This window comes from Artibeus jamaicensis, unplaced genomic scaffold (genome assembly GCF_021234435.1).
Source record: "Artibeus jamaicensis isolate MK-2021 breed Jamaican fruit bat unplaced genomic scaffold, CSHL_Jam_final contig_332, whole genome shotgun sequence".
In the NCBI taxonomy this organism is placed as follows: domain Eukaryota; kingdom Metazoa; phylum Chordata; class Mammalia; order Chiroptera; family Phyllostomidae; genus Artibeus; species Artibeus jamaicensis.
The window spans coordinates 11,700,380-11,772,468 of NW_026521788.1; positions in this window are offsets into that span (position 1 = coordinate 11,700,380).

Sequence of the window (72,089 nt, forward strand, 5' to 3'; positions counted from 1 at the left end):
ATTTAGACTAATTCAGCTGTTCTTTGGATTTTCAACTTGTTCATTCAACTGAAAGGCGATTTTTGCCACAGATGGAGGAAGCTTGTTGAGACCAGTCTTCAGGTCCGGAGGCAACTCAAGCCTTTCCAACACTGGTTGGTCTGGTGCAGGAAAAGCTCAGGGGCACTTCTGACAGTTTTCATCGTCCTCTGGTAACTGAATGAAGTAATCCTGACTCAGTGGGTCAAAGGGAAAAGAAAGTGAGCATTCCCCCCAAATAACACAATGGATAAGGTCAGGTTTGCAAGGGATTTCTTGCTTTTTTGTTTTTTGTCTTTAAAAAAACACAACTCAAAAGAAAATGGAGGGTTACCCACAATTCAGAGTTAGAAGAGTCACATAGTAAAGTGGTTTTTGAAATCACACCTGCTTTGCATGCCCACAGCTGAGGCCCATGCAGCCAGCTCAGAGATGTGAGATATCACAGATGTCACATGCAAAAGTGACATTAGATATCACTGAGTTACAGAACATGCACACACAGAGCGAAGGCAGGGTACGATACCCAAAATTACCCCCACTAGGTTCACATTGTTCGCCACCAGAGGAAAGACATCTCTCAATGACAGAGATTTGTGAAAAAGGAAACATTAAAAGCCATACAGGCTTAAAGTAATGACCTAATGTCCCCATTAAAATATCAAAGTCCTTTTTTATACCCACAGACACCCACAGTGCTTTCTTCACCCCCTGCCCTAATTTGGGGTACTGTAACTCCAGAAAAGAAGCAGGCATCAGTGATTCAGGTTGCCAGCATCCTCAGCTGGGTGGCCATCCAGGCAGGATCTCTAATTAATCGAAAGCCACGTGGTACCTTCTCATGGCCTACTGGCAAGAGTTCTTTCACCCTTCTTCTAGGCAAAGTCTCTCCTGCTTCCCAGGCCACGTGGCCAAGGGGAGCACCCCAAAGCCACATGGTCCTCTTCTACCAAAGCTGCAGGGGTCCCCACTCTGGCCAAAACCACAAGGTTCTTCTCTCCACCAGAGCTTCGGGGGTCTGCACTCTGGCAAAACTGAGTGGATCTCCCCTCTCCACCTAAGCTGTGGGGAATGGGAGAGGGGGTCACCACTCTGCCAAAGCCGAGTGGCGGTTCTCTGCTAAAACCACATGGTGATTCTCTCTTACATGGCTGCGGGGGTTTGTACTCTGCCAGAAGCACGTGGCTCCCCCTCCACTGCCACAGCCACGTGGTCCTCTCCAGCAGAGCTTCGAGGGGGTCTCCACTCTGCCAAAGCCACATGACTCCCCTTTTTCCTGACAAAGCTGCCATTGTGAGTCTGGGCAGGTGTAGCTCCATGTCATGGAGCCAATCTTGTCCAAGCTGTCACCTGGGGGACCTGCCCCCAGTTACATCTTGGGTAGGAGAAGTCCCTTTCCATCCCCCTGGCTCAGAGCATGGCCACAGCTACTTAACATATCTATGAAACCAGTTAAAGGTTATAGACATGTTAAATGACCATGCCAGAGGTTAGCTACAAAGCCTTTGCTGTACAAAACAGCTCTCAATGGCCCTGCTCCATTTGTCCCTTCCCCCAACTCACACCTGTTGGAGAGTGTGGAAGGGGTGAGGACATCTTATATGTTTTTCTAATATTTCCTGGATACCTTGAGTTCTGGACCCCATTCCAAATCCCTTTTTGGGCCCCCCTCTTGGCTATACACTGTTGCAACTGGGCATGAGGGGAAGCCCAGCTGAGATGGGTACCCCTGAGGCTCTACTTCATTCCTCTCTGTCTGCTTCTCTCTGCATAATTTCCCTTTTTCTCCATTTTTTTACTCACATTATTGTATTCCCATCTCTTTTTACACCAGGCTTTAATTTGTTGGGATTCCAGCACTAGTCTTTATCCAGTGTGATCTTTCATCTCAGCCTTCCCGATTCCAAATTCCCAAGAACAAAACTGAATCCACTGGAAACAGATGCCCATGTCTGGTCAAGTAGCTGTTGTGGGTAACAGATCACAGGACCCAGGGACTACCTGGGTGTAGTAACAAGTGCTTGCTGGGAATACGCTTCAATACGAGAAACAGAAAATGCATCTCCCAAGCTATCTGCAACATCAAGGTACCTGCATCAAATTTAGGCCACCACCTGCCTACAAAAGGAGGAAATTACTGCCTTCTTTACCAACAGGAATGGGCAGTACTTCTACCTTGGAGCTCTACTTTGCCTCACAGCCCAGCAGCTTCTCTAGTACTCACTGTGGTTGAAAGGACTACAGACCAATTATAGGAGCCTGGGAATTTTCGTACCTAACCTGCCTTAGCTGTATGGTCTTGACTAAAAATACTTAACCTCTCTATAAGTCTCTGTTTTGGGAGAGAGAAAAAAAGAAATTAAACTAGATGATCTCTGAGATTTCCTCCAGAAAAATATGTTTATAAAATATTTTGTTCTCAGTTATATCGACAGATTCAGCAATACACTCATTTTGGTAACTGTCAGAAAACTGACTTTAGCTGCTCTCTTTAACAGATTGGTCTATTTCCTAGTGAACTCTCTCCCATCTCACTACTTCTCTTCCCACACTGAACATCACCAAGAGTGGCCTGAACACATCTAACCACTCTTGGCTTGTACACTTCTTGCTGCTGTTCCCTTAGCCAAGGATATGCCCTTTGAACTCTTTCCTGCTACTGAAGTACTACTTACCTTTCAAGACCCAGTTCAAATGTCACCTCCTCTCTGCAGCCTTCCCTGATAACAAGAATTATTTTTTCTTATGAGGCACAAGTGACTAATGCATCTCTTTCAGCATGAATCTCATTTGTATTTACACTGTACTTACTTGGTAACTTACTCCATATCACTTACTAAACAAAAAGTGCCTAAAGCACATGGATTATTTTTTAGACATCTTTGTGCCTAGCAAAGCATTCAGAATATACAGTAAATGAATGAATAAATAAAGTGAATCTTCATTAACTAAAGAGATCTAAAATCAGGAATCCAGCATTCATGAAAGCGGAAAACATTTTAAAAACAATGTTTTGGAAACATGGGGTAAGGAAAAAAATTTTTGTAAATAATACCATCACTTGATATGATCGATGTTGTATCTAATCATGGTCACCAACACAAGTAATCAAGTCAATAAAAAATAATTTTAATTATTTTTTCTCCACTTTTATAATATGGTTTCATATTCAAGCATTCAAATGCAGAAATCAATTTTCTTTGCTCATTGTCATGCAGCGACATGAATGTTAATGGAAATGTTAAGTGTTCTTTATTCAAAATCCTCTAAAAAGGTAAATATTTTATCTATCCTGCCTTTTATGCCTGCTCTGTAACCATGGGTACCTGACCTTGCTGTATTTCTGACTTAATTCTCAAGACATTTCGCCAACTGCTCTCATTTCATCTTGTAAAAACGTGGCAAGGTCAGCACGCGGGAATGTAAAACCATCAGCCCTGTTGACTCCAGGGCTGTGTGCAGTTAGTTCTGAAAAGACAAGTTCTATCCTTCTTTCAGGTGTTTCTCAAATACACAACTGTGTGTCCTCGGATCTTGCACTGGAGCTGAGTCTTTTCTGAGGGGTATTTAGAGAATATCACTGCCCCAGTACATGGGTTTGTACTCAATCCCTCACTCTGTTGTTCTTGTCCCTATGGCTGCCTGACTTTAAAAATGGATGAACAAAAGATTATGAGTGGCAGGAGGGAATTTTCCTGTGATTTTTAAAAATCCTCAAGTACTTCTCCAAACTTAGTTAAAACTGAATTTCTCCCAACAATACTACTTAAGGTACTGCTCTGTCCTCACAGGTAGTGCTATCGCTTTCTTTCCTCCATGCTAGGACTGATCAAAAAGTGGGGTAGTTTTGAAAATGGCTGTTATCTTCCTTGAATATACTTCTTCAAAGTACAATATATTCTCACCTAGCTGAACTGGCTATGTTACTGTAGTTGGAACAGGGGGAAAGAACAATGATATTTTAATGTTTCTTCCAGTTTAATAATTCTATGTCATAAAGAAATAAAAATAGTTTACCTCAAAATATCAGACATTCACAAGTGCGACCACAAGGTAATTTTAAAAAACTTAACATTGAAAAAGCCCTTTGAACACCAGCAACCCACAAAGCACACCACATCCAGCAAACCACAAAGGATGTGGTGAATCATACAGTGGAGTATACTAAGATCATTAATAAATATGTGACAAAAAAGAAAACTGTGACTCTCCTAAGGCAATCTGGACAGCATCTCAGTTACGTTTAACTGAGATGCACTTGCGGTTGTTTGAGACTTTATTATCCGCATTGTCCTTTATGGGCAATAAAAAAAAAAAGATAGTGGGACCATAATGAAAATGGTCAGACCAAAAATAAGAAGTGGGAACCCCACAGAATTAAGAGGAAGCACTGTTTACATAGCATCCTCTAGAATGAGAGACTAGGTCTGGGAGGCACTAACCCAGGAATTAGGGGAAAAAATAACTTAGTTATGTAAGAAAAATAAATCACAGGGCATCGACATCAACATATTCTGAAGAAAAACTCCCCTTGATTATTCCCCCCGTCTGTTAGTTTATCCTGCACTCACTAAAAACACTTTCTAATGATTAATTTGGCCATAATAGAAGGATTTACCTCAACGAGGGACTTGAATATCCCAATTAATGAAAAAGAATGTTACTTATGATAAATCAATGCACCTGCCTTAATTTATTCATTAGTCTTCTATAACTTCAGTTAAAATGAATAAATTTTTCTTAACCCAAGCAACACAAGGTGCCCTGCCAGAGATATGATTGTGAACATGCAAATTACGGATCATATGCTGAACAGTGGGAAAATAGTATGAAGATATTACCAAGCACTGATAAAACAAACTCATCAGTACTCTATTTGTCCTTTTCACTTCACGCTAAAGTAGTATAATATACATTGACAGATTTCTTCCAGACAGTTTTGATTTGGGTCTATTGTAAATATTGCTGCTATCAAGTTTGGGGGTATATTTTTTAGAGCAGAGTGGCTAAGTATGAGTGTGATCAGTTAGAGCAGATACTGCCCAAAACACGTCTCTCAAATTGTACTCATGTTTCCTCTCACTAGGAATAGGAGTTACAATTACTACATCTTTTCATGAGTGCTTTATTACCCTCTTTTAATCTACAATAAATAGTATGCCCTTTTGTGTTTTCCTAGTACATTGATCTCCTACAAATATTTTTAAATCAAAAGGTTATGAACTAAGTACATCATTGGTTGCATCAAATAATGTATTAAATTGTCATTGCTGTGTGAACTCTCATTATGCGTTACAGTGAGTGAGACAGAGACTTAAGTAAACATACCTATTCTACCAATCACTAGTAAATAACAAGTTACAATGATAATTTCCTAGCAACTAAAGCTTTAATGCAAAATGGAAAATCTGGGAATCTCATTCATTTCTTCAAAGTAGAAAAGAGAAATAATGTTTGCAACACTGTAGAATATGAAACTCATTTACTCAAAACATGTTTCAGGGGATTTTGATTAGAAAATTTAAAAGTCTCTAATGAAAATTTCTTTTTGGTTTGACAGTGACTAAAAGAACATCATCAATAAAACTTTGCTTGAAAAGAATAAAGACTTCTTTCCTCTGAAAAGGAATGTTGAAGACAATTATGCAAATCTGCAGAAAAAGGAAAAGGCAAGATTATAAGCTTCCTAAAATGGCCAAAGACTGCATTTTCTAACCAAACTCATATTATATAGCTATTATTCTATAAATCTAAAAAACAGTGGTAAAACAAACAAAATACAATTGCTCACACCAGTTTTCGGATCTTAGTCTAAGACAACTGTGACCCCTACTGTCCACACATGTTTGCACATTTAAATTCTCGAGGCAAAGCTCATCATTACTTCTCATTAAAAAGGCCACTATCCTGGAAACCAATGCAATGTCTAAAAATATGCCTCTGGTTATTAAGAAAGTGACTTCAGCAAAAGTGGAAGTAAAAATGTGTCAGCATGTAATAGTTCTGCTTTCTCCCAAAGCTTCCCTGCAAACTAGCCACAGGCATTTCACCTGGTCTTCTCTATCCCCAATTTGTATATGGGTTATAGTGTAAAAAGAATGGCACAGCCCTGGCTGCAGTGGTTTAATGGATGGCACACCAGCTTGTGAACCAAAGGTCACTGGTTGAATTCCTGGGCACATGCCTGGGTTGTGGGCCAGGTCCCTAATTGGGGGGGGGGGGGTAGGGTGAGAAGCAACCATACATTGATATTTATCTCCTTTTCTTTCTCCTTCCCTACCCCTCTGTCTAAAAATAAATAATTTTTTTTAAAAAACAGCTCAATGTATTAAATTTAAAAGAGCATATTAAGAAATGCTGTCAGTCACAGCTACAACTCCTATTTTGATTGGTTGTTTAGATTGCTTAGTTAACTTGGGAGTTAATACCAGTTTCCCCAAGTAGAGAAAAAACACTTAGTTGTAGATTAAGCATACTAGTAGGCCCTCAGAAAACCTGTGTGAGGTTTTAATGTAACATTTAAAGAGAAAGATTAACTTAACATCTCATTTGACTAAAGCAACGTTTATTTCCATATGCAGCTTAGAATAAAGGGTGTGAATAAGAGAACTATTATTATTGAGCACATTCTATGTGATAGTCACTGTACCAAGGGCTTTTCATTTACTTTCTAAAGTTAATATTTAAACCTTTATGGGCTATTGATTATTATTCCAATCTCGGAATCTAAGTAAACTGTCAAAGATAACATGGTGATTCACTGAAAGAGCCAGGACCCAAACTCAAGTCAACCTGACTCAAAGCACAGACCCTCACATTAAACCATCCTGCCTCCCATGTTCCACCACATTCAGGATTCAGAAAAGTGCACAGATCTCATCACTTGTAACAAATGCACCGCTCCTGTGGGGAATGTTCATAATGGGGGAGGCTATGTACATGGCGGGGGCAGGCAGGAGCTATACGGAAAATCTCTGTACCCCCTTCTGTGAACCCAAAACTGCTATTACAAATTATCTTCTTTAGAAAATCACAAAGAAAAAGACAATTTCTTCAAAGAACAATAGGACATATTTTTCCTAATTCTATGAATAAAACTCAATACATATGTATGTACTTCCACTATGTAACTAGGATGGTGCCTTACAGTAAAGAGTAATCAAAATGAAAATAAATATGTAAAGACATATCACAAAGGGCAAAGGACAAAAACAGGTAATTAATTCCCAAAAGGAAGACATGCCTATAAATCCTGGAAACACTTTCAACCTCATTGTTATTAGAGGATTGAGTTAAAACAATAACAAAATAACAGTTTTCATTTTTCACATTGACCAGAGTTAACATTTCAGCCCAGCAGTTATTGGCAAGGGTATAGGAAAACCAGTTTGCACACGCCTTAGTGCATATCTATGTATAGTCATATTTTTATATCTATATATTTCTCTATATCTATCTGCAAGGGAATAACAACCAACAGAAGAAAACATGCCAAATTCATAATGAAACTGCATCTCGGAGTACACAGAAGTGAATTTAAAACCAAGAGCAGTTGTTAAGAGGGAATTTTATTTCATGTGTAATATTTTTATTTTCTTGAATAAAAATTATAGAACAAACCGATGAAAAGTCAGGAAGGATTCAGGACAGTATTTGCCCAGGGATAGGCATCTTTGTGCTGAGGGGCCCGGCTCTCATAGCTCAAGACCACCTCTCTGGCACTCCAGCTTCCCCCACATCAACCTGGTTTTAGGCTCTGATGAGAGATGGAGAGGCAGAGACAGGGAATTTACTCTGAGTCCTTTTCTGCTGTTATTTTACGGCACCACAACCTCCCACCAATGTGCTAAGGGTTACTGCAGTGTCTGACTCTCAGAGCTTGATTTGTTTTTCCCTCAGCACTTTAAATGGTGCCATTCCACTGTCCAATGGCTTACAAACTTTCTGTAACAGAATCTGTAGTAATTCTTTTTTTTCTCAGCATTTTTTTTCCTCTGGCTGCTTTTAAGAATTTTTCTTGCTGCTCTCTATGAGTCTGTCTCTGTTTTGCTTGCTAGTTCAGTTTGTTTATTAGATTCCACATATGAGTGAAATCATACAGCTAAGGGGAGTGGAGGGAAGCGGGTGGAGGGATTAAGCAAAAAGGGAAAAGGACTCGTGGACATGGACAACAAGGTGATGATTGCGGGGGGAGGAAGAGGGGGACTAAATGGTAATGAGAAAAATCTATTAGTAAAAAATTAAAATTTAAAATTTTTTAAAAGAATTTTTGTTATCAGATTGTAGCAATTTCATGACAGTGTGCACTGATATGGTATTCTTTTTGTTTATCCTGCTTGGGGTCCATTGAGCTTTGTGTTGTAGACCTGGGTAATTTTCAGACATTATTTCTTAAAATAATTTTCTTCCCCTCCCCCAGTCATTCTGGAACTTTAATTACACGTTAGATTAATTGATAATTTCTCACAACTCATCAAGGCTGTGTCTCTTTTCCTATCATATTATTTTCTAATTTTCATTTTAAATTATTTCTATTGTTATGCATTAAAACAAAGAAGAAAGACTGACTTTCTTCTGCAGAGTTGAATCTTCTATTAGTTTCATCCAAAGAAATTTCACTTCTGATACTACATTTTTCCATTGAAAGTTCCCTTTGGTTCTCATTTATATTTTCCATTTCTCTCCTCATTATGTTCATGTTTTGGTTTACATCTTTGAGTACATAGAGCACAATTATCATAGGTGTATTTGCTAAATCTTGCTAAGTTCTTATTGAAAATAAGAAAATAAAAACACTGACAGTCTGAAAACATTATCTCCTGCCTTTATATTTCTGAAAGTCAGTTTAAATTTGGAAAACCTTCATTTTCCTCCTATCAGTTACTAGTGAACTATTTTATCATTCACTAAGATGACTGGGGTTAACCTAAAAGTAATCCAATTCTTATTGCAGTTTCTTTTCTCATAGACCGTGATTCTATCAACTATTTTTATCTTGTTTCTATTTTCCATATTATATTAATAAGTAATCACTATTGGGGGGATACAGAATTTGAGATTATCAGATCTGCAACATAACTAGATAAATTAAGAGACTTTGAGGTTAGATTTATTTAAAAAAAAAAAAAAACTGGGAACTCAGGTGGGACTCTTGACCAAAGCTCCTCAGTTGCCTTCCACACAGCATGTCTTGGGCTCCTTTCTGTTTGGAAGCTTAATGGTGGAAGGGAATACCCCAAGAGCAAATACTCCAAGAAGACAAGATCCAAAATGCAAGTGTTATCAAGCCTTTGAAGGCATCACACTTGCATCAGGAAAAGTTAAACCCCGAATGAATACAGCAGAGAGTCTACCCAGCAGGGAGCCAATTCTCTCCACACAGTGCCTGCCTTCCAGGGCACTGTGCCCGTCCTTTGGGGGACCCCACTGGGACTACAGAAGGTGTAAATATTGCAGGCATAGTTCATTTGGGGACCACCAAAATAGCAGTCTGCCACATGTGAAAGGTATTTTGAGGCAAAAGTCAGTAAGGTTCAGCAATTGATGAAATATAAGGAATAAACAGAAACAAGTCAAAAGTTACAGGGATGACTGTCAAATGTACATGTCTTAGGATACTGGTTGCTTCTCAGAAATTAAACAAATAATAATAACCCTGACCAAGATGTGTTTAGTGTAAAATGCCAACAAAATGTGCAGGGGGAATTTCATAAATGTAATTGAAAATAGGTCTATAATTTATGTGAAAGGGGAAGACTAGAAATAGGGTTACCTGTATGAGATAGTAAGGCATGGAGAGGATGAGATGAAGAAAAGTGAAGAACTGGAGGGCCCTGACTGGCTCAGTGGGCTGGGCATCATCCAGCAAACAAAAAGGTCGCACTCCTGAATCCCAGTCAGGACACATGCCTGTGTTTTGGGCCAGGTCCCAAATGGGGGCCAGGTCCCCAGCTAGGAGTATGTAAGAGGCAACCTTTGTTTCCCTCCTGCTCTCTCTCCCTTACTTCCCCTGTCTATAAAAATAAATTAAAACAATTTTTTTAAATAAAAAAGCTAATAAGAGAAAGTTGAGTCAGGAAAAATAATTTATCGAGAAGACAATGGAACTAGGAAAAACATACCAAAGAGGAGAAAGTTTCAAAATGTAAGGGATAGTTAACTAGGCCAAATGCTAGGACAAAAAATAGTGATAGTGATATCCAAAAATAGGCCAATTAAGTTGGCCATTGGGGTGCCCCTTTCAACAGAATATTTCAATCAAACAGTGCGGAATAGTCAGCTTGCCAAGGTTATGGAGGAGAAATAATGGCAATCTAATAATAATAACAGCACTTAGCATTGTGGTGATCACTGCTTAATTTGTATGGGCTTGGCATACACTATCTTATTTACCACAGCAACCCTGTGAGGTAGGTCAGAATAACCACATTTCCTACTGTCAGGAAAATTATCTGAAACTTGGAAACAGATCTAAGAGTTTACTAGTTTGCTTTTTTCCTTTTACCAATGCAACACCAGACTTGATGTCTATTGTCAGAGCAATTTACAAGTCTGAAAGACAAAGATTAATTTAAGGATTTTTTTCCGGCAGAGATGCAAATAATTTCTGTCTGATAAAACAGGAAATGTCTGTTGAACATTAAGCCATGTGGAATCTAAACAAGTAGTTTTCTTATAAAAATTCTAAAATTGTTGACTATTCCTAGATTTTCAAACATTTTTTCGCTGGTTTTAAAACCTTATACTTACTCCTCCTTGCAGTTTTCTGCAGAGTTGCAATCAAGGACTGGAGAGGTGTAGCGCCCCCTCCTTCGGAGCTTGGGAGGTACATGTGCATATCTGCATTCCTCACTCACGTCCTCAGGGGAAAGGCAACCTTGGCTGAGAACCTTTTCTCCCCTCTGACTTGCTACTTTTTCACTCCTCGCCTTACCCCTTCTCCCTTCCCTCCGCACCTTGAGTTCATAAAAAATGCAAAGCCTTTTTTCACAGTCTGTAAAATATTTGCTGCCTTGTTGCTGCATCCATCAGAACCTCTCACCAGGTGCACTTCTTTGGGGGAAAGTGAAATTCTGGGGAACTAATGCCTCTCTCTCTCTTTTTTTTTTCTTTTTTGCCTCATGCCTGCACTGTCTTAGTAAGTGAGTTAAGACCTGTTACTTTCAGGTTGACTCATTATTCTCATTGACCACCTCCACACGGGGCAGCCCATCATATGCAAAGCACAGTATTGGCAACTTGATTTAACAAGATATTCTTACAATTACGGATACTGGAAAAAGGGTCCTGCATGAGGAAAACAGCTTTAAAAATTACAAGAGCTAATATTTGTTGAGTGATGACTTTTTTGCCATTGTAAAGGAGGAAAAAAATAATTTCCCTCTACCCTTCTAGGTTCGTGGCTAAACAAAAGACAGATTAACAAGAAAAAAAAACAGACGCTTAATAATATAAATACCTCTCTGTATGCATGGGAGAGTCCCAAGAAAACTGAGAAACTCTCTGAAATGGCCCCAGCCACCATGTTAATAAACACCGTCTCCAGCTAAAAACAGAAGATGTTGAGAGGCCCTGGGGGAGGAGAACCGATAGGGATAACCAAGAAAAACCCAGTTCACAAGGTAGTCGTTCCTCTCCAGTGTAACAAAGACAGAGGCACTCTTACAAATGCAGATTTCCCTTACAAATGTAAATGTCTCTTACAGAAGGATAACTGCTACTCACTTTTCAGACCACCTGTGTGTGCTGTTTCTTAAAAATAACTAGCTTAAAATAATCAATAAGCCAAAGAGGCATATTTGGGGGTGGTATATCTTGCTCCCCTCCATCAGGAATGCTGCATTCTATTTTAAAGGGTTATTTTATTATTTATTTAATAATGACAGCAGCCCAAATAGGCAGGTGCTATTGTTCTACTAACTCTACAAACCAGTGACCTGGGGTTTGGGTTGGTTAAGTGTTTGTCCACCTCACACAGCTAGTACTGCTGGGCAGAGCCAGGATTTGAATGCTGGCAGCCAACTCCTACACCTTTAACCAAGAGATTCAATGATAGCCTATAGGTATTCACTACCAAGGCAGAGCAGGCTAAGGGGGATTGATGGCAATATCACCAGCAAGACTGATGATAATAATCTGAACAGAAGAAAGAAAGGAATAAATCTGGAAAGAAACAGAAGCAACACACAAATCCCATGTCCTGTTTCTTATGTTACCAACATATCGGCATGTACACATGGGATGTTTCCACCTCTACATGGGCTTGGTTGTGAGAGTAAGGAAGTGGTAGATTTAAAAAAAAGGGAAGACTCTGGGTCGGGAAAGAAAAATTTATTTCAGACCGAGTCCAGCAGATACACATGCATCGTGGAACTGGCAAAGAAGTGAGTTCAAGGGGGAAGACAATGAAGCTGCCAGTGAGAGAGAAACAAGGCGTTACGGACGGAGAAGGAAGGAGAAGTGGGGCGGATGCACAGGGGAAGAGGTCAGTGTTATAAAAAGGTTACTTTATTCTCTCAATCAGGAGGAAAGAAAGGGAGATAAGCAAAAAATGCAGAACCAGCAAGATGCAGCAGGGGTGACATGGTGGCATGTAGCAAGGGGTGAAGGGATGAGGGAGCCTCACTCGATGACCTCAATCTGCTCAGAAAAATGAGAGACAAGGTCATGCGCTGAGGATGAAAGATTTGAGATTGATTGGAAGGGACGGGACTGGAGCAGCCACTCGGGTGATGCATTAGGGACTGAACATGACATAAATGAAAGGACTGTTCAGTAGCAGAGAGTGTAGCAGGGCTGCAAGTGGGACCAACAAAGCAATCTGAGATTGAAATGAATAAAGGGGGTTTGTCGGGACCCAGGACTGGGAGGTCCTCAAAGTGATCCCCAGAAAGGGAAGTTAGACTCAGATCTGAGGGTACAGAGAAAGAAGCACCCCTGGAGTGCTTGGCCAGAGCATTCAGACAGGTGGAAGGAACTAGCAATAGTAGTGTAGGTGTCCCCACTGTGTGTCCCGTAGCATCCTGCACTTCCACAGTCACAGCTATCCTCACAAAGGGGTTGTAACTGCTGATTTTGTTATGTGTCCCCAACTCAACTGTAAGCAACCCGAGGGCAGGGGTTGTGACTCCCTTACTCATCCTTCAATGTGTAGCGTGTACCCAGCACCTACTGAAATGCAGTCAGTCAATAGTTACCTGCTCAGACTTCGCCTGACCACCCTGCAGGCCTTCTGGCATCTGCTACTTGGGTTCTGGCTGTGTCTTCCCTCCTGGGCTATTTTCCTACTGGAAGCTCTGATTCTCTTGATATTTGTATGTCCTGCCTTTAACCTGCCTACATGGCTTTGTCTAGTACATTTGTCCTTACTTTTCAGACTGATTACCTAATTCTAGAATCATTCTTCTCTGTTGGTTACTAGTTCTCAGATATGGCTATCTCGGCTCATTGTTTCCTTTCACTGCATGTGCTGCAACTCCTATGCCTAGCACTGACTCTGATGCAGTAAAATATCAACACGCCATGGAAAGATAACTGCAACCTAAAGTGTGGACAGCACCCAGAGACAGAGTTAATCAGGTCAGAGCTAGATTCGGGAGAGAGGTTCTCGATTCGGGAGAGAGGTTCTCTTATTTCACATTGGTAAAGAGAACAGAAACCAAAGTCAGATATAGCTCATAAGCTGAGAGCCAGAAGTCAGGGAGAGAACAAGGAGAAAGTGGAGTTGAAGGAGATGAGAGGGCAATAAATTACAAAGAATAGACGTGATCTTTTGGGTCAGAGGACATAAGGACAATGACCCATGAATCTCAAACAGATCAGCTCTGACACCTGGGGCTTTTGGGGGACAACAAAATGAGCCTGACACTTGAAAAAGTTCTAGTTATGCCTGTAAGTACGGCACATGGTAACCACTACTAGAGAACCTATGGGGTCAGAGCTGTTCTAACATTCAGCGTCGAAGGCATGAGTACATGCATTCAAGAGACTTTTGTTGGACATTCACTGTGTGCAGCTCAGGAGTGAGTACCCAGAGCAATGTACAAGGCATAGTCACTGCTTTCAAGACGGTTACAATCTGGGAAGTGAGGCATACGAGCGTATCTTGAAGAAAGGTACCCATGATAATAGAGAACAGAGGAGAAACTTTCCTTCCTGAAGGGATCACAGGGGACTTCTAGAACAGGTGTCACTACAGCGAGTCCTGAGAGATGAAAGGGGTTCACTGGGTAGGAAAAAAAGTATGTTTCCAAATTTGTGTACGTCACGATGAAATAGCATGTTGCACATGGCAAACTGGGGTCATTTTAGCATGGCTGGCACATAAAAGAGGCATCGGAACAACAGGAGAAATTTTAGAAAGTAAGCTGCAAGTAGATGATTAGGGTCCTTGCCCTGATAAGACATTCAGAATTTTATGAATGTAGAATACTGTAAGTGAGAAGAAAGGCTCCATAAAAGCATATAGGAATAGAAAAATTTCAGCCAAGGGAATAAAGAACTCATGCTTTTGCAGATACTAACGGGGTGAAATGCAGAAATGTAAGCTTCCTGTGATATTTTTTAAAACTTAGTCAAATTGGAGAATTTCAACATGTGCTCTACAGAAGAAGGATCTTTAATTTCATGGAGGCTCTTTAGCAATGAAATATTGTATAACTGTAAGTAGTGAGCTTCCTATGAAATGGGGTATATGCCTGGGGTGTGGGCCAGGTACCCAGTGGGGGGTGTGTGGAAGATAACTGATCAATATGTCTCTCACACATTGATGTTTATCTCCATCAGTTTCTCCCTCTCTTCCCCCTCTCTAAAAGTAAATAAATAGAATCTTTTTTAAAATTAAAAAAAAATAAACTAATGGTTGGCAGAGAGAGAAGAGGCTGGTCCACCCTGAGGATGGAGAGAATGGGTAGCAGCCATGCTGGTCTGCAGTGAAGAGAGCAGCCATGTGCAAGAGACTTAGCCGTGCTGGCGGAAGCTAGATAAGAGCCACGAGGGCAGAGTGAGTGTAGAGGGGAGAGAGCCCTGATGGAGCAGCTAGGCAGTTTGTAGTGGGGTTCGACCCTGCAGCCTGGGGTCGTAGGAGAGAGAACAGCATGCTGCTGCTCTGATCATGCCCACGCTAGCTGACTCAGAAATGATCAAGGATTCTGCCTTGCAAAACGCTGACTCTTGGGACTCAAGACACATGGAGAGGCCACTGTCTTGGGACTTGGGCCTTTCCTGAACTTCATCGTGATCCAGTGCAACAGGGCACATGCCTTCCTGGACTATTAAATGGAGGCTGAGGACAACATACCCCAGATCCTGAAGGAGAGAACAGCAGCTGCGAGAGGATGGAGACCTGCTGTGCAGCTGCCTTAAGATAAGGAGATGGGGAACTAACTGTTAGACTTGGTTTTGGCTTATAACCTGGCGGGGAGCGAGGGGAGAGCTGGGTCCCGGAGAAGAACTGGGCTCCAAGCCTGAGTGCTGTCAGTGCCCCGAGGCTGGAATCTCGTAAATAAAAACCTGCTTCTCTCAGCAGATTGTTGGGCTACGACGTACCAAGGTGCCACATGAATGGGCCCGTTTGCTCAGTCACACTGTCACAACAGGTATTCACACAGAGGCTACAGTTTTTAAATGTAAAAGGCACAGTACGAAAAGGTGAAATGAGAAATAAAAAAGACAACCAACAATACCCATCCCACTCAGACTGTAAGATTTTGTATTCCTCCAGCGCTTTGGAATGCTGTGATGTTATATGCTGTGCAGATACTGAGCAGTTGATTGTCTATAGCAAAATACAAAATTAACTCTGACATAAGCCTTTAACAAGCAATTTCCAGGCCTCAGTGACTCTGGAAATACATTCCAACCAAATTGTACCATCTAAAGAATTCTCAGACTGTAGAGGCTGAGGTTTCAAGCTAAAAGTACAAAAAGGGAAAGCTCCTAAATTACGGTAAGTCCTCACTTAACCTGGGGACAGGTTCTTGGAAACTGTGACTTTCAGTGAAATGGCATATAACAAAACCAATTTTACCCCAGGCTAGTTGATATAAACAAGAATTAAGTTCCTATAGCATATTTCTGGTCACAGAAACATCACCTAACATCTAAATGAACACCCCAAACACTTCTAATGTAAACATCGAAATAACATGAGCTATACATACATTAAGAAAGAGATGAGCCCTTGCTGGTGTGGCTCAGTGGATTGAGTGCCAGCCTGCGAACCAAAGGGTTGCAGGTTTGATTCCCAGTCAAGGCACATGCCTGGGTTGGAGGCCAGGTCCCGTAGTTGGGCACATTCAAAAGACAATCACACATTGATATTTCTCTCCTTCTCTTTCTCCCTCCCTTCCCCTCTCTCTGAACATAAATTTTTTAAAAATCTTTTAAAACAACGAAAAAAGAGATGAATAAAAACAAGTAAGATAATTCTTCCCAACTCTCTTATTCCAGTTCAGGGTCGCAGGTGGCCCGAACCTCTCCTTCCAGCTCAGGACATAAGGTGAGGACCCACCCTGACAGAATGCCCCTCCTTCACAGGGTGCAGCACACACCCATCTCACTCAGACGGGGACAGTGTGGACACACGAATCTACCTCACATGCACACATTTGGAATGGGAATGTGGGAGAAAACCTTCACAGACATGAAGGAAACATGCAAACTTCACACAGACTGTGGTCTCAGCTGGGAATCTATTTATTTTCTTATCAGCATTATAACAAAATTACGTGATTCAGGGACCTGCTGTATACATTACAGAGCTTAGCATCCTTCAAAGTCCATTTCAGAATGTTGAGGGTATGTTAGCCTACAACCCACAAAGATATAAAGTCAGTTGTATTCAAGGATTTTAAAGCCACTTCTCACAATTGGGATTTCTTACATGGCTGTGTCCTTTAACCACAAAATTGTTCCTATGTTCCTGTTAGTCTCATTAATCTTACTTAAATCATTTTCCATGGGGACTGAGGTCAAAAGTTATGTCAACCTTATTGTGTTTTGCCCCAAACGTATCATCCATGTTTTGTACACGCCTGGAGGTTGTTCCTTTTATTAGTGAGTGATATTCCATTCTGTAACATACCACAATTTATCTATTCTCCTGAAGATGGAAATCTGGATAATTCCAAGTTGGAGCTATCGTGGATAGAGTTGTTATGAGAATATAGATCTAAATAGATGTAAGGACATATACCTTCACTTTTTGGGGGTAAATACGTAAGAGCAAGATGGCTAAGCTATATGGGACGTGTATATTTACTATTATAAGAAAGTTTTTTACAGTGGGTTACTATTTTTTTTCCTGAGGCAAATCTTTGTTCTTTTTTTTATATTTATTTAATTCTTGTTCAAGTACAGTTTTCTGGTTTTTTACTCCCATAAATTCTCAAAAACAATGATGTAAAGTTTCAGATGCTCCACATTCTCACCAGAATCTTGGTTCTTCCATTGTTGTCGCCATTCTGGTGGTGTACCACACGGTGTCTCGCTGCGGTTTCAACTTGCATTTTCCTTCAGACTAATGATGTTAAGCATCTTTCCATATACTGACTTGTCGTTTGTGTACTTTCTTTTGACATGTCTGTTCAAATCTTAAACCCATTTTAATTGGGTTGTTTTAGTTAATATTACTTCATTGTAAGTGTTCTCTTGTGCTCCGGATACAAATCTTAGAAAAAACAAAAAGGTGGGAGGGATGGAGGAAGGGAGAGACAGAGAGACACAGGAAGGAAGGAAGGAAGGAAGGAAGGAAGGAAGGAAGGAAGGAAGGAAGGAAGGAAGGAAGGAAGGAAGGAAGGAAGGAAGGAAGGAAGGAAGGAAGGAAGGAAGGAAGGAAGGAAGGAAGGAAGGAAGGAAGGAAGGAAGGAAGGAAGGAAGGGAGGAAGGAAATTTTTTTTCCCAGTCTGTGGACTGCGTTTTTTATCTTCTTGATGGTCATTACCAGATGAGCAGACATTTTTAATTTAGATGCAGTCCTGTTTATCAATATTTCTTTTAGAATTTTTATTTTTATGTGTCTTTGCCTACCATAGGTCAGAAAGGTTTTCTCCTGTGTTTTCTTCCAGAAGATTTTTAATTTTTCCTTCTACATTTAGGTCTGTGCTCTATTTGGGTTTATTATTTGTGCGCTGCAAGAGGCCAGGACTGATAATCATTTTTTAAATTATACATCCAATTGTTCTGACACTATTTTTATAAGACTATCCTATCTTCATTTAACTGCCTTGCTCCCTTTGATGAAAACCAATCGACAATATGCGTGGACCTATGACAGGAGTCTCTGTTCTGTTCTGCTAATCTACATGTCTATTCGCAACACTATCTTCATTCCTGCAACTCTGTAAGTCCTGAACCAGGTAACGTAGGACCTCTGACTCTGCTCTGCTTTCATAAATTGTTTTTGGTATGGCCTCAATTTTCACTTTAGTAACCAATGCATTTTGTGTTACATTAAGCTCATATGCATTAGCCTTTACTTTGATGTTGGCATAAGATTAAAGCAATGGATATGAAGGTGCACAGGCAGGGACACAGCATCCTCTTTGGATCTTGCATAATTATCCTTTTAAATTTACTTTTTAAAATATAGTAACTCCTACAGTAGCTTAACTGTTTATGCTTTGTGTATTATGGTGCATATCGTTGTCCTAAATATTGAACTACTATTGCACAACACTCTGCTCCTATTCATTCACGACGAATCCTAATTGTTTTGCCTGTCCCTGTAATCTTTTCTCAGAATTCAATCTCCTCAATACTTAAGCATTTGAATTTCTTTAAACCCACCAGACCTGCTGTCAATGCTGATTTTCATCATCTTAAAGACAGCATCTGAGGTTTAACCTCGCCAGAGCTCAGATGCAGAATAATCACCTTTATGACATGTACAAACGCCACTGCACATTTCGATGACAGTCTCACTGTGTCAGGGCAAATCTAATTTTGGGTCTGCTCTCAAGAGAAGTTTTCTTCTGCCTCATGGTTCGTAACTTATATAAACTATTATTAATTCTTCCTTCCATGCAATCATTTTATGCTAGTTTCTTTTCTTTTTTTATTTGATTATTTTTCAAGTATAGTTTTCTGTCTTTTACTCCCATCCCAGCCCACCCCCCCCCGTGCTCCCCACCTCCCTCCCATTTCCACCTGCATGGTTGCTGTCCCTGTGTCCTTTAGACTAGTTCCTCTAAATCCCTCCCCTTTTTCCCCGAAATTCCCTCCCCTCTCCCCTCTGGTCACTGTCCACCTGTTCTCTATTTCAGTGTCTTTGTTTTTATTTTGCTTGTTTGTTTGTTTTGTTGTTTAGCTTCCTGTTAAAGGTGAGATCATATGGTATTTGTCTTTCAACACCTGGCTTATTTCACTCAGCATAATGCTTTCTAGTGTGATAGTTTCTTAAAGTAAATTATTATGGTGATTTACATCCATCTCTATTTATTTTTAAAATAAAGGTCAAAACAGCAAAAGGATGCCTGACTTTGAATTTGGATACCCTGTTTGATGAATAGCTATACAGTTATTTCCAAGGAATGAGATGAGCCAGGGAAATTGCAAATTAAGAGCAGAGAGAAAAGAGGAAGAGGAGAATCTGCGCTCTGGACCTAACAAGAAAGGGATGAAGAAAAAAGGAGTAGACAGTCAGGGACACAAGAAGAGTGTCATTTATATATTTTGATTCCTAGCAGTCTTTCCCACAGCCCTTTCTCAGTAGCTACCATGCTATTGTCATAAGCTAGATCCAAAAGCTTCCGACCTAACTCTACCCAGCCACAGTGCAACTATACAGATCACCACTTCCCTTGCATCCTGTAATGCCACCAGCCTTTACTGTAATTCCCATAGAAATATGGAGGGGAGTAGAAAATATATGCTTTTTTTCCTTAATGCTAGGGGAAATACACAGTACAGTGATCCCACAGACTACTAAGTCCTCCACAACCAACATCTAGGACCTGAATATGCACTAATTAAATACTGATTGAGGCACAGACTGTGCAAGACATTGTAATAAATGCTGAAAGTGCCACAGATAAATGTAAGTAGCCACACTTGACCCCTGTGAACTGACAACTAGATGAGGGTAAAGCAAGCTCATTTCTGTAGCCTGTACTAGTAATCAGAATCATCACTAACACAACTATCTAAATTCTTGAAAAACTCTAGATTTTAAATCAAAAGACTCCTTGAAATCATCTAATTAAATTTTTATAGATGTAGAAATTGGGAATGAGAGAGAAATTAGGTGGTTTTTAAAAGGCCACATTAAAAATCCAGTCTAAAAAGGAGTTAAATGCCAGTTTTCTGTTGCTGTCTCTATACCAAAAATATTCTATACCCTCATTTTTCCCAGATCTTTTTGGAGACATTGTCTCAAGCTTGGAAAAAGCATATCTGGAGGTATGAAGGAAAATGTCACTTTTCCTTCAACCAGAAACATGAAATTGGGTACACTTTCTGAGAGCTGATATAGAACACGGCTTCAATCAAGTCTAGTGCAATGAATCAGTGATTTTGAGATTTATATATAAACTTTAATGCCATCTAAAATTAAAAAGAAAAATTTCTCAAGCTAGAGTGAAGAACTTCAGTAATTATATTCAACTATTAGAATAAAAAATTCTAATTCAAATTTCTAGAAAAAATTCTAGAAAATTAGAAATTTCTAGAAAAAATTTCTAGAAAATTTCTAGAAAAAATTATAATTTTCTATTAAATATTTCTTTTCAACTTTACTCCGCATATTTAGAAAAAACAAACTTGTTGAAAGAACCTATAAAAAAGGATGAATAGTAATCCCAGGAATATGTCATTAATTACATGACATAGGATTTTCAATGCACTTTCCCAACTTACATCCAGAAACTTCTAGACGTGAATAGTCTATTTCAGTCTCCTGTACTCTGACAAAATGGTAAATTGTATGGGGCTCTCTGATTTGTACCAGCAGATTCTTTGGAAAAATTATTGCTGTAGTTCCAGGGATAGTTACTAATAATATACTCAGATTGCCTATGTGTACCTCTCTGCTCTATCTTAAATAATAGGGAAATATTAAGTACCTACCTCCAGCACTTACTCTGCCAGACTGTCTCAGTTGATAGAGAAATTTTTCCTCATTATTGTCACTGTAAATGCTCTGACATGTTCAACAACACCCACCTTGAATGCAAAACAGCAGTCATTGTGATTGTGTCAGGGTCTGTGAGCTAAAGATATGGTGGCACCCCAATCATAATAGCTCATAAAGTTGATAGCTAAATACACTTTTTGGCAAAGGAAAAACATGAAGCCACACATACATTAGAATTTTGTATCTACAAATAAAAGCTACTGGTCTTTTCATTAACCATTTATTGTTATTAAAAGACAAAAATCAATGGCAAATGTTGTCAGCCAGCTGAAAGTCAAGTTGATATAATTTCATGTAGGATTTCATTATCAGAGCTTTTTCTCCCTCCTCTTCAAATTCTAATAAAAGAATATAATCTGCCCAAATGCAAGTTAAATATAAAGCCTGAGATCATTATAGACTTTGAAAGACAGTGAATGGATTCACCCTTTGTAACTATAAACCATCAGACTAAAAATACTGTTTTCTTGAAACTACAAGGCAGTTCATAGGGCAGCAGATTATTGACATGCCTCAAAGCTGGCAGTGTGTAGGCTTCTTTTTTTAAACAGCTTTGGAGTGCTTATCTGAGTGTTAAGACCATTTGCAATCTGGCTTTATGCCTATTAGAAACCACTGACATAAAAGCAGCCATTGTCCTCTTGATTACTTGTATTATTACTGACAGTCTGCAAAGATACCCCAAGAACTAGATGAAAAGTAAAATTGGTCAGTCAATTATCAGTCATCTGGTAATAATTTCAGTTCAGATGAGCACTCTGTGAGCAGATCACAGTTTTATTTATAAATGATAGCATATTTTCTGCCAGTATTTCTATATTACAGAAACTTGTGTATCCATTGTCCATTTTCAAACTAAGCTATAAATTACAAATGCTGAAGACTATCATACCAACAAGAAGTCATCTTAGTGTAAAATACATTTTTTAAAAAGAATACATTCGGAGACTTCCGCCAAGATGGAGGTTTAGGTGGATGTGCCGTGCCTCCTCACACAACCAAGTTTAGGGACAACTAAATATTAGCATCAGAAAACACAACCAGAACACGGAAAACTGAACTTTTCGGAAGTCCGCTAACAACAAATTCTTCAGCCCGACCAGTAAGGGGCGAAACCGGCGTCTGGTGAGGAGTTACAAAGGAGGGCTCGGTTGGACCCAGGCACGGAATCCAGACGCGAGAATCCAGACGCACAGGTTCCAAACCCAGGATTGGACCTAGTGAGCGACCGAGCAACCCACCGGGTGAGCAACTGCAGAGGAGACAGTGGGGAGGCGGTGCTGCGTGTTGACTGCGGTTGCCTAATTGCGCGCGAGCGAGGGAGTGGGCGGTTGGACCGGCCGCGGCGGAGATAGACGGCGGCCAAGGCGATAGAGGGCGCCGCCATTTCCCCACTCTGACCACGCCCCCACATACAGCGTCACAACCAAGCGACCTGGGACTCCAAGGCGCTGCTTCTCCCACTTAAAGGGCCAGAACAGACCAAAAATGTCGCAGGAAGACCTCAAAGCCCCAGAGATAAATCTAAGCGACGAAGAAATAGCAAAACTCTCAGACGCACAGTTTAAAACACTGGTCATCAGCTTCCTCACAGATCTGGTTGATTATAGCCACAAATTAGAGAAACATATGAAGGCTAAATTAAGGGAAATGAATGGAATTCCACAGGAAACCCATAGAGATGAAAAGGAAACTGGGACTCAAATCAATGGAGTGGACCAGAAGAAACCAAATAATGGCCAAACAGAAAAGAGTCAAGGAGCAAGAATTCAAAGAAATGAGGAAAGTCTTAGGAACCTCCAGGACATCTTTAAATGCTCCAATATCCGAATTATAGGGGTACCAGAAGGGGGAAAGACACAACCACCAGTGGAAAAACTATTTGAACAAATAATAAAAGAAAATTTCCCCAATCTGGCAAAGGAAATAGACTTCCAAGAAATCCAAGAAGCCCAGAGAGTACCAAAAAAGTTGGACTCAAGAAGAAACACACCAAGGCATATCATAATTACATTAGCCAAAATTAAAATGAAGGAGAGAATCCTAGAAGCAGCAAGAGCTAAGGGGACAATCACCTACAAAGGAGTCCCCATCAGACTGTCAGCAGATTTCTCAAAAGAGACCTTACAGGCAAGAAGGGGCTGGAAAGAAATATTCCAAGTCATGAAATCTAAAGACCTACAACCAAGATTGCTCTATCCAGCAAAACTTTCATTTAGAATGGAAGGACAGATAAGGTGCTTCTCAGATAAGACCAAATTCAAGGAGTTCATCATCACCAAGCCCTTATTATATGAAATGTTAAAGGGACTTATCGAAGAAAAAGAAGTTAAAGAAACATGAACAGTGAAAGGACAACAAACTCACAGTTATTAACAACCACACCTAAAGCGAAAGCCAACTAAAAGGACAGCTAGATCAGGAGTGGAAACATAGAAATGAAGATCTCAAGGAGGGTTAGCAACAGGGGAGTGGGAGGAGGAGATGGGGGGAGAAGGTACAGAAAACAAGTAGCATAGACAGTAGATAGAAAATAGATGGGGGGGGGGGGGCAAGAATAGCATGGGAAATATAGAACCTAAAGGACTTGAGACACATGGACATAAACTAAAGGGGGGTAATGGTGGGGTTGGGGGGGCAGGGTGGAGGGGAATGAAGGGAGGAATAGAACAACTGTAACAGCATAATCAATTTAAAAAAATAAATAAATTTAAAAAAAAAGAATACATTCGCATGTGTATTTGAATGACAAGACAGCACAATGTTATAATGAGAAGCATTAGTGTTCCCTCAATCTCCATGCCAACTATCCACTCCTCAGAGGTCAATGCTTTTAGCCATTCTGTCTTTAGCTCTGGTTGTTACCTCCAAAACTCTAAATAATATGCTGATGTCTTTGTTTCTTTATTTGTTTTTAGCAAACTATATTTATGTCCCACTATAAAATAGGAAAATTTATTTCTTTATAGTATCTCTTCCTTCATCCTTTCATTTCTTCTATCAGTTGCTTTAATGAAGTTGAATAATATAACTTAAATTCTGTATATTTTGCAATCAGCTTTAAACAACCAGTCAGATATTCACTTTGTAAAATATTAATGTCTTTATTCTGTTTTGCCTGTCTTCTCAATTTTGATCTCCCAATTTCAGCTGTTTTCTCTATTTTTACATTAACATTAATATTATAGACATTTTATTTTGTGAACATAATTACATTATCTTTTCATTAAAGGTTGACTGGAAAGTTGAAAATGAATAAGCAAGTTACACAGACATTTCTATATAATGACTGACTCCTACAAGAAAGATAGGGTGGATTCTGGGAAATTATAGCGTAACTGGTTTTATTCCCTCAGTGGGCCTCTTGGCTGAATAACGAAGCCAACTGGGCTACTGGGAGGTGGTTGTTGCCTAGGAGGCTAAATTTAAGTTCAAAGGTAATGGATTTAAGGTGATAACCTGCCCCCTACTATCCCAGGTGTCAAAAGGAGAAGCACTTTGCTTTGCGATGCCAACATCTTCCCTAAGGTTCTCGTTTAATTTCTTCAGAGCACTGGTTCTCAACATGTGGTCCCCAGACCACCACCAACAGCAGCACCTGCAACTTGTTAGAATTGTAAATTCTTGTTTTGTCCACCCAGGATGATGAAATCAAAAACTCTGAGGGTGAGACTCAGCAATCTGTGTTTAAACAAGCTTCCAGGTGAGTATGAGGCAAACTAAGATTTGAAAACCACTGTTTTAGAGAAGCTTCTAGAGTTCTCCATTGAGGTAAATGCCAAGTGACATGCAGAAATAGGGTAAAATGACTAAGGACTAATTAGAACAGTTGACTTAGACCTTTAATTATCCCTGCTCCCTTTTTTGAGCCCCACCTTTCACTACTACCTTTTGGACCAGATTGCCCAAAGCTTGGATCTTTTGTGGGATTTCTCACAATGACATGCAGGTAAATACTTAACAACCAGCCAATGAAAAGAGAGGGGGAAATTGCCTGGATTTGTTCTCCTAGCACGCCCCATTTCAAGCTACCAAAATGATATCTCTGAAGTCACAGTTACAAGTGTACTTCAGAAGTCACCAAAATGACATCTCTGAAGTCACAGAGTCAAGCCTCCTTAGAGGAGGAGGAGGAGAAGGAGGAGGAGGAGGAGGAGGAGGAGGGGGGAGGAAGAAAAGAAGAAAGACAGAGAGAGAAAGAGGAACACAGGCACAAAGGGAAAAATGGTCATGAATAAGTACCTATCAATAATAGCCTTACATGTAAATGGATTAAATGCTCCAATCTAAAGACACAGGGTAGCTGAATTGATAAGAAAACACAACCTGCATATATGCTGTCTACAATAATCCACCTCAGAAGAAAAGATACACACAGGCTAAAAGTGAAGGGATAGTAAAAAGTATTCCATGAAAATGGACACACAAAAAAATAGGGGTAGCAATACTTACACAAATATATCTCAAAACAGAGGCTATAACAAGAGACAACGAAAGTAACTACAAAATACTTAAGGGAGTAACCCAACAAGAGGATATGACTTCTGTATCATTTATGCACCCAACATAGGTGTAGTGAAATACATAAAAAAAATATTGGAGGACTTTTAAAAAAAGATAGACAGCAATACATTTATTGTAGGGGATTTTAACCCCCTGCTATCAAAAATAAATAGATCTGCCAAGCAAAAAAATCAATTTAAATATCAAAGAATTGTATGATACTCTAGATCAAATGGACTTAATTAATATTTATAAAACATTCCACCCCCAAAATAGCAGAATACACATTCTTCTCAAACACATGTTGATCATTCTCAAGATAGATCACACGGTAGGACACAATAAAAGCTGCAACAAATTCAAGAAAATTGAAATCATCCAAGCATCTTCTTAGAACACAACAGCTTGAAACCAAAGACCAGCTGCAAGAAAAAATTCAAAAGCAGTCAAATACATGGAAAATGAATAACATGTTATTAAATAATTAATGGGTTAACAATGAAATCAAGGAAGAAATTAAAAAGTATCTGGAAACAAATAAAAATGAACACACAACAACCCAAAACCTATGGGACACAGTGAAGACAGTCCTGAGAGGGAAGTTCATAGCAATCAGGCCTACCTAAAAATAGAAAAATCTCAAATAAACAACCTAACCACACATCTCAAGGAATTACAAGAACAACAACAAACAAAGCCCAGAGCAAATAGAAGGAAGGAAATAATCAAGGTCACAGCAGAACTAAATGACATAAAGACTAAAAAAATAATTCAAAGGATCAATGAATACAGAAACTGGTTCTTTTAAAACAAAAACAAAATTGACAAACCGTTAACCAGACACATCAAGAAAAAAAGAGAGAGGACCCAAATAAGTAAAATCAGAAATGTAAAGGAAGTAACAACTGATACTACAGTAATACAAAGGATTGTAAGAAATTACTATGAACAACTATATGCCAAGAAATTGGACAACTTGGGAAAAATGGACAAATTTCTACAAATATACATCTTCCAAAACTGAATCAGGAAGAAGTAGAAAACTAAAATAAACCAATGACAACTAGGGAAATTAAAGTAACAATCAAAAGCCCTGTGAGATGGTTTTGCAGATGAATTTTACCAAACATTCAAATGAGAACTAACACCTCTTTTTCCCAAACTATTACAAAACAATTCAAAAAGAGGAAAAACTCCCAAACTCTTTTTATAAGGCAAGTATTATCCTAATCCCAAACCAGATAAAAACACAACAAAGAAAGAAAATTACAAGCCAATATCACTGATGAACATAGATCCTAAAATTCTCAACAAAGTACTAGCAAACATACTCCAACAACACATTAAAAAGATCATAAACCATAAACAAGTGGAATTTATTCCAGGGATGCAAGGTTGGTACAACATTTGCAAATCAATAAATACAATACATCACATAAACAAAATGAAAGATAAAAATTATATGATCATATTAACAGATGCATATCAATGCAGAAATAGCATTTGATAATGTCCATCACCCACTGATGATAAAATCAATCAGCAAAGTGGGAATAGAGGGAACATTCCTCAATACAATAAAGGCCATATATGAGAAACCTACTACAAACATCATACTTAATGGGCAAACAACTAAAAGCTTTTCCCTACAGATCAGGAACAAGTTATTCAACATAACTTTTATTCAACATACTACTGGAAGTTCACCACTCTTATTCAACATAGTACTGGAAATTCTAGCCACAGTGATCAGACAAGAAGAAGAAATAAAAGGCATCCAAATTAGAAAGAAGGAAGAAAAACTATCATTATTTACACATTACATGATAGTATACATAGAAAATCCTATAGACTTCACCAATAAAACTACTCAACCTAATAAGTGAATTCAGTAAAATAGCCAGATGTAACATCAATATTCAGAAATTGATGGCATTTTTGTACATCAACAGTGAACAATCAGAAAAAGAAACTAGGGGAAAAAATCCCATTTACTATTGCAGCAAAAAATAAAATAAAATAAATTAACTAGGAATAAATTAACCAAGAAGGTAAAACACCTATACTCATGAAACTACACAACACTGAAGAAATTGAGGAAAATACAAATATGCAAGCATATGCCCTGTTCTTGAACTAGAAGAATTAATATCATTAAAGTTTCCATACTACCCAAAGTAATCTATAGATGCCACACAATTCCTATTAAAATGCCAAGGGCATATTTCAAAGATCTAGAATAAATATTTCAAAACTTTATATGAAACCAAAAAAGACCCCAAAAGGCCACAGCAATCTTGAGAAAGAAGGACAAAGTTGGAGGGATCATGATACCTGATATCAAACTATATTACAAGGCCACTGTAATCAAAATATTCTAGTACTGGCATAAGAACAGACACATAGATCAATGGAACAGAATAGAGAGCCCAGAAATAAATTCATGTCTCCATGGTCAATTAATTTTTGACAAAGGCCACACAAGCATAAAATGGAAGAAAAATATCCTATTCAATAAATGTTATTGGGAGAACTGGGCTGGTACATGCAAAAAATGAAAATAGACCACTGACTTAATACCATACATCAGAATAAAATCAAAATGCATAAAAGACTTAAATATAAGTCATGATACCTTAAAAGTCCTAGGGGCAAACAGGCAGCAAAATTTCAGATATCTGCCCTGGCTGGTATAGCTCAGCGGGTTGAATGTGGACCTGTGAACCAGAGGGTCACCCATTTGAGTCCTGGTCATGGCACATGCCTGGGTTACAGGCCAGGTCCCCAGTAGGCGGCACGTGAGAGGCAACTACACACAGATGCTTCTCTCCCTCTCTTTCTTCTTCTCTTCACCTCTCTCTACAAATAAATAAAATCTTTAAAAATTATTTCAGATATCCCACATAGCAATATTTTTGCCAACATATCTCCTAGGGCAAGGAAAATAAAGGAAAAAATAAACAAATGGGACAACATCAAATGAAAAAGTTTCTACATGGCTAAAGAAACCATCACCAAAATTAAAAGAGAACCAACCATATAGGAGAACATATTCAGTAATGATACATCAGACAAGGTTTTAATCTCCAAAATATATAAAGAACTCATACAACTCAACACAAGAAAGACAAACCATCTAATTTAAAAATAGGCCAAGATTGTACTACTCTAGATTGTAGTAACTGTCACCTTCTATTGAGGGACGTGGAGCTTGATCTCAGCCTTGGCTGTACATCCTGACCCGGCCCCTTCAGCTTTAGAGTTTCAGCACATTCACCACCTTAAGTTGAAGTGGCCTTGTCTGTAAACTAACTTGATACTATAGTATTAATACTTTAGAAACTTGCTAAAGGTAGTGAAAAAATAATGCAAATAAAGGTGAGGCACAGAATGCATGATTATTAAGTTCTTAATGTACATATGGATATTATCATTCTCTACTTGGCTCTGCTGTACTGAAGTCTATGCTATCCTCTACCCACTCAACCTTGATATTGCTAAATTGTGATGATTTAATCTTTTTCTTTCTCTCTCTCTTCTTTTTAACAAATGTGTTCCATGTCAGCTCTCAAAATTCTCTAGTTTATAATGAGGAAAGCAGTTCCTTCTCCAGAGCCTCACTGCTCAGTTAAGCCCCCTGTGCTGAGAACCACACATTGTAAGATATCCAACAGCAGCCTGAAGTTTCAAAAACTGGTCATTTCTGATTTGTCTGTGCTTCAGGTAGAGCATCCATTCTCAATGACGGCAAGCTTTGGCTCTTGCAGGTAAAAAATGCTTTAATCTTTTTTATTATAAAGCACAAATATACATACAAAGTGAGTTATATGATAAATAAATGTTCTGCTAGAAAGCACAAAACAAACACTATTCAGTTTCCCTATGATATTAAAAATCTCATGGAGGGTGACTAGAAAAAAATTCTACATAGGCTAACTAGTGGGAAGACAACAAAAAAAGTTTGTGAGGCCCTGGCTGGTGTAGCTCAGTGGATTGAGCGTGGGCCTGTGAACCAAAGAATCGTGGTTCGATTCCCAGTCAGGGCACATGCCTGGGTTGCAGGCCAGTTCCCAGCAGGGGACACACAAGAGGCAACCAATGACAACTCCTTCCTTCCCCTCTAAAGATAAATAAATAAAATCTTTAACAGTAGGCGAATGAAGCTTTTAAAAAAAAGTTTGTGAAAGCCTGAATTAGAGGGAAATAGACACAGTCCCAAATTCACAAAGAGATAAGTTGACCATAACTTAGAATTTTCGTGGAAAAGGTGTCATGAGATCACAAGGCTTTCTATTATTCAACCCACTTTACTCCATAAATGCTTCTGAATTCTTTGTGGCCAGTCCAGGAAAGAACACCTTCCTGCCTTTCCTGACAGACACAAGACACCGTCGAGGCAGCAGGAAGGAGCTTCCCCCTCATAATGGTAAGAAGTCCACAAGAATATAACTTGCAATTCAGGCCTGAACTCAGAATGGGAAAAAAAGGGATACACCAATGAGGAAAGGCCAGGTCAGACTGTGCAATTCCGGAATCTCAGTGACTCATAACAGCCAAGACAGTTCTGTCTCATGCCACCAGTCCCTGGGAACAGGTTGTAGCTCTGTCCTATCATCATCTTCACTCTAGGATTCAGGTGGCTGGAGTAGCATCCTTCATGGAATATTAATGGCTATGGCAAAGGGAAGGGAACTTGGGGCTACATACTGGCTCTTAAACATTTTCACCATATGGGACTCATGGCACTTCTATTCCTATTTCACTGGTCACAGTGAATCACACGGGCAAGCCGAATATCATTAAACAGGGAAGTATAATCCTTCTCCGAGAGAGAGCAAGTGGGTGTGCATAATCACCCAGTCTAGCACTCCAAGTACACTGCCTTTTCTATCTGCATCATCTCACTTTATCATTACAACCAGGATGTGAGATGAAACAGTAGTCATTATATCCTCCTGCATTTACATAACTGAAAACAAAACGACTCAGTGTTTGGAGAATTCTCTAATATTCGAAGTTGTCTGAAAATGGCCCTCATTCCCTTGAGTGGTACTGAATCCCCATCATTGGAAGGAATACAATGCAAGCCAAAAAAACTACTTCTGCTAATGCTGAAGGATCCTGTGGGCAGACTGGCAAGATAACCTTTACGATCCCTTTGATCCCTTTGATGATGCTGCAAGTCATCCAAGTTCACACAGCTATCAAGTAGCTCGTCAGTGGCAAATGTCTGCCTCCTCCAAATGAAAATGTACGGAGAAGGGGAGAAACAAAGCCAATGGTGATCTAGCATTCAAGTTCCCTTCCTTTGGTATATAAATGTTGAAAAAGTTCTATAACATATCACTTCTTAATCAGTATGCATCAAATAAATGTCTCTTGCTGGTTTGGTGAGTAAAATGCTATGAATTATTACTATGCATTATCAAACTTTCCAAATACTCTGGGTGTGCTCCTCTGATGTGGTTCTGAATAAAATATAAGTGTACTGACACCAGCATGTCTCTCAGTCCCCCCAGACATGAACACTTTCTTGGGCTGCATCATAAATAAACAAATGTTCCACTGGAGAGTACCAAACAAGTAGAACTGTATGTCATTACTTAAAGGAAATACCGTCCTTGAACAAATTGAACTGAGGTCCTGCATTTTAACAATATTTTTAGGACTTTATGAAAAACAATTCACTTACTGGTGACTCCCTTTCTGTCTCTTCTTTCTGAGGTTTGGGCTTTATCAGCACTAATTCTACATCACTTTGATTGTAATACAATTTTTTGGCATGCTGATCTGAATTATCACCATGTGCCAAATGAAAATGTAGGATTGGTATAAAAATAGAAAATAAAACTCATTTTAGTATTTTAAGTACTTTTACTTAAAAACAGTCCAACCATTGTTATCTAATCATTTCCTATTATCAGAGCTAAGCAAACATAAAAATGCAAAAAGTGACGTGTATATGCTTACTCTAAATGCGTTCAACTCATTCATTGTTCATTTCATGGTTGCAGACCTAAAATTCAATCATGTTTTGAAAAATTAAAATCATATTTTCATCTTACAGGAACAAAGAAATGTTCAGCATATCCGAAACTAAAGATCCGACATGGGATCTGGAAGTTGGCTCAGCCCACCCAGGGCCTGCTCAGGCCAACTACCAGCACAGTATTTGCAGATGAAATTGTTTTCAAGCTGATCCTTAGCCAGTGACCCAGGAAATCATCTTCTTCAAACCCAATTTTAAGTGAGGCCAACCTTTTAAAACCGATTTAGGCTTTGGCTCTCAAGAAGTCAGGAGTCATGAGTAGCACAACACTGAGCAGGCTGTCCGGATGTGATATGCTCAATTTTTCCCTCAATAATTCCTCCGAGTTATTTTTCAATGACATGAACTTTGACCTGATTGGGCACACAGCTTGGAAATGGCCAGTATTGACACCTTCCAGAAAAAAACTCCAGTCCCACCCTAAAAGTATAAGCATTTATGAAACATAAATACCTATATTTCCTCTTCACTTGGTTTGCTCTAAGGAAACTGTTCTAAACCCCAGAGAGGTGCTTTTCTTAATGTAATAACCGCTGAGGTGACCATAGCCAGCAGGGGGCACCATAGTGCTCAGTCACAGGAGTCTGAAAAAATGACTGGTTGGAATACAATCCAGCTTCTGCAGAACCCACGGGTGATTTTTATGGCAAGGTTTAAATGTTCACTTCAGTGTATTTGACACATCCAAGCTCAAATAAAAATGACAAGGAGTAGAGTAATAAGCTCTTAAAGAATGTTTAAGATATTTTGAAAAGCTTAGGTGACTTCGAGGTGCTCCTTTTAAAACCACTTGTACCTGTACAAAGGACACATGGACAAAGCCAAAGAGGGGGAAGGATGGAGGGTGAGAGGTGGTAATGGCTGGGGTGGGAAGAGTGGGGAAAGGGGGGGGGATGGAGACAACTGTACTTGAACAACAATAAAAAATAATAAAGTATTGTTTTAGAAGAGTAGGGGAGAAAAGTAAAGGCAATTTTACTGAAAAAATACATATTTAATGCTTTAAAAAGTATTGAACTCTTTCATCATTGAACTTCATGTTTAATATGCTTCAGATGCTTTTCAGGATTGTCCATACATAAAACCAGTTCTTCCTGTTTCCATAAGATTATATCATGTAAACACACCTTCTAAACCAAGTCGACACCATTTCATATTCCAGAGTGCTGTGGGACACAGAGCAAGGGTGTTTTATCAACACTACTTGATTTGGGTAATGTTCTTGGGGTTTCTCCTTACATAATTATATTAAAATTCTATCTCAGTCTGAAGAGTGGCTGTCCTAGCAGGTAACTGCTCATTTTTTAAGCAATAAGATGCACATTTTTTCTGCCATTACTAAAATAAATAAAGGGAATAGGAGAAGAATAGTCTAGAGAAAAGCAGGGATACTAGAATAAGCTTCCCTCAGTTTAAATCCCAGGTCTGACACCTCTTTGTTGAGTGACCTTCAGAAAATGACCTAATCTCTTCGTGTCTGAATTTCTTACTGTTAAAATGTTGACTATAATAATACCTACATCATAAGGCTGTTTTGAAGCTTAGATGACTTAATTTTTATAATACTTAGAACAGAGCTTGGTGCCATATAAGTATTTGTTATATACTTAACACAGTAGAAAGCAAGTAGATGATCAAAATATGTATAATTTTATACATTCTCAACTTTCATTCAAAATTTATTTAATAATCACTATTTTCGTCTATTTTAAATCTATAAAATTTTCTCTCTTTCCACAACTTTTTAACTGTGTGACCTTGGAAAATTTCTATAATATCTATATGCTTCAGTTTCTTCATCTGTAAATTGGGGATAATAAAAGTAACATCATAGACTCATTATGCATAATAAATAAAACTATACTGGTAAAATGCTTAACAGAGTTCTTATCGTACAGTAAAAGCTCCAAACATGGTAAGTAAAATTAATACTCCAGCTGAGTTCCCACATATACAATAAATGTGATATTTTATATTTGTGATGAAAAGATAGATTACCCAGTAAGTAGAATAGAGGCAAGTATAATGTAGGAATGTAATGTTGTTATGTTTTTACATCACAACTTATACCAAAGTAAATGCAAATGTAAAAATTTAATTGTTAACCCAGCAGGAAAGGTAGGTACATACTGTTTTGGATCATTCCCAGGTACAAACAAAAAGACTATTTCAGGGGTCAGTGAACATTTTTTTGTAAAGGGCCACATATTTTAGATTTTGCAGCCCTTAGAGTTTTTGCTCCATCCACTCAACTCTGCTGTTGTAGCAGCAAAACATTTATAGAAAATAGATATCGTTGTATTCTAGTAAAATTTTATTTATAAAAGCAGGCTGAGGGCCAGTTTTGGCTCTACAACCATAGATTCCCAATCCCTATATATTTTATTCCAGTGTCCTAACCAAAACCTACATAATGCCCATTAAAAATCATGTGGGTTTACCAAGTTTGTTGTAGTCTCTTGGGTCTAAGCTCTATAGAACATCATGAAAAGAAAAACAGATAATGTGTTTAAAAACACTGTAATCTACTCAAAAGTTATAAATAAAGTAATATAATTTATAAAGAAATACACTGTCCTGGCTGGAGGATCAGGTAGTTGGAGCATCACTGGTAAATTGAAAAGTTAAGGGTTTGATCCACCATCAAGGCACATACCTAGGTTGTGGGTTCAGACCCCAGTCAGGGCACTAAGGGAGGCAACCAGTGGATGTTTCTCTCACATTGATGGTTCTCTCTCTCTCTCTCTCTCTGTCTCCCTACAACTCTTCCTCTCTCTCTAAAAAACAAGGAAACATATCCTCAAGTGAGGATTAAAAAAAGAGAAAAGAAGAAAAAAAAAAGAAGAAAAGAAAATATACAGATATGTGTTTCAAATTACATATGGCTTATAGTCAACCCAAGTCATGTCAAAATCTGAAGAAAACTACATGAAATCCAACTGAAAGATTTCCCAGGGGTATAGTAATTCTATCTGTGGCTCACCTTCTATGAATACCAGACCATCTTTCTTCAAGAATATGAAGGAACTTAAAAATTTCATATTTTTTCATAAACTGAATCAATCATGTATGTAAAATGTGATACATTTTAATACACATACTTTCTGAGAATTTTATTCTTTAGAGCCCCAAACATGAAAGTATCCTCTCTGGGTTTTCCTTGCCAAATATCTAAAAACAAGGCAGTTCCATAATCTAATTTGTATGTGTTTTTCTCACCCCCTAATCAGAAACTGATTCATCTTTTGTGCCTTAACAAATTGGATGGTAAATTGATTTTCTAAAATGTAAGCCTGAGTTATTCTTCAATTAACATGTTAAATTAAATATCAGCTGTGCCATCAAGGAATTCTTTCCTAGTGACAATTGAGTTTCACAAGCATTATTCTGTCTGTTTATTCTGGCATGACATATGTAACATTTCAGGCATCAAACTTCAACAAACTGTCTGTTAACATGTAGTCTAATTCATTTTGAGAACATTAATTTTTTCCAGGGGGAAAAATTCTCCCAGATGCACGTGTGAAAAACAGTAGAACCATGCTCTGCTCTGATGCTTCCATTAACCATTTCAAGTTCTTTAACACCTTCCCATTCAGTCTTGCTTGGAAGGTATGACAGTACAGTCTCTGACTTCCACCAAGCTGTTTATTCTTCCCCCAGAAGGCAGCAGTTATTAACTAGTTTTTCTACAAGTGTGCATCACTATATTCCTGCCACACTGGTTTTCTTGAACACCCAAAGTCTTTGCATTTGCTATTTCTTCTGCCTGGAAAACTGTACATTTAAGCCTCTCCCCCAACAAAGGAATGGAGGGTGCCCAAGGGCCTCAAATCACCCTCACCAGCAAAAGGGGTTGACAAGTGAAATGGCTTGACTCAAATATCCATCTTATTAATGTCTTATTAGTGAGCATTCTACAGGTCTTAGCTTATCTTCAGTCACTCAAAGTAGCTTTTCCAGATGACTTAATCTCAAGTGGGACACACATGCTGTCAGTCGTTAAGAGAGCACCCTATACCATTTTCATTGCTGAGCTCTGAAATTACCCACTTTTTGAATATGCATTTATTTGCCTATTTTATGACTCCCTACACAAGGATGTATGGCCCATAAGGGTGGGGGTATATGTTGTCTTGTTCTTTACTGCTTCCCCAGCTCCTAGAACAGAATCTGGTACAAGACAGGCCCTCACTAGTGGAATAATAAGAAATAAAAGGAAAAGAGAGAAAAAGGAAGAAAAGAAAGGCAAGAGGGAGGAAGGGAAAAAAACGAGATAGTGAATGAGGCGCGTTCAGCCTCTTCTGGAATTGCCAGAGCTATACGAACTCTCAAGCGCTCTTTCTTACCTTATCCACTCTTGTAGGGCAAAAAGCCACCTTAGGGTGTTAATGCAAGGGTGATTCTCTTAGGAAAGTCTGCCACACTGTGGAATGCAGGACCAGTATGTTAGGGCTACTGTTTTCTTTGCTTATGAGTTACCACTGTGTGTATGTGTATGTTTGGATTCTATTTTGCTCAACTTTCATTGATTGTCTGCTGGATCCAGTTTTCTCAGCCCTCTTATTGCTTCTTTCGCTTAAGCCCCATGACCTTCTCTCGATTTTTATGTTTCTATATTAAACAAAATATGACTTAAATAGCCTCTTTCCATTGTTTGTTTCATATTTGAGCAAAAAATAAATTACCAAATTGATATTTTTATGTTTCTGGCAGCATATTTTGTCATTATGGAATTTCTTCCATTTCTTTTTACTTATTTATACTAAATTAAGCAAAAAAGTGTTTTAGCAAAGAGCTCATAACTTAGTTTAGCACTGACCACATTCTCCCCTAGATTGGCAATCCTTTTTAGTGTACATTGTAATTACATAGATTTATTTTTTGTGTTAACTGTAATAAGTAAAAGAGGGCACAACTTGGGTATCTCATATTTGTGGAAGATTTAAGTAGCACATAGAACAGCTCTTGAATACAAAACCCCATGCAGCTATTAAATATGATTATGATGTACCATCATAATAGGTTCATTAATTGCAACAAATGTACCACTTTAGTGAGTAATGCTGATAATGGGGGAGGGCTGTGTATGTGGGGGGATGGGAGAGAGAGTATGTGAAAAATCTCTGTACCTTCCTCTCAAATTTGCTGTGAAGCTACACTGCTCTAACAAAATTAAACCTTTAAAATATAAAAGGGTAGATCTTTATTATAATCAAAACTAGAAAAAAATTATATGTGCCTGTGATACAGGCAAGGAAATGTAGCACTGTCAGAAAAAAATGGTCAAAAGTGTGATGCTTTGGATTGATAGAGATGTCTTCCTTTGTCTTTTAACCTCTCATTAACATCATCATTCATAATAAAAACAAATTAGAACAAAATTATATTTCTACCTAAAACCCAATACCTATCAAAGGTAGTTTTCAAATCAACATGAAAAATCATTTGCATTTACCAAACAACAAACAGCTCTGACTGCCTTGAATGTTGTAGGAATTTACTGTGAGGTTTTAACATGGTTTATGATCGGCAAAGTTTATGATACAATAGCAGAGTTTTAAAAACATGTACAAAAATTACTACCCTGTCAGGTAGCACATGAAAAATTTTAATGTGAACTGCTGAACTAAAGTCATTTTATATTTCAAAAGTGAACAAGAGAAGGCTTCAGACTGAGGAAAAGAGAACAGTGTCATGGAGAAAAGAGCTTTCAAGTTGGTCCTTGAAAGAGGGAAATAATGTCCATGGCTAGCATTGGAAATGAGAGAATTTCTAGTCCAGTGAACACAATTCTAGCTCTGATTTCCACAGAATCTTGTTGAATCATTAGCATTAGCAATTGGTTAGGTTTAGTAACCCCTTTGTGCAAGGAAAGCAGCCTTTCAGTCTATGGAAATTCTTTCTGGCAAGAATACACAGGTATACAAAGCCAGCTGTTTTCATAACTTATATCAGCTTTTCTTGAAATATGTATTCTAGAATCCTGGCTCCTAAAGACTTTGCACCCAACCCACCCACCCCCAGCACAGATTAACAGTGCTGAGATCTTCATAATAAAATCAGGGCTTCTAATGTTATTTCCCCAAAACCCTTTTAGGTTAATAGGTAGTACTTATTAACATCTCAGCAGTATAACTGAATTAAGAGGCAATATAGTGTAGCGGTAAAAAGCACGGACTACCCTGGGCTATAATTCCAGCTTTCGATTTACTAGCTGTGTGACCTCAGGCAAGTTACTTAACCTCTCTATGTCTTACTCTCTTCATTTCCAAAATGAACATTAGAACTACCTCATAAACTTACTGTTAGGGACTAAATGAGGTTTTGTATGTAAATTTCTTAGAGTTCCTGACACATGGTAAGCACTACTGACTGGGTAAGGGCTGTTCATTAGAACAGCCCCCTCTGGATTCACTGCAGGAGGAAGGAATTGAGCTACAAGCAAATGGAAAGTGGACTTGTCGTTGCTGCAGTAAAAATCTAAGAAGGCTGCTTCACCCATGACTCCGGCACTTGTGTAGAAGCTTATGATTTCTCCTGCAGCCAAGGACCTCAGGAACAAGAGTGGCATGCTCAGATGTATGGCATGTCATTTGAATTCCCACTAGTACAGAGAGTCTGGATGGGCATAGGCTGCAGCCATTGTGGATTTCCAGTCTGGAGCTAAAGACAAAGCTTTAAAGTAAATGTTCATTATTTCCTACCCTTTAGGCATACTCCTAGCAAGTACACTAATGGCTTTAGAACTGGGATCCTGCCACCCTCTTGTCTGTTCTTTTCCTTAGGACTAAGTCTTGATGGCCCACTGACAGACTTCTCTAAAGCAGTTCTCTTTGTTATGCTCTCTGCACACATGAGTATATCCCCATTCCACTGTGATGGCCAAACCCAGCGTCAATGGCTGTAATGAACTGCTGCCCCACTGCCATGAACATATCTGTTATACCTGTACAGCTGCTGACACCACTTTCCACCAGTGGAAAAATCAGAGTCCCAGGCCCTAGGTAACACAGTATGTACCATCCCCTGCATAAATGACTAAGGGTGCCCCAGGAAACATTTCCCCAAACCTGACAAAGTTGAACATGGTTCGGTCAAGACAAATTGACCTGGAGTTTGGCTCTGGAGCTAAGCTGGTTTGGGCATGTCCAATCAAAGTTGACTCAAAATCTTAAGAAGCAGAGGATGAACCAGAGCCAAAGTTTCAAAGAACACAAAGGCTCAATGTCGGGAAGTTGAAATCAACCCTCAAATCCAGAAGTCATCCTCAGGTACTACAGGTCCCCTGAACTGCTGATCCTTCTTTGATGAGACTGTAGGGTCTTCCTACTTAAATGGCATTGTAACTGACATGTAAAAACAGTGTTTGTTATCTCGGATAGGACAATAAGCTACATCTATATTCCAGTGGCTCTCTGGTCTGCAGAACTACCTGTTTCTGCTGATGAGCCAAGAATGGGAAGCTGTGAGGGTTCACTGGGATACATGTCCCCGATTTGGATTTCTTTGGTTCCCAGTTACCCACACCTAATGGCACGCTCCCATCAGCAACAGTCACACGTGGGTAAAACACACTCTTGTGGTCTAAATGTTTGTGTCCTCCTCACCCCCCTGAAAAATTCGTGTGCTGAAGCACTAATCCCCCACGTGATGGTATTTGGAGGTAGGGGTTTGGGAAGGTAATTAGGTTTAGAGGAGGTCATAAGAGGAGGGCCCTCATGATTATAAGCAGAGCAAGAGACCAGAGATCTCTCTCTTTCTGTCATGTGAGGACACAGCCAGAAGGCAGTCATCTTCAAACCAGAAAGAGGGTCTCACCAGACGATGAAGCTGCCTATATCTTGATCTTAGACTCTCAGTCTCCAGAAGTATGAGAAATAAATGTTTGTTATTTAAGACTATATATTTTGTTATGGCAGACTGAGGTATGTACCTTCCCCAGGTAGACATATTTTACAGCATGAGTATATTAAAAAATATACCCATGAAATTCTGATACTTCCCATACTCTCTCTGGGAATCACTCTTGTATATAAATGTGCCTAATAAACACTTATTCAAATGAGTTATTAGATAAGCTGCCTGTGCATATAAAGATAATATAATTTTTTAATATGTAGCACATTGTTCTTCTTTCTCTCTCAGTGAATACAAAATTCTTTAGCAGGGAAAACTCAATAGGTTTAACATCAGTAAGTGGCAAATGAAAATGTAGCCTTTGAAAACTCATATGTCATAATTACTTTTCCTTCCCATTTTTCTGTCACAGGACTGTGAAATGTCTAGTAGGTCTTTCTAGACTTTAGTCTCCTCACTTCTATAATAGGGAAAAGGATATCTGGCTGTATCTCATGGAGTTATTATAGAGAGCAAATTACTTCTATAGAAACAAAAACACAAATGTGCCCAGAAAGTATAGAATAATCTATTTAAGCTGGAATTTACATGAGTGTAATTTTTATCACCATTACTATCAAGAAAGTAACTTAGTTTTTAAAGTTTATTCTTTCACTAGGTGATTGTTGACACAAATCAATCCTATTAAAGGGGCCAAAGAAAACAAAGATAGCCTGTTTTCTAAGTCCTTTACGAGCAAACACTAAATTGATATGCAAATAAATATAATAAATAATATGACACAAATGGCATTTACTAATTGCTTTTGCTTTAACCTTAAAATAATCAATCATAATCTCCAACCACTGCAGGAGAATCAGTTATGTGATACATAATATCAATCATTACATCAGTCACCCTTTAGACATAGCCTAGAACTTAATGCTTTAAACACTATGTCTATTTCCAAGATGATATTGATTATGTAGGAGTACTTTTGCCCTTGGACAGACTGTGCTTTTTATCAGAGAATGGGGGCAATTCTGTAATTTCTTACTTGAGTGAGTGAGAGTTGACAGCCCTTCAGAAACATGAAGAAAGTCAAGTTTTGAAAATCTGCATGTATATGTATCATCACCCCAAGAGACAAGGAAGATTACTCTACTGAAATGGAATGAAGTCACTGACAATATTGCACCAAGCACTCTGACACATTTTTGTTATTGCCATTTGATGTGGCATTCTCCAAGGACATACATTATATGACACATTTCAAGACTGCAAATAATTCCTTAATCTTTAATCAAAAAAACTAAAGAAGGTCCCCCCTACTCATTGCCCTTTTTCATTAAAAAAAGAAAACTTTTTCTTAAAGCTTTGCTTTGTTTGGAAATCAGATTATTCCTTGTAAAGTAACATTGAAATTTATAGCATATTAAAAGTACCATCTATGGAATTATTTTCATCATATTACTGAGAATACAATATTATGGATGACTCAGTGGAAATAAATAATTCATTGGCAAGTTACAATGCCCCTTTCTGAATTTAACTGTCAAGGCTGAGATATTATAGACCGTGATAGAGGGTGAAAACCTTAGCATACGACTTTACTTTCATAAAGACACAGATATTTAAGCATTTGAATATATGCAGAATTTAAAGTCGTCAAGTCACTGACAAGGAGCTAGTAAAAGATAATTCTACAAAAGCCACTGGTTAATGCTCATTATGTGTCAGATGAGCCAGCTAATTTATAGTTTGACTTTGCAAAAGGAAAAGATTTGTAAGGGCAAGACAGGGCCTGGCTGAAATACCAGAAACAGATTTAATGTACAACTAGCTTTCCAAAAATTCTTTAGTGTAAAAGTTGTTTTGATAATCAGATAAATATGTTGTAAGCAATCAACACCTTTGCAAAAAATGTTCATCTTTTGCATGATGTGTGACATTTTTCTAATCACATTTTAGTCAGTAAACTTTTTAATAATTGTATTTACCTGAGGTCTAAAATACAATGTACAACATATATATAAATGTATAAACATCAAAGAGAAAAAAAAGTGTTTCTCAACTCCATAGGTTAAGAGTACTGGTGCACTTCTACCGATACATCTAATAATCCTTAAGTTTCAACTGAAAGGTTTATCAGTAGGGGTTTAATTAGTGAAACCAGTGCATTCTGTATGGTTTAACCAAAAAGGATGACTGAACCACTTACAGGATTATTATGTGATTAAAGTAACAGAGCTCTTAGGATAGACTTTCAAAGCCACATCACAGGGCTGGGTCACCAAAAGGGCAGCTGCTCTGCGTAAGATCAGAACAGCTCCCACCAAGTTAAAAAAAAAACCACACCCCTAGTCCTGACTGGCACAGCTCAGTGGATTGAGCATGGGCGGCAAACCAAAGGGTTGCTTGCTGGTTCCATTCCCAGTCAAGGCACATACCTAGATGGCGGGCCAGGTCCCTAGTGGGGCCATGTGAAAGGCAACCACACATTGATATTTCTAGCTTTCTTTTCCTCCCTCCCCTTCCCTCTCTAAAAATAAGTGGATAAAATCTTTTTTAAAATTCTAATTAAAAAAACACACCCACACACACACACCTAGCTGCTGACTCCCAAACCACCACCTCTCCTGCTTCAGCAGCCACCAGCCAAATGGGCAATCATATCATTGCAACATTATTCATGGCGGCCAAGACACAGAGACAACCGAAGTGTCTTTTGATAGAGGACTGGATAAAGAAGATGTGGTGCGTATATACAATGGAATGCTACTCGGCCATCAGACAAGATGAAATACTACCATCGTTTGCAGTACATGGATGGATCTTGGGATCCTGTGAAATAAATCAGAAAAAGCGAAGAACCATATGGTTCCACTCACATGTGAGATCTAAAACTAAAACAACTCATAAACATAGACAACAGTATGGTGGTCACCAGAGAGAAGGAGGTTGGATGGTAGTAAATGTAAAAGGGGCCAATTGTCTGGTGACAGGTCATTTGACTTTGGGTGGTGGGCCCACCCACAGTGCAGCATATAGATCATGTGTCATCAAATTGTACACCTAAAACTTACATGACCCATGAACCAATGTTTCCCCAATAAATTTAACTAAAAATAAATAACTAAAAAACTAACTTCCTCTCTAAAGAAAAAAGTTCTGCACAGGATTCAGAGATTGCATACTTAAGATACCTGAGCACAGCAAAAAGGAGCTGACTCACCTTGAAAAACTAATTTAATATCCATTGTGTTTACTAATACCCAACCCGCTCTGTGTATGGTTCTTGGCTTGTTCCTAAATGTATTTACCTCCCCCTGGAGACTGTCAAAATTATTGGACAATTTGTTGAACCCAGATTCCAAGAAAATTTAGGATTGCTAACTGTTGTAGATATACCTTCATCATTTCACTAAACATTTTAAGTATAATTACTAATTCTAGGATGCTGTTTAGAAATCGTGGCATATAAAAACTCTGCTGTTTGATATGCAAGAATAGAGGGGACTGCCTATGTGTCTGCAAGATCATAAAACCCAAGAGCTCAAAATGGCCTTAAAGGTCAGCTGGCTCACCCACCTTCCAGGCAAGCATGTCTGGAGGATGGTCATTCAAACGCGTCTGGCACTCTTGGGTAAGGGGCTGTATGACAGATGCAATATTAAACTCAATTCCGCACATCTCCTTGCCAGAATCACCACTAACAAGATGGAGTGCATTTTTCCACCCCTTCTTTTTCCTCAAATCAAAAACAATTAGTTTCCTTATATATGTCTTTCCCATCTTTTGTCAGTTATAACATCAGACACTGTTGGTGCCATATCAAGGCTTTTATAATACCCTATACCAGTTACTGTGTCCATTGCCACTAATAACACGAGTTTTCCTGCTACCTTTTCTGAAGAAGTACAATGGAAGTTGTCTTACCAAGAGACATAGGCAAGGTTATGACTACCTCTATTATGTCTGGCAGCCAGTGACTCTTTGGTATGAGGAGAACCAAAGCCAAACTCTTGAGGACCTCTGGCCAAGACAGAGGTATAGAGAGATACACTTTGCCTCCTCGCACAACCAAAAGAAGGACAACAACAAATTTAAAAACAAAAAGTAACCAGAACTGCCAGAGAATCAAACTGTATGGAAGTCAAACAACCAAGAAGTTAAAGAAGAAATATTTATTCAGACTGGTAGGAGGGATAGAGATGGGCAGCTGGGGCTGAGCGGACTCAAGGGCAAGGTGGCAGCTGGTGGCTGGCAGGCTGGGAAGTCCCACATTTGTGTGTGGATAAACCAAGAACAAGTGGAAAGCTAGATAGACAGCGTAACCCAGGGTTCTAGTGCCCGGAAATAAAGCCTCAAAACCTCTGGCACTAAAAACCCATGAAGTTTGTGGCAGCAAGAGAAACTCCCAGCCTCATAGGAGAGTTCATTGGAGAGACCCACAGAGTCCTAAAATGTACACTAATCCACCCACCCAGGAATTACCACAAGAAAGGCCCAATTTGCTTGTGAGTAGCAGGGGAAGTGATTGAAGCTGGCTGAGAGCCGAGCAAGTGCCATTGTTCCCTCTTGGACCCCTGCCCCACATACAGTGCAACAATGCAGCAACCTGGGTTTCCCCACCCTGGTGAATACCTAAGGCTCTGCCACTTACAATGTAACAGCTGCATTGAAAGAAACAAAAAATGGCCCTAATGAAAAAAGAGATCAAAGCTCCATAAATAGAACTAAGCTGTGAAGAGATAGCCAACCCATCACATGCAGCATTCAAAACACTGGTTATCAGGATGCTCACAGAAATGGTTGAGTATGGTTGCAAGATAGAGGAAAAAGTGAAGGCTATGCAAAGTGAAATGAAGAGATATATACAAGGAACCAATAGTGAAGAGAAGGAAATGGGGACTCAAATCAATGATTTGGAGCAGAAGGGAGAAATAAACATTAAACCAGAACAGAATGAAGAAAGAAGAATTCAATAAAAATGAAGAAAGGGTTAGAAACCTCGGGAACAACTTTAAATGTTCTAACATACAAATCATACGGGTGCCAGAAGGAGAAGAGTAAGAAATGGAATACTTATTTGAAAAATAATGAAGGATAACTTCCCTAATCTGGCAAAAGGAAATAGACTTCCAGGAAGTCTAGGAAGCTCAGAGAGTCCCAAAGAAGTTGGATCCAAGGAAGCACACACCAAGGCACATCATAATTACATTAGCTAAGATTAAAGATGAGGAGAAAATCTTAAAAGCAGCGAGAGAAAAGAAGACAGTTGCCTACAAGGGAGTTCCAGTAAGAGTATCAACTGATTTCTCAAAAGAAACCTTGTAGGCAAGAAGAGGCTGAAGAGAAGTATTCAAAGTCATGAAAGGCAAGGACCTACATCCAAGATTACTCTAATCAGCAAAGCTATCATTTAGAATGGAAGGGCAGATAAAGTGCTTCCCAGATAATGTCAAGTTAAAGGAGTTCATTATCACCAAGCCTTTATTATATGAAATGTTAAAGGGACTTACCTAAAAAAAAGAAGATGATGAAAATATGAGCAGTAAAATGACAACAAACTCACAGCTATCAACAATGGAACCTAAAAAAATACAAAAACAAACTAAGCAAACAACGACAACAGGAACAGAATCACACAAATAGAGATCACATGGAGGGTTGTCAGAAGGAAGGGTGAGGAGAGTGAATGGGGGAAAAGGTAAAGGGAATAAGTAGCATAATTGGTAGGTACAGAATAGATACAGGGGGGTTAAGAATACTATAGAAAATGGAGAAGCCAAAGAACTTATATACGTGACCCATGGACATGAACTAAGGGGGAAAATGCTGGTGGGAGTAGGGATGCAGGGCAGAGGGGAATAAAGGGGAGAGAAAAATGGGACAACTGCAATAGCATGAAGAATAAAATATATTCAAAAAACAGAAAAAATATCAATAAAATAAAATAAAAGTCCAAGTTTTTAATAATTTAAAACCCACCACAGGATCAGACTGAGGCTAGATTTCCCCTGAAAACACCTCTTTGGCTGGTTCTCTCTCCTGCTTCCTCGCTTCCCTTCAGGTTTCTCCTGAAAGCACTGCTTCCCATCACCAGCACAGAAATCTCTACCTGGGGCACTATGTCCAGAGGCCCACCCAGAACACGGCCCTTCCTCCAAACCATCTTCAGGTGTCTTTTCTCAGCCCACTGCTTTGTTCACTCTGTGCCCTCCAGCACAGGCAGTGACACGAGGGATCCACTCAATACATGTCTAGACAATGAGTATGGATAACACTTCTCACTGAAGAGTAAAAACTGTACTTTTGGATGAGTTTTGAGTTTACTTTATTCTTAGCATCTCTGACCATGAGATCATAGCTATTTCTCCCTAAATTGTTTTGTAGTTTTACAATATAAACATCACATATCCTATATGTACTGGATTTCTTGCTAAACACAATTTTTAAAGCACAGTACCATAGAAAAAAGTTATTTCTTCCCTAGAACTTTTCCAGTACTTTTCTGCAGATTTTTTAAATCAAAAGACAAGAATACTTGACAAGAGACCAAAAGAGAAATACAACCTTTATTTTGTGTCACAGCTTGCGCCCTGTGACAGGATTCAGGATCCAGGTAGACAGATATGCTGGGTTCATAGTATGACAGTGTTGTATGAATGCCAATAACTGATGGGCAGTGTTATACAGAATTGCTAGCTGCTGTGAAGGGAGTGAGAAATTCCTCTCAATAAGCCACATAAAAAAATTCTTGTGTCAGTTTGGAAATGACAATCTAATATGAAATTTTTTCATGGAAGTCATTTGTAGGAAACTTTTTATCTGCAATAAGAGATTAACACAAGTAGGTTTTGCTGAATCTTTTTATAGACTTATCCAGCTATTTCTATAAGTTCTTGAATACATTTTGCATTTTTATAAATTTTTAGTATACATTGGAGACAATGCCACTGACATATTTGCATAAATTGATATAAAGGGAATACTTTTATGTAAACAATTTTAAAAACTATAAGTTGCTGATATTTACATGAGGGAGCAGTAAAAGTTGTACTAAAACTAATTTTACACCAATTTTGGGAAACATTTTATTTTGAATATATGAATATTCAACTTGGTTTGATTTCCTCTCTTAAGGGTTTAAGAAATAAACTGGAAATACCAAACAAATAGGCCAGGATCTGAAATCCTCTGACAGTGCAAAACCATAGCAATTTTATACACCTGCTAAGTGTTTTAGGTGCACAATCAACCATCATGACCACGATCAAGGCAAGAAGGAACAGACACTGCCACGGAACTTAATATCCACCACAGCCTGGGGGAGATACTCCTGGGAACAGAGCACAAATCATATGGTCGTTTTCAGCAACTTCATTAACTGATGGTGAGGTCTCAAAATATCACTCAAATGTCAGATTCCATCTGTCAACTGCAGGCAGCCTGCCCACCTATATCACATGGGCGACGTGAAAAATAAAATAGGAAAATAGATGTGAATATACTTTGACAGCGCCAACATTAGTAGCAATAAAGACAATGAGGCTGCCTGACCTGGCCTCGGCCTGCCCTCACAGAGCTCACCACACGCCACACTGTCCCTTGGCCTCATATAATTCATTAGGGTTGAAGAGTTCAAAGTCATTTTTAGCCAATGAAATGGAATTTATATTTTTAAGAGAAAAACCATTTTTCTTAAACTTTCATGCATTTACAAAAACTAGAGGGTTCCCAGGAATCATGTAGGAAAAGATTTACTATTATATTAGTATGTTTTTCATTAGGATATTATATTAAATACTATTCTTACAGTGCTTGAAGATTATTCTCTGGTAGTTTTAAATATTTCCTCTATAGTCTTTACATTATTGATATTTTAACCAATCTTTTACCCACAAATAATATTAAAATAAATTTCAGTACAGCTATTGCTTTTAAAGTGACAAATTCTGAATATACAAGATCAAAATGGTGATTGTACATTTAAACTTCATTCAATCAGACTGTCTTTACTTTTATATGTAGAAATAAATTTTATGAGAATTGTATTTTAATGGAAAGAGATCATAGTCTCATCAGAGTTGATCTTTTTTTCCTAACAGTTTCTCAGTCCACATAGAAACATTGCAAATGCAGATGCCACACAGAGCTCAGGGGATATTTATTAGTTGAAATGTGTCAGAAATAGAAGCTCATTTTCACAGAGATAAACCAGGCTGGTTTTAGAGAAGCCTGTCCAGTTAGAAGAGGCAGAAAGCTGTGAACTCAAGCATCCCCAAGATAACTTTGACACTATGCATTTTAAAAGGCAGTTTTTTCAAATTCCAAGGAAGCATTTCTTTCATCTGATTTTATGAGCATGTCCTAATTACCATACTGATGTCTCAGGCTGGCTTAACCCCAGGTTATGGCTCCCAAAGGATTCATACCAACCACCTGAATAGACCCCTCATTAACCATAGAGCTAAGAAGTAATAACTCTCCTTGGATGGAGTTAGTTTTAGTTGGAAGTAAGAATCTATTATTTCTTTTTCTCTGGTTCAGGTATAAATGATAATGCATTTAGTCTCAAGTTTCCTGGTTTGCCAGACACAAAGTTTACAGATTTATTGTTCAATCTTTGTGCTTTGATTTTATTATACAATTTATTTTCTGTTTAAATGAATGGGAAAAAATTATTTTCTTTGATGAGGATCTAGAGAATTAAAGTATTAATATTTTGAGAAAGAGATTACAATTTCTGACTGATCTTTATAAGCCTGATAAATCTTTCTACCAGGAAAGATTTCTATCCATATCTATCAGTATTGATAGTTGAAATATAAACTGTTATAGTCTTTTTGGAATGTAGTAAAAAATTAATTAAAACTTGAGGCCCATTTTTGGGCTTCATGCCATAGATAAAGGCTCTACTACAAAAGATACATGTAAAGGGAAATTTATAGTAACTATGTTATAGTGCAAAAACAAGCACCTACACACACACACACACACAAAGTCCATCGCTCAGCAAAAGATTTGAATAAATGTGCGACCACCCCCCAGAATACTTTGTGGCTATTCAAACAGGGCAGGAGAGCAGGCCTCAGGCCTATATTGGGGAGGGGATTGGAACGTAGCACCCTGTACATCACTGGACCCTGGATGGCTACAAGTCCAGTGCAAGAAACACTCGTTACTCAACTCACTGACCCAGGGAAATGACAAGGAAGTTTCGACAGATACCTTCAATACCTTGTCCTTGTCTCTGGAATGCTGACAGCCAGTGCCTGAAACTCTAATAAAATGTAATTGTCTGAGGGAATGGTATGGATTTTGGCTTGGTGCATACACAGGGCAAGCTCAGAGTGTTGGAGAAATGTCCCTCAGAAATGCCCCCAACCAGTGATGGGGTAACTCCTTTCCTGGGGTAACTCTGGGCTAAGTACCACCTTTTCTCCAGCAGGGTTATGCTCCAAGTGCCCACAGTGATAGCCCAATTGTATATTTTAGCAGTCAATCATATATGGACCAAAATAATGTGCAATTTTAGGGGAAGTAATAACTTGGTTTTATTAATTATTAATTTTTGGTGCTGACACAGAGAAACCAGTTTTCTCCAGTAGTAAATGTATATATCATCCCTCTTTCCAACATAGTACTGAAAGCTCTAACCACTGCAATAAAGCAAGAAAAAGAAATAAAAGACATAGAGACTGAAAAGAAATAAATAAAATTGTCCCTATTTATAAACAGCATGATTGTCTATGAAGAAAATCTCAAGAAATCTAACCAAAAAAAAAATCTCATAATCCAATAACTGAGCCCAGCAAGTTGGCAGGATAAAACACACAGAACCTCAATTGCTTTTTTGTATATACTGTATCTCATGTGAATCATGTTGAGTGAAAAAATCTAATCTCAAAAAATTACATATCACAGAATTCTACGTATATAACATTCTCAAAATACTTTAGAAGTAGAGAACAGATCAGTAATTCACAGGAGGTGAGGATGGCAGGGAAGGGCTGTTGCAGCGCGAGGTGTGTTATGAATAGAAGGGCAATGTGAGGGATACATGCGATGGAAGGAAAGGCTCTGTATCTCAAGTGTAGCGATGAATGCACAAACCTACCCATGATAACATTGCATGTGATAAAACTAGGCACACACACATACAAATAAGCACCAGTAAAAGGGAGGAACGTGGACTAAGTGGTTGGTATCAATGTCAATATCCTGTTTGTGACATTGTACTACAACTTGTATGATGTTCTCATTGGGGAAACTAGGTAAAGGGTACAAGGACTTCCTCTGTATCATTTCTTACAACTGCATGTGAGTCTACAGTTAGATCAAAATAAAAGTGAAATTAAAAAACAAGGTAATGAATACTTGAAAAGTATACAGAAATGTGTGAAAAAAAACATAATCCATGAAAAATATATGTTATAAAACATTTCCCCACTTTTTTGTAATTCCTGTACTTTAGTTTGCAATAGTCCTAGCCAGAGAACTTCTTAGGAAGGGCTTACAATTGTTAGGAAGGGTAATAAATTAAATCACCATAAATAGCACCACAAGATATCATAATGATAAAGAACATGAAAAATTTTTAAAGATTTTATTCATTTATTTTTAGAGAGAGGGGAGACGAGGGAGAAAGAGAGGAAGAGAAACATCAATAGCCTCTCATACGTAACTCTGGCCTGTGCCCTGGCCAGGAATCAAACAGCGACCTTTAGCTTTGTGGAATGATGCCCAACCAACTGAGCCACATTGGTCCAGGGAACTAGACCAACACTGTAACTAGATTTAAATTTGATCTTTGCTACTTCTTGGCTGTATAATCTTAAAAGAGTTATTTAACTTCTCTAACCTTCAATTTTCTGGTCAGAAAATGGAAATAATTAGTGTCCAATTCACTGAGCGTTGTGAGGATCAAATGAAAGAATACATGTAAGGCACTTAGTACAGAGTTGGCACATGGCACAAGTTCATCACACTTAAATATGGCTTTTATTTATGTGTTATGGTGTTTGTTCTGGTGGCAGTACAGGTTGTATATAGCTTCTAAATGATCATTTAAGGGGACTCTCTCTCACACACATACACATATATACACACTATTTAACAGAGAATGGTTAGATAATTGTGACAAGAAAATTCACTTAATTTTTATGGAACCCTAAGCCTCTGATTTAATCCATGGGAGAAGGACCAATTTACATATCAAAAGACAAGTATGAAAGGACACACTGACACCCAAATTAATCCGTCATATTTCTCATATATTATATTGATATGTCAGGGAGATTTACAGATTAAAATTGGGGAAGATGCCAGCTGGCCTCCCCCCTTGCATATCTTACATATAAACAGATGACATCCACTTTTATTTAAAGCTTACAACTACTCTAGAGGGTAGGTATTGTCATCACTTCACAGAGAGCAAACTGAGGTTTAGAAGGATTAAGCAACTTGCCCAAGGTCAGAGAGCTAAAGTCTAAAAGCAAAAACTTAAACACACATCCCTCTGGTCCTAATGCCAGTGTTCTTAATTGTTCTATAAAACTAAATATCAAAATAGAAATTTATAAATTTTTGCAAATATTTTCCTCTCTTGTCTGTGAGGTGGGTTGCCTCATATAGGCAATTTTCAAAAGATAAATGTGTTCCCAAAGTTTAAGTTGACTTACTACAAAATGAACCATTTTGGTAACTGCTGCAGGAGAACTAATGATGTATTTGCACACACCAGAGGTGTCCTTTTGTAATGAATACTTTATTTCCTGTAAGAATTTAGACTCTGACATATTATGCTTCCTCAAAATATACTACCTTGTGACCGGCTGTGCAAGTTCACTGGGTTTCATAAGTGTATCAGATTCACCTAAAGCATCGAACCCTAATAGGAAACAGAGCAACATTCCAAAACATATACATGGTTTTGATTCCTAATTTGTCACTTTAATAACAACCTTCCTTGTGCTATACACAACATAGGTCCTGTCCCATGTTACCTTTACCACAGCCCTTTAAGACACATACTTTTATTATTCCCATTTAATAGGTTTAAAAAAAGAAAAGGAAAGGAAAAAAAGATATTTCAAGAAATAGTGAACCTTGCCCAAGGTCACAAGACCTCAGTGTTCAGGTTCCAGAGTCAAGCCAGGTAGTTTCATTCCTCAGCAGTGTTCAGTTTAAAACCAAGGATTCCCTGACTCCTCCACCCTCACCTCAGTCATGTGTATCACCTAAGTTCTAGTTTGCTCATCTATTACACTTTAAAGTAATACCTTCCCTAAAACTGAGAATTAAAAGAGATAATGTGCATAAATGACCTTAGAATAAAATGTAGAATCTTACCGCCACCATAATTGCCAAAATGTGTCCACTGACAGGAAAGTATGAACCAATGAACTGATTCTAAACATGTAAAAATGGACGTGTAAATAATAAATATTTCCCCTGGGGCTGTTAAAAGGAAAGCCAGAATGTTCTCCCTGGCTTGGGCAATGCTGGCTCTTTCCTCCTTGGCCCATTTCGACTCCCAAAGCCAGAACTTACGCCAGATAGCTTTGAATATGAACATCTGTTCACTCCTCCATTGGTCCCCACAAAGCAGTATATGAGCTTGCTATTGTCTTAGTTAATCCTCTGCAACAGGAAGGAAATTCCAAAGGAGATTTCACTGGCATCCCTTTTTTATGCCTGAAAGCACTAGCCCTTCTGTCACAACCCTACCATCTGGCAATAAATGCTCTCATGAATCTGTGTACATTGTTCTAACAAATACACCCCCATCTTTGCACACAAGAAATAATCTGGCAAGTCTGGTTCCAAACAGGAAACCTAATAAACATAGGATGTAAGGGATATACAGTTTTGCAATGACCCACCAAGAAAGACCATGAACTCTAGCCCTACAATGATCCCATGAAACACTGATTAACAGAAAGAAATATAAATTATTGTCCATATATAGTGAATGCTGAGGATGATAGTGAGCAGGTTTATTTTTCTTTGTTCCTTCAGAAGTGACTATCTGGTTTCCCACTGCTCCTTGAACAACCAAAGCTCGTGGATCCCAGGTGTTTACCTTCCATTTTCTCTCAAAACCCTCTACACTTTGCCAGTCCTCTCTGAGTGACAGCTCCAGCTACGACCTTGGAAAACTGTTTCCAGCTGGTGACCAGGGTTTATTATTGCAGAGCCTGCCAATATCAGGCTCATCTTGGATTGTATATAGAAAGCCAATGTAAAAGTTTGTAACTAATTCAAATTTTTAAAACCCCGTGCCACTTATCGTGACTGGCGTTATTTTATATACATTTATACACATTCATGGAGGACCAGGCACAGAATATTATTCAATAAATTTTGAAGTAATAAATGAATATGTCAAACCTGAGTCCATTCACTAGCTATAGGCCACTAAAAATAAACATTAAAGAAATGTGACTGTGGGCACTTTAGCCATAAATCTGATAGGGTAATAATTTCTGGAATCATTAAGATGGAATTGCAGCTCCAATTAAGACTGAGTTGCACGAGTGTTGGTGGTTTAGAAACTAAACAGCAAAGTAGAATATGCCAACTTCCTGATGATTAACTCATATTAGATATAGACGGTTATTAAATTGCCTTCAATCTATTATTTTTTACTCAGAAGTAAAAATGAGTGCGCAAATCATAATTTTTTAACATATGGGATCCAAGCTTTAATTTTCTGCCTTTACCCAAGAATTAAATCAAAATTCATAGATAATATACCTCAATCAGTTTTTAATTATTTTTGTTATCATTATTTATAACAGCCATTTTAACTACTGAAGATTTTTAATGTCTTACAAGCATTTTCAATCTATATAAAATAGAAATATTTAGATTTAGAACATATTGATGGTTCTAACTACTCAAGAATTCAATCCACAGGCTATTTTAATATCTTTGGAAAAGGGGAATAACCATCAGGTTTTGGAACGGACTTCCACTTGTCTAGTCTTTTGTGAGCACCTGTCTTGGCCAGGCCCTGTCCTAGATCATGTGGGTTTAGGGCGGACTAAGAAAAAGTCTCTGTCTGTGCGGGGGCGGGGGGGGGGGTGGTTATGTTCTCTTGGGTGTGACAAGGAAGGCGATCGTGACAGGCAAAATTTGCCTAGGTTTTCACTCATAATGGTTATTTCTTCCTTTTTCTATCGTTCATATTCTTTATTCAGATCTTACAAACTGAAAAAGCATCAAAAATCAGAAATCATAATGTCCTACCAATGAATAGAAATGAACTTTGATCAAATTTCTTTTTAATTAGGACTGATCTCTAGTTTCAGAGGATCTGTGTTTCATTTCACTGGCTATGTTGACTTGTGCGTAGTTTAAAACCTCACCATTAATAACAATAGCCAAACTTGATTGATGTCTAATTTGGTTGTACTACATTAACAATCTAGTTCTGACAGCACGGCATTTAATCATGTGCAATTATTTTAAACAGATACTCATTAAACAAAAAAATGAATAGTTTGCTATAAAACATGTTCCATGAGAATTAATAACAGATTTTGTGAGAGTTCATTGCAATTTGACATTTGTTCTGACTGACTAATGAGTCAAGAGTAATTTGTTCCCTGAATAGACCGGCTTATGTTAGCAGTCTTGTTTTGAAAATATCATGCTCCAATTCAATGTTTATGTTCAGTCAAATAAATAAAGACTATTTATAGATACTACATTCTAAAAACCCAAATTACTACCTTTCTAAGCCTTCTCTGATAGTTTCGGTGGAAGAAGACTTGTTAAATTGGCTAAATATCTACTCAAAATAGAGAAAATAAAGTAGCATGTCACAAAAGTACTACAACATGAAAATGTTCATAGTTTACTACCTCATCTTCCCTTTTATACCATAACATATTATGCACAGTCTTGTTGACTCAAAGTCTCGTGTTTTTATGTCATCCACTTTATCTCTCAAGGTCCAACACAATCACCATTTTCATTTAAAAATCAGGATTTGATTCAAATATTTCTCCAGGCACACATTTTATGAAAAACTCTTGGAAGAGAGCACGGAACACCATCCTAAAACAGCACAGCTTAAAGCTGGGGATATTTTTTAAGTCTATGTCCATTATGCCCTTGGCCTTTGTACCTCTGATTGTGACTAAAAGCAACAAATTCAGAGCATTGAGAGCAGCAAATGGAAGATATAAATGTCTAATCTCTGGGGAGCAAAACTGAAGAAAAAAGTGTTAGCACCCAGAATAGGTAGCATCATCTGATGCAGTAAACATTGAATGTCTCAGATTGTTAGTACTTTTTCACAAGAAGCAACTGCTGAGAAATGTCAGCATCCATTTGACTTGAACCTCTAAGTTTTAACTCAGATTAGCTTTGTAGGAGTTGTCAGCATCATTTCTTAAAAATAAGCTCTGCTTAATTCAAATGTAAATTTTTATGGGACTTTAAAATTTACATAAGATCTATATATGAGGGGGGACCCAAAAAACTGAAATTTATTTATTAAAACTTATGTGTTTGGTCTTACATTTAAATTTCACTCACCTTCAAAGTACTCTCTATTTGATGCAATACACCTATCGAGATGTTTTTTCTACTGCTCTAAACAGTTTTTGAACTCCTCAATTTTGATGCCTTTTAGTGCTTCTGCCATTTTTTGTTTCACTTCTTCCACATTGGCAAAACATTTCCCTTTGAGAACTTTTTTCATCTGGGGAAACAAACAAAAAAAAAAGTTACTCGGGGTAAGATCAGGTGAATAAGGAGGGTGGGGCACAGGGCTCATGCCATTTTTGGTTAAAAACTGCTGAACACTCAGCTTGGTGTGGGCGGGTGCACTCACAAATCACCCATCATAAAATGGGCAAATGTGTTGAAAGTCTTCAAAAAAATTCACTGAAGCCAAACACAGCCTCTCACAACAACACCAGCTGGTACACTGATACAGATGGGCTCCTAGAACTCTCACCTAGTGGGGGAAACCTGTACCACAAGAGGCCCGCCCTCCAGAAGATAATTTCAGGTTTTTTGGGCTCCCCCACTGTATACCAAATATATCTTATTATACCACTAAATTAACACTGCGTAGAAAATTCTTAAAATCTTTGAAACAAGTTTGTAAATCCCCTCTTTTAGGGTATAAAAATCTGAAAGAAAACCAAAGGAATAATGAGAAAATGTGAGTAAGAAGGACTGTGAAAAGCATGCTTTGGCTCCCAATGACTTTGGGTTACAAATGTAAGTTTCACTAAAAACAGGAAGGAAAAGATAAGACAAATAGCTTAGTTACTCAGGTATTTTAAATAACTTACACTCTCTATTTCTTTACGAGCCTAAAAGCAAATGAGATAAGTAATTGCTAATGTATGGGTCTACCCACAGTTTGGAGTTCTGAAGACTTTAGGAAATCTTTCCTCATTGCACCGTTATGCAATGACTTGCATTTGTATTGGGAGACTGTACACATGAATCATCATTGCCAGAAAAACCCTGAGTAAGTATATAGATAATACTCCCTCTCAAATTAAAACAATTTATTTTAAATGCCTCTCACAACTCTATGTGTTTAACTAAGACATATGAAGTCTATCCAGAAGGTATCCAGCCATGTAGTATGAAAAATAGCGGTGTTTACTCAAGATGATAGAAGATACAATAAACATTGTGGTTTGGACAATGACACCTCAGTCCCCTTCAAAGTAGACACCTTGGGACCTCACACAGTTCTCCCAATTACTATCAGCTGCCCCATCATATTTTCCTAAACCTCACTGACAGCCTGAAATCTCTTCCCTTTCAAAGGTGATTTTAGTTTTGGGAAAAGCCAGAAGTTGCAGGGTGCCAAATATGGGTTGTAGGGGGCTGAGTCACCCGATGATCTGCTATTTCACCAAAACATACAGCATGAGATGTGATGCCTGCGTGAGCGAGCCAACGTTGTCATGACAGAACTGCCAATCACCAGTTGCCCACAGCTACAGCCTTCTGAATCATCCAAATACTTTTTGCAGAGAAATTTTCAAGCTTAACACAAAATCTGAGGCAGATTCATTGCTCTACTCACTCAGTCATTTCGAATGCTATGGCGGCACAGTACACATGGCTCACTCAAGTGTATCTACTGCCCCCACTGGCTAATACAATGAAGTCGTCATTGTTCATACATGCTCACACATGCACATTCCAGTCTACTCTCCTTAGCTGCCATGTTACATCGATGCTGCATAAATTATTCTTGTTATACTAACAATGGCTGGACTTCTTATAGACAGACCTCATAATAAGCTCCCAGGCTGAATTATTTATTATGGCAAAAATCAAAAATGGTATCTTTTTAGGCTTAATTCTTAATAAAACACCAGTAACATGACTTTTTTTGTATGTCAGTAATACTGATTATTTCCTTTTCTCTTTGTTCATGAAAGGGATGATGACTAACACAAAATCCAGTTTCTTTTTTTATTCATGGAACCAGATCTGCAAGTTTCAGGCATGCAATTCACATAATCGAGTTTTAACTGGAAAGTGGACTACCTGGCCAAGTTCCCTTCTTTCTGTAATTCTGAATTCCAGTGACCATCAGAGCCCACAAAAATATATTTTCTATTACTGAACAACTTATTTTGTAAGGGGAGCTAAGAATTTCTTGCACTGTATAAAGGGTGAGGCTTTAAAAAATAAATTCACTCCATAAAACTGTGACACAAAGTGTGAGACCAAGCTTCTCCTGATTTACAACCTCAATGAACACTGAGTTGTACATTATAAAAGATATTGGTTTCCAAATATAATTAGAATATATTCTTTATGTTCTGGATGTATTTATTTCAATTATAGTCAGGAAATATGACTTACCTTCAACTGACTAAAGAAAAGGTCATATCCCCTATCAAAGACAAAAGGGTGAAGCAGAAATCTCAGCTCTTTCTGCAGATGCATTTTCCTGCAGAAAATCTATTTTAGCACGTTTTCTGAAGTCAAGGTTTTTTACCCAAACTTAAAAGATAAAGAAAATGGTCTAGTGAGAGCTTTGGTAGTTTCCAAGGGCCTATTCAAATCAAGCAGATCCTGATTTTGAAAACTAGTTAGGTACTCGATAATATCGATTTTTTTTTTTTTTTTGCAAAGGACGGGCATCCATCTTGAATAAGCTTAAGCTGAGAATATGTTAATAATCATAAGGATGCTGGTTGCATCAGAGAACCCAAGTCGAGGAGGGGGACAAGGCATCGGCAGCAAGCTAGAACTCAGGACTCAGAATACCACTGCAGCTCTTTCTGCCCTTCTGTGTATACCTGTCTACAAATCTGCTGTGGTGTCTCCTCTTTCCACCAATCAACGAGATTTATCTCTTCCTCAAGACCTCCTCAGTTACCCAATCTTGGATCAATACCAACCCCGGACTTATATGGGGCTAGTCAATCCCTCTTTCAGAATTCAGGAGCTAAGATTAAACATGTAACATGTAAGTTGTGGAATATTTAAACTGCTAATGTCATTCTTCTCCATAGGATCCTCTGTCACATGTGAAATGACCAACTACTGCCTCCTTCTTGAAACTTTCCAATCCTATTTAAAAATTAAATTTAACATAAATAAGATTTGCATAACATGGTGAATGTTTCCTCAACCTTGATGGACTCACAGATATAGATTTTTTAAAGGACCACAAGAAGTAGGAAGTAGTTCCATAATCCTTAATTGCTATAAATATTCCCTCTCCCCACCCCTCCTGAGAAACATAAAACCGCAGAAATGACACAGCAAAAGATCCAAACAAAAAACAAATTCATAGATACAGACAACAGGATGATGGTTACCAGAGGGGTAGGGGAGTGTAGGAAAACATACAGCGTAAAGGGGGTCAAATACAAGGTGGCGGAAGCAGACGAGACTTCAGATGGTAAGCACTATACCACACAATAAAATAACCAATGTTGTATTATAAAGTGGAATCCTCAAGGAAATTTTAAATAATGTATTTGCGAAGCACATTCTCACACTGTAGGCTAGTGACTCAGAACAACATATGTGGAAGGACAAATAGGTGGTTGGAGAAATAAAAGCTTATTTAATATGAAATAAAAAATTCTGGTGTTTGTAATTAGCTTTAGAAATGAATGTTATCTCTAATGTGTAAATATGTGTATACTGACCTGAAAAAATGTGCTTAAATTTTGAATTAGGAGCCAACTTTGTCTCACCGTCAGTGTGGATTGTCAGTTCACATCTGATTTTCAGAAGAACCCAGTAAAGAAACATAAGATAAAATCAAATTCCTTGAAATAACAATAGAGTGAAATATAAATTAAAGTTGAAGTTTACTCTGCAGGTTTTTATTCAGAAGTTTAGCCATTTAATTATTAAAAGAATCACTGAGATAATCCACATAAATATATTCATGATTATCATTTAGGAAATTCATGTTTATGGGAACTAAATGTTCATACTATTCATATCCTGATTTTAATTTAAAGTTAGAAAATTTTAAAATTATACAATAAATGTGGTGAAAATTAATCAGCTAGAAAAGCTGAAGCCTAATATGGTCATTTTTGGAAGATTCTTCCAGGAAGGCATTGAGGATTAATTAAAGACAGAATTTTTAAAGCCTTAAGCCATTCTGAGCTTTAATTTACCTATTATGATTTTGATAAATGTAATATTATGCTAACCAAACTGAAGTTCTATTCAGAAGGCAAAAATAAACTAATATCTACAATGGCAGTTCGGAACATTCTGTGAAATAGTGGACTTACAAGTCTCCAACGCAGCCTCTAAAACACATGGATGTGAGATTAAATTTCTGTTTTGCAAATATAAAAAAACTCTGGAAGAAATTTTCATAAACTAATTATTAAAACCAAATGAAGCAGAAATCTTAGCAACTAGACCAAATCACTGCGATCTAGTTTCTTCCTGTGGTAATTAACATATACCAATGTCACGGTGATGCTGGAAGGCTCAAGTGACAAAGCTTCGGAAAGGACAGGATTCTTTTCCCCCATGCGAGTCCGAGTCGTGCTACACTGAGTCCTGGCTGCAGAGTCAGTGCCGGATGGGCACGTTCCAGTTCCTTTTCCTCTCGGGCCTACAGCTACGCTACACGTTCCAGCCTCCCCCCATGTTTGTGTTCCAGAAACAGCAATTTAGCAATTCTATGCTTGCGTTTTGCAAATTGATGATCATAGGAAAGCTCATTACATACTTTTTTTTAATTTTCTAAGTTTTTAATTAAGTAAAAATCTAACTGTGGATAGCATGCAAATATTACAGCCATAAGCATGACTTTCCTAAATGGCAATAATGAATGTTTTATACGAATCATTTCAGTGATACTTTTAATCAATGAACTTGGAAATTTCTGAGCTGTAATCTGTAAAAGTAAATTTGGTCTTTAACTTATCTCTTCAGTGGAATTGGAGCATTAGTGATGTAGGCCACTTCCAGCCACACAGATGAAGCTTCCTGCATGACCTCCGTAGGCAACCATATATGCAGAGGACCCGGTGGAGGACTCCAAGACCCTGGAGGATGGTGGGGCCAATAAATGAAAGGAGCCCAGTCCTTAAATGACTGGGTGAAGGCCAACCCACTGCAGGTCTGCACTGGCCTGTCCCGTGAGTGAAAAATAAAACTGTGTTGTGTCAAACCACTGAGATTTGGAAGTTGTTTCTAACAGCAGTTGGTGTATGCTGATATAAGAGCCTGACTTATTTCTACTAAATGTATCATTAACTCTAGAGAATAATGAACTGGAGATTTTAAGCTAAGAAACTCCAACCCATGATCACTAATGAGAAGTAAGGACACTACTAGGCTCAAAAGTACCCTTGTGATATACTGACTTATTTTGTAATAATGTTATTTAATGAACTGTAATAGCATAATAAAAATTAATATTTACTATGCACATAATTGGCAGACACTGAGTCAATCATATGTGATCTCAATACACCTTACTGAGCATTCCATACAAAATATCATCAGTCCCCCAACACAAACATTTAATGCATGATCTTGGAGAAATCACTTCATCATCTGGGCCTCAGATTTCTGAGGGTCCTTTGAGTAGTAAAGTTTTATCATTCTAATCTAGAATTAGAATGTTTAAAACTGGTCCCATAGTAACCTCGTTCTAAATCAGGTTTTCTCATATTTATATGTTTTGCCTAATATAAAGAATTTAAAATTCTAAATTTGGGAATTGAGATAAAAATAAAGCTGTTACCCATTAGAAATATGTGAATCTTTATAACAGAGTATTGGCCCGGAGAGTAAAAACAAGCAGACGTATCTGTTATCTTTAGGATTTAGAAGCTGAGTATCTCAGGTTTACAGTGAATAATAAATCGTTCACTATGAGACAAAGAAATGTGAGACCTACTTTGAGAAACAATTTTGAATGCAAGCTTGTGAACCACCTTGAATGAATCTCAAGGATAAAGATACTGAAATAAGCTCATTTCCTAAGCGTCAGTCTTAAGGAAGAAGGACCAGCCAGGAAAAAAGACCAGACTCTGTTTGAAGGGGCAGAAGTGGGGTTTCATGCCATGGAATGTCTTCAGGGAGCATCCTGGTTCTTACAAGATTATTTGATACCCAGCTCAACCTTATCCCCAGCTATGCAAACTACCCAAATAATAGGGTCCCTCCCAGAAAAAAGTAAGAAGGATCTCTACACATTGTAAGTCTTAAACACCTTGAGAAAAAAAAAATTCCTTCCTGAGAAACTTCCTACCTGAATCAAGATATAAGAATTGGGATATAAATGATTCTTGCTACACTATCTTTTCCCACTTTTTTCCTTAATTCCAACAAACTTATTTTCCCTTGAGGGTATCTGGTGTTAATAACTTTAAACTGAATATGACAAGTGAGTATACAAGAAAAATTGAAATCGGGTATTTGTACTGTGTTAGAGATCATTCAAAAGCAACTCTACTGGACCTGGTTGTGCACATTTTGTTCACATACATGTCTTTTGTAAAACATTCCTCTAAAAGTTTCACTACTATTATCTACATTAGGACTCCTGCTGGGAGTGGGTTTTTTGACTTCCAGGTTTGGCTTAGGGGTTAGATAACCGAGCCAAACTGGAATCACATATTTCCTTATAACTTGCCAATCATGATTTATAATTTGATATGGTTTCAAACAGAATTATTTCAGCTTTGGCTTGTTATAGCATTTAAACACTCCTATTTTAAACAACTGGAGGATTTTAAACTATAGTTTAATATAGTTTACCTTTAAATCATATTTTCTTATTCATAACGGGCATTTATAAAAATAAACTGCTCTTCCCTCTCTGTCATTCAGCACTAACTCTGTTGCTAGTGAGTACATGGATAACAAGAATGCCGAGGCAGAAAAAAAAAGCAATAAAATAAGGAAAAGAATAAAAGGAGGATGCAAATGTACTTTGAAACTAAGCTCTGTGAGTAAGAACAAAATGTATAAAAGGATCTCAAAGAAGTTCATTACTTTATATAATCACTCTATAAAAAGTATTTCAAGTACCATGAGCAGCAGCAATCCTATCTCAGCCTGGAACTGTCACACACCACACTTGCAACGCGCCAGAGGCCCTTCCAGTAACATTGTTTCCAGGAATGAGACAAGCAACCATGCCAAGCCACACCAAATGTGCCTTGGATCTAGTTGAGTGGCAGTAACTCCTTATGATGTGGGAGAGATGGGGACCGGCTCTAACTTTCTTAATTGGATTAAACCTGAAGGGGAAAAAGGGCGTTTATCTGTTCTACACTGTTTGTTTAAGCTACTCAAGCTATCACTGCCATCGTCAGTACTCAAGCTCTTCCCCCAGCCTCCTATGGTCAGTGGCTATTCACTGCATGTGTGTATTGGTGCCACAGTCTCACTTACAAGTATTTTTCAGAAAACTCTTCACCGTGTCAGAGGTTTGCCAACTGCTTACTATTCAGCTTCTCATTACACTCAGCTGTAAGGCACAAATAAGGAATGGCTCATTTGCTCTCATAACTATTCTAAGGATCAATTCTCACACTCCTGCTACAAACTACCAGCTAACAGTTAAAGTCTGTAGGTTCTCATTCTTACACATCAATTCTTATATCTGTATCACATATGGCCGGGTACATGGTCACTCAGAATTTTCTCTCACATCTACCCCACCAAAATGTGTTTCATACCTCCACACGAAACCATTAAACTAATAAATATTAAACACTGATGAGGAAAATTAAAAGTCTAAATAAACTAAGAGATTTACCATGTCCATGGATTGAAAGACTCAATATTTTCAGAGATCCACTATAATTAGAAACTTTTTTTCTTCCAAATATACCATGAGGTAATTAAAAAGGAAACCTATAGACTGGGAATAAATATCCCTGATATGTATATTTAACAAAGGTTTCTATACCGGCTATATTAACAGCTCAATGATAAGATAAACAACTTAATAAAAATAGGACAGAAACTTAACATATACCTCATACATACAAGTAAGCACATGAAATGATGCATACAACATCATTGGTCTTCAGGGAAGTTTAAATTAAAAGCGCAGTGAGATATGGTTCATATCCTTTAGAATGACTTGAATTAAAATACCAAGGAGGAGGTAAGAAAATCCTGAACTCATTTCCTCTCCCAAACACACTGAAACTAAAACTAGAACTAAGTATAGAGCAACGACCGTTGGATCATTGAGAATGACCTGAAGACTAGCTGAAGAGTTTCGGTAGCTTGGTACATAAAGAAAAAGCCACATGGAGATGGGTAGCAGGAATAAAGGCTTCCTCCTTGGGACCTGTACCACCAGCATGGCCATCCACAAGGGGGAGGGATAGCAGAACACTGCTGGTTCCCCGGGGGAGCCAGGAGCCTGCGCTCCACACCAGACACCAGACTCCCAGCCCAGAGGACCTGCACCGGGAAGAGGAGGCTTCAGAACATCTGGCTTTGAAAACCCACGAAACATGTCCAAGATAACCTTTGAAAGGCTATAGGAAAATGGCACTCTGCTGTTACGGGGCTCCCACACAAACGACCTTGCTCTGAGTTCCAGCACAGGGGGAGCAGTTTGAAAAGTGCCTGGATTATACCTGAAGGAATTACTGTATTTTGCCATATACAATGTACAATTTTTGCCCAAATTTTTGAGGGAAAAATAAGGATGCACATTATATACTTGTTACATAAAATTTCTTGTACCATAATACGTTAAAAAATAAATGCTAAAATTTTTATAACACAAAAAAAAACAAGTATCTCAATATAAGTAAACAAACTTTTAAATTAAAAAATTAAAATAAAAGATTTTTTCCTGAAAGTTTGTGCCAAAAATATGGGGGTGCATTATACACAGCAAAATATGGTACGTTGACAAACTTAGGGCAAGGGCTGAAGAATCAGGGATCAGTAAGAAATTTGTAAGACAGAAGCACTGGTGGGTACCATTATTTCTTCCTTTTATTTTACTCTCCTGTGTAACTGACCCAGCGTATGTTGGGTCAGCCAATCCTAACACTCTCCACTAACCTACCCAATATGGTTTGCCCGACAGCAGCATTCTCCTGAAGTTCCGCTCCACCAGGCCTGTCTGCCACAGCCAGAGCACCTCCCAAGTTGCTTCGAACCCCACATGCATGGTTGCTGACTGCAGCCCACACCAGAGCTCCACCCAAGTGGCTCCAGCACTCATATTCCTGGTGGGCAGTCTCAGGCAGCACCAGAGCCCTGCATCAGCTCCTGCCCCAGGGGCCAGCCTGCATACACCAGATCATTCACACCAGTTATTGCAGGCAGTTGTCAAGGCCAACCTTGTCCACCAGCATGCTGTAGCAGTCACAACCCAACTACTACAGAAGGGTGCACTCAACCCACACAGGAGACACCCCGAGCTCTAGTGACCAGGGGCATTGTGTCATTTGGCCCCACAGGACACCTTCTAAATAAGACAGAGATGTAGCTGGTCTACCCAATACATACAAACAATCAGAGAGACAGACAAAACAAGGAGAAAAAGGCATATGTTCCAAACAAAAGAACAAAACAAGGTCCTGGAAGAAAAACTAAAGAAAACAGTGATAAGTAATCTATCAGATAAAGAGTTCAGATAATGATTATAAAGGTGTTCAACAAAATCGGGATAAAAATAAATAAACTCAGTGGGAACTTCCACAAAGAGAGAGAAAATATAAAAAAGAACTAATCAGAACTGAAGAATAAAATATAACTGAAATAAAAATTAGAATAGAGAGGATCAATAGTAGATTAAGAAGATGTACAAGAATGAATCAGTCACCTGGAAAATAAGATACTGGAAGTCACCCAAAAGACACAGTAAAAAGGAAAAAAAAATTTTTAAGTAATGATAATCGCATAAAGTACACCTGGTACAACATCAAGCATGTTGGGAATGGCTCTGCCTGGTTTCAGGAGTTGTAACTGCCCCCATGGCTAACGCTGAGTGAGCGACCTCCAGAATGTGAGCCACTAAGGAGACAAAGCTTGTCTCTGGCAGCAGCACTGCTTCTGCTTCATCCCCTGCCCCCAACGCTTGGTCCGTTAGTCAGAGATGGGTGCGACCCCCCAGAGGAAGGGCAATCTAAGCCAGACACGATCACTTGGGAGGCCATCAAGGAAGGAGTCAGGGGGCTGCAACAAAGAGGGAGTGATGGACTCTGGCCCCCCGGCTATTCTGACATACGCCGAGTACCCATGTCCTCTGGGAGAAGTGCTTCCTGGCTCTAATCCACTTACACCTGAAAACCTATGATGGGGGAGGCAGTGCAGCCCTTTGCCAGCTAGAGCAGGATCTGGGATGATCAAGCAGAAGAAAGAATTCCTAAAAATCCTGTGAAACCTGCTTTGTTTAGAATGCTCTCATTTAAATAATAAGGGTCTAAGCAAGAAGTTTGTTCCTCAAAGTTTTATGGGTCTTTAGCTATCTGACCCTGACTGAGAATAAGCCCACATAGTTCTTCGAATGCTATCTATTGTTTGATTTTTACCTGTACTCTTGTGCAAAATGAACCTAATAAAAGCCCCTTGAAGAAGGGGCTCTTGGTCTTTCTCCTCTGAGAGACTGACTACCTCCCCTCCCCAAGCAGGTCATGTCTTGGCAGCAGTACTATTTTCATCCATGGTGGACAGGGGGACTTGGGAGCAAAAGTGCCCCCACACAAGCCTAGTAACATTCACACAATAGACTGCCCAGAAGGAGAAGAGAGGGAAAAAGAAACAGAAAACCTATTTGAAGAAATAACAAATGAAAACTACCCTAACCAGGTAAAGGAAACAGACATCCAATTCCAGGAAGCAAAGAGAGTCCCCCCCAAAAAGAACCAAAAAATGTCCATACCAAGACATAATTAAAATTATGTCAAAAGTTAAAGATAAAGACACAGTCTTGGAAGAAGCATGAGAAAAACAACTAGTTAGGTACAAGGGAACACTCATAAGATTTATCAGCTGACTCTTCAACACAAACTTTCCAGGCCAGAGGAAATGGCATCACATATTCAAAGTGATGAATAAAACAAGTCTACAACCAAGAAACCTCTGCCTGGCAAGATTATCATTCAAAACTGAGAGATAAAGAAATTCTCAGATGAACAAAAGCTGAGTCTATCACCACTAAACTAGCATTACAAGAAATGTCAAAGGAACTTCTATAAATGAAAAAGGAAAGGCCAAAACTAAAAATAAGAAAAATATAGAAAAGAAAAAGCCCCACTGATAAAGGCAAACATTTAGTAAAAGTAGTAAATCAATCAATTATAATGCTAATATATAAATTAAAAATGTTAAAGTAGTAACAACATGTGATTACTTTGTTAATTACATAAATGCCTAACCACTATACTGTACACCTGACACTAATATAATATTAAATGTTGACTGCAGTTTAAAAAAATAAAATTTTAAAAGAACATGTGTAACCACAATAATAAATTAAGGATACATACACAAAACATATAATATGATGTCAAAAACAAACATGAGCATGTAAAACATGTAGTGCTTTTAGAGTGCATTTGATCATAAGTTATTATTCACTTAAAAAGCAGACCGCTATACACATAGCTTTTTATAAATGAATCTCACGGTAACCACAAACCAAAAACCAATAGAGACACAAAAATAAAGAGAAAGAAACCCAAACAAACCACTAAAGAAAGTCATCAACGTACAAAACAAGAAAGCAAAATAAAAAGGGAACAGTGAACAACTATAATACAATTTTTTAAACAATCATGAGAAAGAAAAACAAAACTGGAGGTGTCATACTTTCTGATCTCAAACTATATTATAAAATTATAGTAATCAAAACAGTATGGCCCTAGCACAAAAGCAGAAGCATAGATCCATGAAACAGAATAGAGGCTCAGAAATTAACTCATGCATTAATGGCCAATCTATGACAAATTAGGCAGAAATATATATTGAATTTGATCAATAAATATTGAGAAAACTGGACAGATACATGCAAAAAAAGAAGCTGGACTATCTTCTTACACCATATACAAAAATTAAAATGGATTAAAGATTTTAATATATATCTAAAATAAACATAATCAGTAAACTATTAGACATTGGCCTTAGCAATTTTTTTTGGATGTCTCCTTTGGCAAAGGGAAAAAAATAAACAAATTGGACAACAACAACCTAAAAAGCTTTAGTACAGAGAAAGAAACCATCAACAAAACAGAAACACAATCTACTGAATATGAGAAGATATTTGCCAACAATATATCAGATAAGAAGTTAATATCCAAAATATATATAAGCAACTCATTCAATTTAACATCATTAAACAATCCAATTAAAAACTGGACAGAGGACCTGAGTAGACATTCTTCAAAGAGAACATACAGATGACCAACAGACATCTGAAAAGGTACTCAACATCACTAATCATCAGGGAAATACAAAAAGATATCTCCTCACATCTGTAGGAATGGCTGTCCCCAATAAATCAACAAACAAGTGTTGATTGGTGGGAAAGGGAACACTTGTGCACTGTTGGTGGGAATTTAAAATGGTGCAGCTGCTGTGGAAAAGGGTATAGAAGTTCCTCAAAAACTTAAAAGTAGAACTACCATATGGCTCAGCACTTCCCCTCTTCAGCATAAACCTGAGGAAAAGGAAAACACTAATTTGAAAAGATATGTGTACCCCTATATTTACTGCAGCATTATTTACAAAATCTAAGCTACAGAAGTAAACTAAGTGTTCATCAATAGATGGATGGATACATACACACAATGGGCTATTACTTGGCCATAAAAACAATAAGATCTTGTCCTTTGCAACAGCATGGATAGACCAAGAAGGTATTATGCTAAGTAAAATACATCAGACAGAGAAAACCAAATATTGTGTAATTTTACTTATATGTGGAATCTAAAATCAAAACAAACAGACCAGCAAAACAAAAACAGACTCATAGATACAGGTGCACACTGATAGAGAAAAGGGCAGTGGGGAAATGGTGAAAAAAGTGAGGGGATTGGGAGGTACAAACTTCTATTCATAAAATAAATAAGTCACAGAGATGTAATGTCAATACAGCAATTCGGTCAGTAATACTGTAATAAATTCGTACAGTGACAGATGGTTACTAGATTTATTGTGGTGATCACCTCTTAAGTTACACAAATGTCGAATCACCATGTGGTTGTACACCTGAAACTAATATAACATGGTGCGTCAACTATGCTTAAATAAGTAAATAAATACACAAATAAATAAATAAATAGAGTGGTGATACCAACAAGGTTGATAAAATGTGGAGTGACTGGAACTCTCATATACCACTGGTAGAAGTCAAACATACTGAAACAGTTTAACTGTTTAATTGTAATGTTAAAGATACACTCCATATCACTTAGGCAGTTCACCTCTGGATATTTACTCAAAATAAAACATATACTCATACAAAAACTTGCACACATGTTTATAACAGCTTTGTTTTTTATACCCAATAATTGGAAAGAACATAATGTCTTCAGCAAGAGCAATAATTAATATATTTTAATATCTATTAAAATTAAATTAATTTTAAAATTAAATTAATATTAAATTTAATGTATGTTAATATTAAATTTTAATATCTATTAAAATATATATATATCCACTCTGTGTGATACCACTAGGGATAAAAGGAACAAACTACTCATAAAAACAACAGCAGGGATAATCTCACAGACCTGAAGTTAAGTACAAGAAGGAGGAATTAATTTTTAAAATGTTATGCAAGAATTCCATATGTGAAAATCTAGAACATGCAAAATTAATCTATAGGACTAGAAATCAGAACAGTGATTTTCTGGGGTGAGTGGGGAAAGAGGCCACTGACTTCAGCAGGACACAAGGAAAGTTCCTATGAATTAATTAGCTTGGTGGCAACACGGACATTGACCTGTGCACCTAAATGTGGGGATAGTATTATATGTAAACTAAGCCTCAATTTTTTAAAAGTACAATAAAGCACCCCAAGGACTTGGTCCTTCTCCAGTGTCTGACTTTTCTGAGGTAGCCGAGAATGCTGCTCGCCATACCACTGGTTCACCTTCCAATTCCCCTCAGGATGCATTTCAGCAGTTTATCTCCTGAATGAATAAAGACACTTCTCACCCAGTTCTTCTGTGTGATAATAACTTCCACTGCTTACTGGTTCTATGCCTTTAAGTATATTTTGCCTACAAAAATATTTAGAAGAGTAAAGAAAAATCTTCACAGCTTTGGTGTGATAATCTAGTTTTGTTGGCTGGTACAGTATTCCCAGAGTGGTAGAACCTATCTCTTGACACTGGCTGTCTCCTGCTGTCATAAGCACTCAGGTTTCACATCTCACTCTTTATGACACAGGGTTTTATCACCTCGCACATCACCTCCAGTTACGGGATTATCATGTACAGCATCGATCTGTTTGAAAATGAGAATGCTGCTCTTCAGGAACACAGGTAGGTATTTTTCTCAACATGGAGAGGAGAGTCATAATATGAAAACAGGAAAAACACCTTATGTGGAGACATTAACTTGGTTTCATTACAAGCCCCAAAGATAACACTTTTTTATTTAAATTCTAAATGTGAGATGTAATAAAAATTATTAAAACACAAGACTGAAAATTTATAAATACTTCCAAGGAACATATATGAAAACATATATTTTTTCAACTTAGGTTTACTTAAATATTTTCCTGCTTTCTGTTAGTATCTCTCTATACTTTTTGTCATTCTTAGATCTCAAAGCATATAAGAGAGTCTCTTTAATCAATCTGACTTTGCAGAGAATAAAATAGCTGCTCCGATTGAGTGTGTGACATTGAATATTTGTACCGGCATGTTATAGAGTTTCTTGGTCTTAAAGAACCTAAAACCAAATATTTTGGAAGGGTCCAATTCATGTTTCCAATAAAATGTGTTTTCACTAACATGTTACAGATATTAATGATAAAGCATAATGATAAAACGATTTTCTTACTCAGTAAAGAATGTTTCTCCCTCCAAAGTGTCCTGACCTGTAGTAACGGTGTTAAGAAGTTTTCAAAGCAACAGAAGCCTGTCAAAATAGATAAGTATACAAAAGAAAAGAAAAGATAATGTTTAGTGTTGGAGAAGAAAGCACACTCATATTGTTCAGGGTGTTTATCTTCGGGGGCAATGTGGCAATGCTCATTAAGCCTCTAATATGTGTAGCTGTAATCATTTTTGTTTTGTTTTGTTTGTAAAGATTTTATTATTTTTAAAGAGAGGGGAAGAGAAGGAGAAAGAGGAAGAGAAACATCAATGTGTGGTTGCCTGTCATGTACCCACAACTGGGAACCTGACCTGCACCCCAGGCATGTGCCCTGACTGGGTTTCGAATCGACAAATAGTTGGTTTGCAGATTGGCACTCAGTTCACTGACCCACACCAGCCAGGACAGCTGTAATCATTTTCAACTCATCATTTCTACTACTGGAAAATTTATTCTTAGAAAAGTCTTTAAAATATACACAGGATATAGGTAGTAGAAGTTCAATTTTTTAAAAACCCAGTGGAGTTTGGACTTTGAATAATAAATACTGAATAAACTATGCTATGGGTATCCAACAACATAGTATGCCATCCTTTTAAATTATATAAATTAATCAGGAGTGACTGAAAAGTAGTCAGAAAGTATTAACTGAAAATAAAATATTACAAACTGTATATTCCATATGATTTTATTTTTTCCAGCATATATGCATAGAAAGGTTATGTACAAAAATATTAACAATAGCCCTGGCTGGTGTGGCTCAGTGGAATGAGTACTGGCCTGTGAATCAAAGGGTTGCTGGTTCAATTCCCAGTCAGGGCACTTGCCTGGGTTGCAGGCCACGTTCCCAGTAGGGGGTGTGCGAGAGGCAACTACACAGTGATGTTTCTCTCCCTCTTTCCCCCCCTCCTTTCTCCTCTCTAAAAGTAAATAAATAAAATCTTAAAAAATAAAATAAAAATTTAAATGTTAACAACAATTATCTGTGTAATGGTTTGTCATTATCATCATCATGCTTCCAATTTTTTCCTGAGGATACACATATTTATATCTCTAGCACTGACTTCTCTCCTGACCTCCAAATCCTACATTTCAACTTGGAAATCTACTATACTTTTTATTTTTTTGTATTTTTTCCATTACCATTTAGTCCCCTTATGTTGAGAGCTGCCCTAACTGATTTCAGGATCTGTAACCCCCCAAAGCTAAGGCTGAGTGAGCGACCTTCAGACCATAAGCCACTAAGGAGACAAAGCTTATCTCCCTGGCAGGAGCACCGCTTCTGCTCCTTTTTCCATAACTGGCCTCCAGTGCTTGGTTGGTTAGCCAATGACGGGTAAAATTCCTCAAGGGAGGATTGACCTAAGATAGACACTATCACATGGAGGGCCCAGGGAAGGACTTGGGGGGCTACAGCAAAAGAGGGTGATGGACCCTTGCCCCTCAGCTTTGACATAGCCTGAGTCCTCATTCTGTCTGTGAGAAGTCTCCTAATCTCTTGGCTGCCTGGCTTCCTCTGCCTGATTTAAGCCTGAAACGATGACATAGGGCGGTGCAGCCCTGTGCTGGAAAAGGTGGGCTCCCCAGGTGATCAGGCCTAAGAAAGAATATGTAAAATCCTGTGAAACCTGCTTTGCTAAGAATGCTCTCAATTAAATGATAAGGGTTCGAGCAGGAAATGAGTTTGTTTCCCAAAGTTTTGTAGCCTTTTAGCTAACAGACCCTGACTCAGAATAAGCCCTTGTAGTCCTTTGTATGCTATCTATTGTTTGATCCTTACTGCCTGACAATGATTAATGAACTTTACCTCTATTCCTATGCTAGTTGAACCCAATAAAACCCTGTCCTGGCAAGAGTCAGGGCACTCTCCCCTTGAAAGAGTGGCCAGGCCACTCTGAGGTGCTCCCCCCTTGAGGGAGTAGCCGTGCCGTCCCTTTTCCTCCACAGCACTCAGTAGTCCATGTGAATTTGCCTCGTATCTCATCCATAATGCCATGGGCACTTCAGGCCGGTGCA